Here is a 72089-nt window from a genome sequence, read left to right on the forward strand (position 1 = left end):
CAGTGTACCATGTGTGCCCAGGGCTTGTAATTCAAATGCTGCTGATGGACTTGCAGCACTGCTTGTGCCACCCACAGAAGCAGCTTGTAAAGGGTGTCTCAGGCCAGCTATTGCAAGGCCTGTGTGCAGTCTGTGACTGCCATGTCGACCTGGCAAGTGCACCCACTTGCCAGTCCCTAAACCTTCCCTTTTCTTCATATCAGACACCCCTAAGGTAGGCTCACGGGCAGTGTACATTGTAAGTATAAGGTAGGACATGCCCTGGTGTGTGTGGCATGTCCTAATAGTGAATTACAGCCATTTTCGTTTTTCACTATTGCAAGGCCACCTGCTCCCCAAAGGCCAGAATGGGCAGTTTGATTATTACATTTTATAATCCTAACTGATTCAGGGAACATGGTAGAAATTCGAATTTAGTATGCCTGAACTCAGAATGATAAAAGACATGTTTTAGTAAAGTTGGTTTTAACATTCTGTGTTTGAAAATACCACTTTTAGAAAGTAGGTATTTTCTTGCCTAACTATCCAAGCCTGCCTCTGCTAGGTTGTGTTTTCCTTGTCTGGAGTTTGAGTGACAGGGGCTGGGGGATTCCAGGAGACAGGGTGAGTCAGCACAGTTTGAATATAGAGATCTGCATGCAGATGGGAGGAGGAGTTGCACCTGGGACCTGAATGGGGCTGTGCCTTCCCTCCACAATGCTGGCTCCACCTCCTGTGGTGTGTCTGATGCCCCTGGCCTACACTGTGAAAGGAAAGAAAAAGTCTTGTCAACAAAGTGCTCCAGAACTGACCAGAACTGGTTTGGGCCACGCAGAGGACTCTCTGCCTTCAGTGAACAAAGAGAAAATTAGTATAAACCCCAAAACTTGAAATCACTTCTGGGAACAAGACAAGCCTTTTGCCAAGCAGAAGAACCAAGGAAGCTGCAGGAGTTTGGACTGCCCCTCTGTCAGTGTGCTGTTTGCTGGGTACACCTGCAGTGGTTTCTTCATTGCCAAGGAAAGGAGTAGGAACTTTTAAAGAACTTCCATCATCTTGCAGAATATTACTCCAAGGGCTTGAACTTGTGCTTGCCTCCTTCTGAAGTCTCAGGGACAAAGGACTTCACCTCCAGCTCCCCTCAGGGATTCCTTGCTGGGAATTCTGTCTACAAAAACCTGCATGTCACTGGGATCTGGAAGCGCAACGCATCGAGAGAAGCTTGTCGCAGCTGTTGCCATCGCATTGCCAAAGAAGCGTGTCGCCGCCGCTGAGGTTGCCGCCACATCACCAGAGAAGTGTGCCTTCATCAAAGCTGTTACCTGACGCATCACTGGAGAAGCGTGTCACTGCCGCAAGGTCACCGTCGCATCGCTGGAGAAGCGTGTCGCAGGGCCTGTCGCGACTCCAAAGCTACAGAGTGCGCCGCACGGCCGCCGGGCATGCACGTATCGTCTTCACGTTGTCGCATCCAGGGTGCCATCTTGTCGCATTGCACCCGAATTGTCGCATCGCATTGAGGCGCCATCTTGCGCATCGCAACTAGGCCGCAGGACGAGAATGTACGCATCACCTCCGCTCCGGTAAGGATCCAGATGCATCCCCTACTCTGCGCAAGCATTGAGGCATGACGCATCATCTCCCCCAAAGCACGGAACCGACGCATCTCCCACTCTGCGAGCCTTTTGTTACGCATCCAGGTACTTTTGTGAGAACTGTGTTGCATTTTCACCAACTTGAACTAAGTAACTTTTACCATCTTTAAGTCAACTTTAAATATAGTATTGTGTATTTTTGTCTTTTGTGGTCTTGTGTTAAGTCTATATAAAGAATACCTATGTTTCTAAAACCTGTGTGGTGTCCATCTGTAGTGTTTTCACTGTATTACTGTATATATTCACAAATGCTTAAAACACTGCCTCTGAGATAAGCCTGTCTGCTTGTACCAAGCTACCAAGGGGGTGAGCAGGGGTTATCCAGTAGTGTAATCCCCTTTCCCTGACTTAGAAGCAAGGTGCCCTATTTAGTCAAAGGTGTATACCATTGCCAACTAGAGACCCCCGGTTCTAACATTGGTGGTCAGCAGTGAGGATTTGGACCTGCATTTGTGACTCATATACAGTAACTGGTGTACACTACTAGTGAGTGCAGACCAAAACGCGAGCACATATTTTTTTCTGGCAGAATTTATTTTTCCTTGGGCTGTTATTTTTCTCTGAGAACTGCCAATTCTTACTACTATGAGTAGACCAGCATCTGTTGCATCTATGGATCTAGATTTTGAGGAAGAGAGGTTGGAAACCTACACTTTGAAACAGCTCAAGCATCTCAGCAAGAAATGGAAAGTTGCTACACCAGGCATTTCTAAAAAGGAGGACTACCAAAAGGCGCCGAGGGCTTGGGTAGAAGCAAGAAATACCCCTGATTTGGTGGTTGAGCCAGTTGGGGATGCAGATGGGGGACTGGGTAGGCCAGTGTTTCCAGCTAGGGGAGGGGTACCATCCCCACCTGGCAGTAGTATCTCTTCCAAATACCTGTCCCCCAGAGAGCTGGAAGACAGGGAGAGAAATAGGGCACACAAGGTGGAGATGGCTAAGCTTAAAATGGAGGGTCAGAGGGAAGTAGAGAATAACAGATTGTCCTTGGAGAGAGTATGAGAATGGAACATGAGAGGATGTTGAGGGAGTTAGTGATCAAGGCAAAGGGCTTAGAGATCAATCCCTCAGGTGGCAGCACACCATCTGTGCCTTCAGAAGGCAGGGTGTATAGCCCCAAGGACGTCATCACAGATTTCCATAAGCATGAAGGTATTGGGCAGTGGTTTGCAGACTATGAAATAGCAATGTTGGCCCACCGGGTCCCTGAGAAGGATTGTGGAGCTGGATTGTGGGGCCACTTTGTGAGTGAGGGGAGGGATATTTTGTTAGACCTACCAGTGAAAATAGGATGTCTTATGCCCACATGAAGGAAGCCCTGATGACAAGGTATGGTTTGACCCCGGAACTCTATAGACAGAAGTTCAGAAATTGTAAGAAGCTGGAGGCAACCACTTGAGTAGAATATGTATCTTTCTTTTGCAGAGCAATGAATGGTTGGGTGAAGGGTAGCAAAGTGGATACTTTTGAAGCGCTCTATGATTTGATTGCAAGGGAGCACTTGTCTGCTAATTGTTTTCCAGAGCTACACCAGCACCTTATTGATAGCAAGCTGACTAACCCTAGGAAGCTTGCTCAGGAGACGGATCGCTTGGTCAGTACCAGGGTCAACAAGGGACATGTGGGAGACTCAGCCAAGGGTGGGCAGGGTCCCTAGCAGAAGAGTGGGGGGACAAGGGTAAACAAGGGTAAATAGAGGGAGTTTCAGAAAGGGCCCCAAAATAATTCCCAAAGAAACCAAGAGAAGGGTTTCCAGCCTTCCCCTGCCAAAAAGTCAGAGCCCCGGACAGGTAAACCTATTCATAGGGTCCAGCTACCTGCTTTCAGTGTAAGCAGGTGGGACACCATTGGTATGATCCCCAGTGTCCCCAAAAGGATCAGTATGTGCCACCCCGTGCACCACCCCGTCAGATGGCCAGTGGAGCCATGGGTGGGGAAGAGATAGGTGCCCAAGGTGGGTGGGGTCCTGCAGAAATGTCTCATGTCTCATTAGGAGACTTTGAGATGGTCCCTAAAACTCAGTTGCCTGATAACACTAACAAGTACAGGCATGGGGTAACCATCAATGGCCATAGATTGGAGGCTCTTAGAGACACCGGAACCAGTGTGACAGCTGTCAAGTGTCACTTGGTGTCTGAAGAGCAGGTGGTCCCCAATGCATTTTCCCAGTTGTTGCCACTGCCAACACAGAGAGCCATTGCAAGGTGGCTCAGGTTCCCTTTGAGTGGGGAGGGGGTCTCTGGTACTCTTCAAGTAGCTGTGAGGCAAGCCATGCCTGTTGATTGTCTGTTGGGCAATGATTTGGAAAGCTCCCCTTGAGCTAAGGTGGAGAAGAAGGCTCATTTAGAGATGTTGGGTCTGCCTGAGTGGGCGTGTGTGACCACTCTGTCTATGGCAGCCAAGGGTGTTCAAGAGATCCTGGAGCCTGAAAGTATGACCCAGGGACCTGCCTTAAAGCGAAGAGGTAGGGTGTGTGGAAAACCAGCCCCGGTTGTTTCCACAGTCCAGGAGGAGGCAGACCTTGAGGGGGATGCCCTGGAACCTACAGGGAAGCAAATTGATGAACTGGGGGACCTACCTGAGCCGACCAATTGGTACCAAGAAGGAGGGCCCTCTAGGGAGGAATTTTGTGCAGAGCAGAGGAAGTGCCCTTCTCTTGAGGGTTTGCGGCAACAGTCCAAAAGCCAGGCAGCAGGTGATCAGTCTGGATCACATTGGATCTACTGGGAGAACAACTTCCAGTATAGCGAGCCTAAGGTTGCTGATCCTGGGTCAGTCCATGTGCTGGTGGCACCCCAGCGCTTCAGAGCCTTCCTATTGGGGATGGCTCATGAAGTACCGTTAGCTGGACATCTGGGGCAGGACAAGACCTTTGAAAGGCTTGTCACCCACTTTTATTGGCCCCAGATGGGGAAGAGTTCAGATACTCATTGTACGACTTGTCAAACTTGCCAGGCAAGTGGGAAAAGTAGAAGGAGGCACAAGGCCCTCTCCAACCTTTCCCTGTAGTCAGTACCCCCTTTGAACGGGTGAGCATTGACATTGTGGGGCCACTGGACCTCAAAACAGACATGGGCAACAGGTTTATCCTCGTCTTGGTGGACCATGCTACCCGGTATCCGGAAGCCATCCAGCTCAGGAGAGTGACGGCCCCCGTGGTGAGACGTGCACTGATGGAGATTTTCTCCCATGTGGGGTTCCCCAGAGAGGTGGTGTCTGACAGAGGTACCAACTTCATTTCCAGTTATATGAAGTCCCTGTGGAAGGAGTGTGGTGTTACATACAAATTCACCACTCCTTACCACCCCCAAGGTAATGGGCTGGTTGAAAGATTCAACCGGACCCTTAAAGGCATGACCATGGGTCTTGAGGAACCTATGATGGGACGTCCTCTGGCCATGCCTTCTTTTTAATTACCGTGAGGTGCCTCAAAGTCCCTAGGTATCAGCCCCTTTGAACTATTGTATGGACACCCGATAAGAGGGCATTTGAGTCTGGTCAAGGAAGGCTGGGAGCAATCTCCAAAGAAACCTCCCCAGGATGTATATAGTTACATGCTGGCCTTCAGAACCCGACAGCTCGCCCAGGCGAATCTGGAAGCCAGCCAGGAGGACATGAAGCAGTAGTATGATCAGAATGCTACTCTGATTGAGCTTCAACCTGGACAGAAAGTTTGGGTCATGGCCCCTGTGTAGCCTTGTGCACTCCAGGGACAGGTGGGCCGGACCATTTGAGGTGGTGGAGAGCAAGAGTGATGTTACCTATTTGGTGAACTTGGGGTCTCCCAGGAACCCTTTGCGAGTCCTACATGTTAACCGCCTGAAGCCCCACTGCAAGGCCTGTGTGCACTCTTTGACTACCATGTCGACCTGGCAAGTGCACCCACTTGCCAGTCCCTAAACCTTCCATTTTCTTCATATCAGACACCACTAAGGTAGGCCCACGGGCAGGGTGCATTGTAAGTATAAGGTGGGACATGCCCTGGTGTGTGTGGCATGTCCTAATAGTGAATTACAGCCATTTTAGATTTTCACTATTGCAAGGCTACCTGCCCCCCATAGGCCAGAATGGGCAGTTTGATTATTAGATCTTATAATCATAACTGACTCAGGCAACATGGTAGAAATTCGAATTTAGTATGCTGGAACTCAGAATGATAAAATACATCTTTTACTAAAGTTGGTTTTAACATTCTGTGATTGAAAATACCACTTTTAGAACGTAGGTATTTTCTGGCCAAACTATCCAAGCCTGTCTCTGTTAGGTTGTGTACTCCCTGTCTGGAGTTTGAGTGACAGGGGCTAAGGGATTCCAAGAGACAGGGTGAGTCAGCACAGTGCTGAATAGAGATATCTGCATGCAGATGGGAGGGAGAAGTTACACCTGGGACCTGAATGGGGCAGTGCCTTCCCTCCACAATGCTGGCTCCTCCTCCTGTGGTGTGCCTGATGCCCCTGGCCTACACAGTGAAAGGAAAGAATGAGTCTTGTCAACAAAGTGCTCCAGTACTGACCAGAACTGGTTTGTGCTAGGCAGAGGCCTCTCTGCCTTCAGAGAACAAAGAGAATAGTAGTATAAATATGGGGACCCAGACCCCAAAACATTAGATCACTTCTGGGAACAAGATGAACCTTTTGCCAAGGAGAAGAACCAAGGAAGCTGCAGGAGTTTGGACTGCCCCTCTCCCAGTGTGCTGTTTGCTGGGTTGGCCTGCAGTGGTTTCTTTACTGCCAAGGAAAGGAGAAGGGACTTTCAAAGAACTTTTATCATCTTGCAGAATATTACTCGAGTGGCATGAACTTGTGCTTGCCTCCTGCTGAAGTCTCAGGGACAAAAGACTTCACCACCAGCTCCCCTCAGAGTTTCCTTGCTGGGAATTCTATCTGCAGAATCCTGCGGGTCTCTGGGAGCTGGAAGTGTTGCGCATCGAGAGAAGCGTGTCGCAGTTGCAGCTGTTGCAGTCGCATTGCCGGAAAAGCGTGTTGCTGTCACAGAGGTTGCCGCCGCATCACCAGAGAAGTGTGCCTTCGTCAAAGCTGTTACCCGACGCATCACCGGAGAAGTGAGTTGCCGCCGCAAGGTCGCCGTCACATCACCGGAGAAGCATGTCAAAGGGCCTGTTGCAGCTCCAAAGCTGCAGAGTTTGCCGCACAGCCACCGGGCGTGCACGCATTGTCTTCAAGTCGTGGCATCAAGGGCACCATCTTATCGCATTGCACCTATGATTGTCGCATCGCATCGAGGCGCCATCTTGCGCATCGCAACCGGGCCGCAGGACGAGAATCTACACACCAGGATGGTCACCCAGGCACTTGTCACCGGCCTGTTGGAGTACAGCAATGCCCTCTATGCAGGAACCACAGCCAAACTCCAGAAGAGACTCCAATGCATACAGAACACCTCCGCACGCCTTATCCTCGACATCCCCCACCACAGCCACATCACTGCCCACCTGAGAGACCTGCACTGGCTCCCCTTCAACAAGAGGATCAATTTCAAACTCCTCACCCACACTCACAAGGCACTCTACCACCTCAAACCAGCATACCTCAATAAGCGACTCACCTTCTACACCCCCAAATGCCAGCTCCGCTCCATGAACCTCACCACCGTCCCACGCATCCACCGAACGACCACTGGTGACAGATCCTTCTCTCACCTCACCGCCAGGACATGGAACACCCTCTCAATCCACCTGCGACAGACCCAGGACCCGGTGACCTTCAGGAGACTTCTCAAGACCTAGTTGTTCAAAAAGTTGTAGCTCCCTCACCCTGCCCCAGCTCCTTGAGACCCTCGGGTGAGTAGCGCCCTCTACAAATGTTTGATAGATTGATTGACTTCAGAGTAGCAGAGCTCTGGAGGGCAGTGAAGCATTTACCAGCTAGATGGTGCTGGTGACGATGGTGACACAGTGATTACAAAGAAAAAATCAGGAGGCCCTTTGAATTGGCTATGTTGGGACCAGGGGAAAGATACTCAAAACAATCTATGATGTCCCTAGAGCATGTATCTAATGGATTACTACGTTGGTCCAAAAGATACTATGCATCCACCATAGGACTTGCCTGTTTTTTGGGTCAACCTCACTAAGCATGAGCGCAAAATCCGCTCCGATCGCGGATTTTGCGGATTTTCGGTAAATCCGCGATCCGCGAACTCTCGCGGATTTACCGAGAATCCGCAATCCGCGATCGGAGCGGATTTTGCGGTCAAAAGTTCAAGCCTGCATAATTTACGATGGCGCCGGCAAGCTGCCAGCGCCATCCTCAAATGGTTACTTAATTAGCTTCGACAGGAAGCTCTAACAGATAAGATAAAGCAGGGGCTCGAGCGCCTGCTTTATTTTATCAGTTGGAGCTTCCTGGTGAAGCTAATTAAGTAACTTTTGCAGGATGGCGCTGGCAGCTTGCCGGCGCCATCGTAAATTATTTACATGGTGTCTGAAGGGCAGGGTTCATTCTGGCACGACGCATGTGCCCTAGTTGCAGCTTAAATTCAGTGACTCATTCATCAGCCAAAAAATAATCGTGAGCGTTGTGGAGGCTGGGCAGGTGTGCCTTGTGCGCTCGCATGGAATCCCCGTCCGTTTGGCCCCGCCCACACACTCGAGGTGTGCACCGTCTTCCCGCCATTTACCCACTATGATGGACATTTCAATCAAGGGACCCCTGCTCACTTCGGCACGATTGCATAGCAACACACACTTGGTCGCTGGAACTAGTTGAAGCGCAAATGCAGTGACTCATTCATCAGGTCAAAAAAAATCGTGATGCTGGCCAGAGACATTTGCATCTTTGACTTTCACGAGCGCAATCCCCGTGCCTTTCCTGTGACCAGGGGCTTCTGTCTCTTAATCTGCTGCTCTGATCGGTCTCTGACCTTTTGTATACACAAGAGGCATGCGCGCTCGCATGGAAGCCCCGTCCGTTTGGCCCCGCCCACACACTCGAGGAAGCCCCGCCCCCAAATCCGCCGATCCGCAAAATCCGCGGATTTTGCGGATCCACGATCCGTGAATCCGCAAATTCGTGAATCGTGGATCCGCAAAATCCGCCCATGCCTAAACCTCACAACCACAAAAGTATGAACTTACTCATATCAAAAGGGACTAACAATAAGGTATTTAAATCAATGGTATTAGCAATTTGTAAACACAATACCTAAACACAATTCTAACAAAACAGGAGTTGGCCTAACGGCTAGGGCGCTCGACCTCGGACCTGGGGATCTGGGTTCGAGTCTCGGTAACGACGCCAAAACCTCCTGTAATTCTGGGCAAATCACTTAATCTCTCCGTGCCTAAAAATGAAAGTAACTGGAAAACGTAAAAATGTAACGTAACTGGAAAAATATGTAAAGCGCTCTGATACCTGATTGGGTTGGGGTCTAGTTCGCGCTATATAAAACTCTGCAAAGAAAAAAAATAATAAATAAATAAGTGTACGAATAGAAAATGTCTGTGGCAAGAGTGTGGTTACAAAATTAAAACATATATGTTTATTCTGTTTCGTATAATTAAATTATTGTGCAATAACAATTACATATAGACATTAAAAAAAATCAATACATATAAAAACAGATTTGTTAAAAACAAAGATTACACATCCATATGTTAAAATTGTTCAAGAGAACAAATGTCGACGCAGCGTTTCGGTGTTGATAATAGGCACCTTCTTCAGGACTGTTTCTCTATAAAGAGACACACAATTACCAATCAGACAACATTACAATCTAAATTTTTCTACAAGTACCTAAACTTAACATGTTCTGTCTATCTAAAAACATCTATGGTTCCATTCATTTCCATATGTTCATTGTTATATCAAAAACCATTTAGCTAGTTTACATAACACATTTAGACCTTTACACTTTTCGCCTCTATATTTTCAGTTCATAGTGTGGTTGTATGTGGTTCCCTCCTCTGTCACCTATTCACAGAATCCCATATTCTGTTACTTGGCGAGACACAGTAACATAAAGTTGCTACGTCTCTTACCTTAATTATCAATTTTCTGGGTTTATTAGGAGACACTTTGCAATATCGCGTCTTCGTCTGAATATGCTCAGTTGAGAGTATATACCCGCACCGATACGTCTACGTGGTATAGTGAGTTCAATTTCTAAATAAGATAATCAAGAAAGAAATTATTAACACTATGGGTGACCTTACATCTTGATTCTAGGTACTCTCTAATATAAAAGAACAAATAACAACAGTACCTGTATATTTATAAATTTAAAAAGTACACCGCCATGGAGGAGCCACCGTGCTGTATATCTATGAAAGACATGATGTAAAAATAACTCAATATTCTGTAATACTGTATTCTGTCTTTATTGTTTGCGCAAGAGCTGGTATACACTCACCACCTATTTCCTGTCACTTCGAAAAATCGCTGTAGCTTAAAGTAGCTCCTATGGTGGATGCATAGAATCTTTTGGACCAACGTAGTAATCCATTAGATACATACTCTAGGAACATCATAGATCTTTTTGAGACACAGTGGTTACCACAGCAAAGTTCCACAGAATGAAAAAATAAATAAAGAGTGCATCTGTAAGTTTCTATGAGATATCATTTTTATCAGATTCAATGGAGTTTTCATGATCTGACCTCAAGGAAACTATTTTTAGTAGTCTCAAGAAAATAATCTTTTCTTATTAATCTCAGAAGACATTGAACACATTGTATTGCTGTGGGTTGTTCCTTCTGTAATCTTGCAGTATTGCCTATTTTGCATTGTATTTTTAAAAACTTTTAATGAGAGTGTTTTAAACAGTGGTGTCATTTGAATCCTTACCTGGACCCCCTTGCTGTGCTCTTTCCCCAGTCTGCCGTGGCCCTTCATGCCGAATGTGCAGAGGGAATTTGAGTTAGTACACTTTCTGCTTGGTGTACTTCCAGGCTGATTAGTGGTCTTCTGGTGCAAGGGCATTGGCTATTTAATCAGGATTAGTATTGGTGTGGGTTGCTCGTTCCTTAATATTGCGGTATTTCCTATTTTGCATTGTATTTTTTAAAACTTTTAATTTGTTGTTTTAAATGGTGGTGTCATTTGAACCCTTACCTGGTTCTTCTTGCCATGCTATTTCCTTGGACCGCCGTGGCCTTTCGTGGTGATTGTGTGGTGGGAATTCAAGCTAATACACTTCCTGCTTGGTGTATTTCTAGGCTGATTAGCAGTCTAGTGGTGCAGGAACATCGTCTATTTAATCAAGATGGTAGAGCAGACGCGGAGCAGGTAGTATTAATGTGGGTTGCTTCTTACGTTTTCTTCTGGCATTGCCTATTTTGAATTGTATTTTTAAAAACTTTTATTGTGTGAGCTTTAAATGGTGGCGTAATTTGAATCCTTACCTGGTTCCCCTTGCTGTGCTCTTTCCCCAGTCTGCCACGGCCTTTCATGCAGATTGTGAGGAGGGAATTCGAGCAAGTACACTTCCTGCTTGGTGTACTTCTGGGATGCTTAGCAGTCTAGTGGTGTGGGGGCATTGGCTATTAATCAGGATGGTAGAGTGGATGCGCCTCAGGTGCGCCGAAGGCTCACCAAAGGCAAGCCCATCTGCGCCCATCTGCGTCCTTCTGCGTCGATCTGCAGCCGTACAGTGGCCTATGCCAGGACCCCTGGTTAAAGTATTATAGATTCAGGAGAGTCTCTACTACGTTATAAGTCCTCATCCTGTTTCTCTCTTTTTAAAACTTAAAAATAAAACATTGCCATTTATTCCCATTAATCTTCAAGTTACAGTGGTGGTCTCCCTGGTGCTTTTGTGCCTTGATTACTGTAATGCCATCTATTTAGCCACCCACAAAAACCTGGCTCCCCTTGCTGATATTTTCCTTCCTTTTCTGTTCATTGCTTTTGTGACTCTTACAGTTCTGCCGCTAGCACCAAGACGCCCTTTGGCAATTGTTGCGCTTTATGAATTTAAACTAATCTAATGTAATCTTCGAGTCAGTCTGTCCCCATCTAGGTAGGCAAAAAATTGGGTCCCTCGCTGCTGTTTCTGTATTCCCTTTTTAAGGAAGACCAATGAGGAGCCACTTTGTCCATGCATATGATTAAGGGCCATATGTATCAAACTTCCTTATTGCGATTCCCAATTTGCAATTTTTCACGAATCGCATTTAGACAATCGCAAAACGGTATGTAAATAAAAACTCGCGAAACATAGTGATTCCGTAAAAATTGCTATTTCCATTGCGACATGCCAAATAGCGATTCCTTAATGCAAAAATCGCAAAATTGCAAAATTTGCAAATCTGAGAATCGGAAACTCAGGTGCAGCTTGATGACATCACAACCATGAAGAGTGACTACCCATGCTGCATCTGAGTTTCAGAAGCACAGTGAGAGCCTAGGAGCGAAGGTGAGGGATCACTGCAGCGCTACAAACAATGGCAGAGACTGGAGACATGGCCAGCAAGGACAATCAGCAGCAGGAGAGACACCAAGAAAAAGAAAATAAAAGTTCTCAGAAAGTGAGCTGGAGGTCCTTATTCAGGAAATGGTTGTTAGCCATAAGCACCTCTTTGGTAAGAAGTCCCTGCGTGTGCCTGAGACAAGCAAGAGAAGGATTTGGGCAGACATCCAGCGTAAAGTCATCGCAATTGGCGTCACCCACCGAAGCGTGGAAGACCTCAGGAAGCGGTGGTATGACATGCACCAGCACTCAAAGGAGAAGGTTGCTGCCAGGTTGTAGCAGGCTAAGAAGACCGGTGGTGGGACCTCTACTGCCAACTCCTCAACACCACTCGAGGAAATGGTTGAGGGGACCCGGCTTCCGGAGAGTGTTATGGGCGTGGCAGACCTGGACAGCTCCGACCCCCCAGAACCAAGACAAGTAAAGAAGCATGCCATCACACCCCTGATACCCCCTACTTCCCCCACACACCCAGGAGAGACCCAGGGGCACAATAAAACTAAAAGTCCAGTGCAGGTACACAAGCACACACAGCAATGCATTATGGGAGATGTAGTCACATGCACCTAACAGTGGAGCATTGACACCCAGCCAGTCCCAACCAGTATGTGCGCATCATGAAAGTCAAAATACAGATAGACAGGACGCATGGAACGCCAAACAGTGAAATTCAATGCATGACAGATGCAGGTCAAGACAGAAAATTAATGTGTGCATTTACGCCCACAGCACCAGCAGAAACACAGGGAACAGTCAGTAGAGGTGAGGAGGAATCCAGCAACCCAGAGGCGACAGGGCAAGAGGAAGAGGAGGAAATGGAGGAGGAGGGCAGCCCAGTTATCCCTCTAAAATGCAGCAGGCGGAATGCAGTGACACCATTGCCCCCGCTGGAGGAGGAAGCCCAGGACACCGATGGCGATGTCCAACCAGTCCCGGGACAGTCAAAGCCACAACACCATGCTCAAGCATGTGCAGATCCAATACCGCCAATACCATCCAGGCGCTGGGCATGTGCATCCACCAGTGCAGCAGTTCCAGGAGAGGACACAGTCTTCAGAGGGCTGGAGGGCCACATGTTAGAGGTCCAGCACCTCCAGGCAAGAAACATAAGGTCAATACAGAGGCAAATCAGGGTTGGCTTCATGGTCATGACGGGTGCCCTGGAGGCTCTGTGCTGAACTGAGGGCGGATTGTGCTGCTAGGCACAAGGAGATGCAGCGCCTAGACCTCTACAACAGGGCGGTCAACTGCATTTCCTCAACGACCAATGTGCTGTCAAGGCGCAGCATCAGTATTCAGCATGAGGTGGCACACTGCTGCCAGGACGTGGCAAGGGTCCTGGTACAGGTGACATGTCCCATGGATGAGCTCGCACTACTGGCCCAGGATTCCTCACTCCAACAGATGAGGACCAATCTGGCAGGAGCAGCATTACACCCCGCCCCCCCCCCTCAGATTGGCGCCATAGTGTGCATCACAGAAGGGTTTCTGGGACAGGTGAGGAGGGCACTGTGCACCAACAGCCAGGGGCTACGGGCCAACAGCGCCGCAGTTGAGTTGCTCAGGCTTGGACAAGTAGCTGGGTGCATCAACCCAGTGTACACGGACACTTGGTCCAGATTGTTCATTCGCACTTTGATCCTAATATATGCTGGGCATTGAACAATACATTGTGTGCTACACAGGCTGTGTGCCAATATATATCCTGTACTAAAGGAAATTAAACACAGTCTCGTAATTGATATTTAGCATTGTGTCATCTTTTCTTACCTATAAATAGTTCTGTGTGATCTCATCTCGCCTCTGGTGCCCAGCAGCTGCACTAATCACACCACCTGGCATGGCTCCTCATCTGATGAATCTGATTCACTGAGCTCCAATGGTGTGCCTTTCCTGGTGGCGATGTTGTGCAGCATGGCACATGCTACCACTATCTTGCAACAGGCCTGGGGGCTGTATTGTAGTGCCCCACCATTCTTATGTAGGCATCTGAATCTGCTCTTGAGTATTCCGAAGGTCTGCTCAATGGTACATCTGGTTGCTATGTGAGCACTGTTGTACCTCCGCTCCCCAGCGTTGGCAGGATTCAGGTAAGGAGTCAGTATGTATTCACGGACTGCATACACACTGTCACCTGTGGGGTGGGAGGAATATGGTTAAACACTTTCCTGCCAATGCTGTCCTTTACTATTGTGTCCTATGAACAAATGCAATTACCTAGTAGGTATCCCTCACCATACTCCCCACTTGTGAGTCGACGGTGTATTCCACTGTGGCGGAAGACAAAAGCGTTGTGTGGGCTGCCTAGGTATTTTGCGACAATGTTGGTGATAATGTGCTTGGCATTACACACCACCTGTATGTTCAGGGAATGGTAGGATTTGCGATTCTATACTCGTTCTGGGAGGGGGGGAGGATATGGCGACATGTGTCCCATCTATGCATCCAATGATGTGGGGAAATTGTGCAATTTGATAGAACTCCTGCTTGGCCTGGTCTAGTACCTCTGGTGTGCTGGGAAGTGGATGTGGTGATGCAGCCTCTGTTCCATGGCATCAAGGAACACGTGGAAAAAGCGCAACAATGCACTCTGTGAGACCCACTCCTGCTGAGGCTATCACCCCCTGGAAGCTACCTGATACCAAGAGGTGCAGTGAGCACAGGACCTGGATGTGGGTGGGGATGGTGTGTGTCCTGTGTGTGGGATGTTCGAGTATAGGTTTGAGCTTCTCTATTAATTCCAGGATGCTCTCTTCATCCACTCTGTAGTTTGTATGGCTCTCCTCCTCAGTCCCCTGGAACAGGGTTATGCGCACTCTAAAGATCCTTTCCTGGCGTCTCCTTCTCTGTGCAGCAGCTATGAGTCACAGCCTCCTGGCTATCACATACAGTCCAGCCATTGTGGAAAAACTCTGTTGCATTGTGGGGCTCTTTAAATTGTTTGCACCTGGGTACCACCTGCTGAGACTTGGTGGTAATTGCGATTCTCTAATTTGCGAATGTATGCAATTTGCAATTTGCAATTTTGTCATGCATTCCGTTTTGTGAGTTCGCAAATTACGAGCTCAACAATTGCGAGATTCGCTATTGTTGTGTCACATTTTGCGAATTCACAAATAAATCGCAATGGAGTATGAATCGCAAATTTGCTAATCTCTGATTTTGCGATTAGCAATTTTGCATACAGAATGTGTCTCTTACATGGCAAAGCTGGGTTTTGCAATTGCAAACACTAATTTTTTGCAATTCGCAGTGTCTGTGATTGCAAAACTTCTTCATACATATGGCCTTAGACTCATGTGAGTCAAATGCATTATGCTACTTGTTTTGCCTGATTAAAACATTGGGCCCGATTCACAGAACTAACTTAAGACAAAATCCTAAACTTACTACCATTTTCAAATTCACAGAAGGCACTTACTCATTTTGGTATTCACAGAAGTTAGGAGTCCAGAAAGAGTGCTTTTTGTTAGTAGGGGTAAATACGTCCAGAAGTTTTTGAGATATTAAATGAAAACCAAAGCTGTATATCTAGGGACGAGACCCTTCCCCGAATCCTCGTGATCTCGTGCAGAGATCTGATTGGCTGCCAACACTTCAACAGGAAGTGTTGGCAGCCATCCTGGGCTCAGGCTCAACTGAGTCCCAAAGAAATATGAACAAAAATGATGCAGTGAGCAGTGTTAGGAATATCAGGACCCCATAGGCCTGGTCCTAAAAAACATTTTTTTAAATTCAATTTTTGCAGTGAAAATCGGTACAGATTTGCAAATTCACAGCAAGTGCAGACTCCTGTGCTTGTTTTTTTTTAAAAAAATGGGTGGGCCAGGTCCCAAGGCATTAACACAGATTAAACAATATAAAGGAAACAGGGCATACAGTACACCCCACCTGAGGCTCTTATGAGCCACAGGCACTACCACCTCCCGAGTCTTTACTGAAATTAAAGAGGGGGCAGCGGGGACCCCTCTCCATTGGGCTCAGGGGCATCAATAAAAAAAATGGAGTGGAGCCACAAAAACCACCGATCCCCGGGCGAAATAAATACTAATGAGGGACCACTCCCCCAGGTCCTGGGCACCAACAACTCACTGGGGCCAAATATATATATATCTTAGAGAATGGGAGGGTGGCAAATGGCTCTCATCCTGGGCAATATTCACCCCCAGGGACCATCACCTCTCTGGGGTTGGCCCATGGTATTAAATTGAGGGAGGCCACATTGTCTCCCTCCTGGAGCCATTAATGGCTCAGGGAACCACTACCCCGCCAGGGCCGGCACCTGCTATCTCCTGAGGATACTGCTCGTGATTGTTGGAAAAAAGATAAAGCAATTGCTCCCACACACAGGGAGCTGCATTTCTTTTGTGACGCAAGGTTTGGAATTTATAGGGGATATAACTCATGCCCCAAGGTAACTATAACTCACGCCCTCACCATGCACTGCTAATTACCCCAAATATTACAACACTCGTGACATCTTTGAGAACATCATTGATAATATCACTGTAACATTTACAGTAAAACTATTGAGGAGAAAACTGTGCATGTCAGGGGGAAAATGATAGTTACCTTAGGGCACGAGCTATACTTACTTCAGCTAACCATAACTGCTGAATTTCTATGATTTGGTGTGAGTAAATTCGGAACCTAACTATAACGTCCCTGTAAGTTTTGGGGTCATATTTATAATAAAATGTCGGATTGCAGAGCTGTGCCAAATTTGTCAGCGCCACACTCTGACATTTTCAAAACACAAGGATGCAGCATATTTACAACAATACAGCACACCCCTGTTTATTCCCTAGTGCTGGTGCTAAAATTAGCTGCTTAGCGCCAACGCAGGCACCCTCTTACCATAGTGCAAGGGCGCTTGCGTTGCAGGGAATTATTTTTTATGTGCAGGAAGGAAAACCTTCCTGCACACTAAAAATCTAAATGGCGATTTGTTTCTTCTATGTGTGCTGCATTTTGCAGCACACATAGAAGTAGAAATTCATCATTATTTAATGATTGTTTATGTGTTATGGAATGGTGTTTTGCTCTTTTTATGTGTGCTGCAAAATGCCTGCTCTTGCATAGCGTTCATTTTTGGCGCAACCCCAGATTTACACATCCATATAGATCTAGGGCAGCATCAAAAAGCAATGGGAGTTGGAGTGGAATGCCCCCAGCAATACCCATTGTACACCCCTATCACGCAAAGAGATGCATGTAAAGGGGCCGTATTTACAAGGTGGCGTTAAGTGACAAAAAGTAGCATAACGCCAATACGTAAATATGGAGAAGGTCATAGGGCCACAAGAACATCGCTAAAAATTGCGTTCTTGTGTTGCTGTCCCCTTATAAATATACCCCATGGTTTTGTAAAGAAATATATTTAGTTAGGTGAAAATGTCAGTGACAACATAACATGTTAAAAAGAAAAAAAAAATGGAATTCACCAGTTATAGTTATCGATAGTAAATATAACTCGTGCCCTAAGGTAACTATAACTTGTGCCCCCACCATTCACAGTTTTGACATCAATTATGTCATTGCAAATGTTGCAGTGATATTATCGATGATGTCATAGACAATGTCATGGATGGTGTAATATGTTGGCCAATTCGATTGTTCATGGCAAGGGAACACATTAAAGTTACCTTAGGATGTGAGTTATAGTTACGAAAGGTAACTATAACTGATGAATATCAGTGTTTTTTTATAATCTGAAACAATATGTTGTCACTGAAATTTTCACCTAAATATAACGTCAATTTCACCTTTGTTTTTATCAGTGAATTTAGAGATTTTTTTTACTTTAGGGTAATATTTTATTACCCTACTAAAGCGAACCCCATGCAGCACATGGCCACATGCCCCCCTCCTGAGCGTCATAAGGTCCCGGGCACTCTCTACCCTGGGGTCATTGCATTAAAAAAGGGGAGTCTTACTACTAAGGAGAAAATAGTCCAAATACAGTTTAGACCTAGAAATAACAAACCCCATGGACCTAAACATAGATGATCAATTGGCCATGCCTCTAGGTGATTGAATATTTGTGTTCTACATGTATTCTAACTCTGTCAAAGTGTCTTTTGCAGTTTCTGTTGATTTCTGTAGAGAAGAGGATAGGACTTTCCATGGAGAGGTGGTTGACAACTGTACCCTTATGTTCAAGCTACTTCCATCTCATAGCTTCTGGGTGTAGTACATGTTTACCTTTATCTTTTGAAAATTTTCATTTATTACGCAAAGAACAGTTTTATGCACAAGTATCTGTGTTTTTTCTGACAAGATGATTTCTCATTAGCAAATATCTGAAAAGGTAATATTTTGCTCTCGTATGTGATTCTCTTTATCGCAGAATGAATTTTTTTCTCCGTTACTATTCTGCATATGTGTATTCATTTACCATGTATGGAGGTATCATTTAGTATTTTTGGCTTCAGTAGCAATGAGATTGTGAGTTTCACTTTATCATCTTTTTTACTGATGGGTGAGTCACTTGTGTTATGCACGCTGCAATCAATAGGGAGGAGGATTTATGTCATTTCTGAGTGTTCTGTTTGCAATAGTATTCAGCTTTAAGTATAGCTAAAATGGTCATATTTTGTTGGGGGAATTCATTAATGTCTAGGCATGTTCATAATTTAATACATGGTATGTACATTTACTTTTATTTGTATTTGTATTCATTGAACTCTGTACAGTCCTTTTCTTGGATTTATGTTTTTATTCACTGCTTTATAGTACTTTCAACTGTTTCAAAATGATGCTGAATGAATTTTTCTTTTATTAGTCCATTTTCTGTGTCGATGTATATGATGGAGTGGAAAAGTGTGGCTCACTGGTTAGAGGAGGCAGACCCTGAAGCCTAGGTCAGACCCAGGACCAGGGTTCAATTCCCGACGCGGCAGGGTCTTGAGCCCAAATATCCACGGACTCGATAATTCTCGTTTCAGTGCCCACTCGAATCACGGGTTCACGCTCTGGGCATCAGCCTGCTTAATCTCCACTACGGCCCCCCCGCGGCGGGATGCCTGGCTTTCACCTTGGGATGCCCAGTACAGGTTATCTCACAGAGAAAAAGCCAGGACGGGTTCCCAAGGCAAGCGCTGAGATGCCTACGGGTAATCGAGCGCTATATAAGAACGCATAATAATAATAATAATAATTACTTATATTCTGATTACCACTATTGTTGGTATGTAAACCAAGTCCTTTGCGACTGAAACACATGATAGGAATCGAATAACAAACAGTTAATGCACCGTTATCCCCTAAGTGAGCGTTGTCTCAAAACAGAGGGCCTCATTTATGAGGAATCAGCATAGGGCAGCACCACAAAACATCTTGCCATGCTGCCCTATGCCAATGTAAAAGGGCAGGAATGCACCGTATTTATGAAATAGTGGGCATTACTGTACTTTCTCCCTGCAATGGTGCATGATTTACTGCCTAGTGCCAATGTAGGCACCCTTGCGCCATGTTGCCAGGTGCCTCCATTGCATGCAGGATTGATTTTGTGTTGGTCGGGGCTCTTTCCTGCACATAAACAATCCCAAGAGGCGTTTTCCTTCAAATCTTACGTGTACTAGTAGTGAGAAACTCCTACATTTGTTTTAACCTACGGCAAGACCCACCTCTCCCACATGATACATTGAAGTTACCTTATTGCCTTTAAGAAGCTATAACTTCCATTTGAGAGAAGGTAGAGAGACTGAATTTGGTGCCTAAGGAATTGTAATTAAAAACCCTCTTTAATATTACAGTCAGATTTTTAATCGCAGTTCTGAAAATGCCACTCTTAGAAAATTGGTATCTCCTTGTCCTAACCATGCCTGCAGTCTGACCCTGGGTCACATGACTAGGTGTAGCAAACAGTGGGTCTTTGTGTATTGCTCTCAGACAGTGAGACAAAGGGAAGATAGGATGGGCCACTTTGAATTAACGAGGGAACGGAGTTGTCACCTACCACACATGCATATCACAAAGGCTCTGCAAGAGCACTCTCACAAACGGTTTGTCAAGCTGGAGCCAGGACAGAGTGGAAGGGAATGACTGACTTCTGAGGGAGGGGGGGATGGAAACTGCTAGAATATTCCACCACTTCAAAGTGGGCACCAGGTATCAATGTTGGACCCTTAGGCCTAACTCTTCAGTACACTTCTGGATCTGTGGACTCTACCAGGAAGAAGGACTGCTGTGCTGCTGAAAGAAATGCCACTCTTCTAGACTACTGCTGTGAAGGACTGGTGGCCTGCTGTGCTGACCTGCTGACCTCTTTATTGGGTGAGAAGTACTGGATCAGAATCTTTACACCCAGGACCCCAAAGTGACTCAAAGGGCTAGTTGGCTGTCCATCAGATCAGAAGCCTCAGAGACATAACATGCTTCCAACAACCTTGAACCCAGCATCTGCACTATGCCATCTGTGAGGTTTACTCTACCAAGGGGTGCCACCAAAGTCATCGACCTTTGGAAGTGGGCCTGAATGTGCTCTGCCAGCCCATCTGTGGACCCAGCAGAACCAACGCATCTCTTCTGCTGTGCAGTGCAACCCTGAGTAGAACCAACATATTGCCTCTGCTGTGTGACCTTTCCCAGTGCAAGGACTTCCCATCACCTTCCCAACCCGCAGCCTCTTCAGACCCCCACTGCACGGTACATCCCCAACACAGGCCCTCACATTTCAAGCTTCTTGTCGACGGCAGCCTCAACAATGACACAGGAATCCACATCGCAAGCCTCAAAGCTTCTTCAAAACCAGCCACTGAGCAATGCATCCACGTAGCAGGACTTCGCATCCAAGCCCCTGTCAATAGCTTCTTTGACGATGATGTGGGACCTTTTATCACAACCTCGCAATTTCTCAGAAACGGAGTTGTGCGGTGCATCTCGGACGTCATTTCACTTCAGCTGTGAGACGCATACTGGATGTGTTGGCAGCCATCCTGGGCTCAGGCTCAACTGAGTCCCAAAGAAATATGAACAAAAAAGCAGTGAGCAGTGTTAGGAATATCATGACCCCCATAGGCCTGGTCCTAAAAAACATTTTTTTTAATTCAATTTTTGCAGTGAAAATCAGTACAGATTTGCAAATTCACAGCAAGTGCAGACTCCTGTGCTTGTTTTTTTATTTTTTTAAATGGGTGGGCCAGGTCCCAAGGCATTAACACAGATTAAACAATATAAAGGAAACGGGGCATACAGTACACCCCACCTGAGGCTCTTATGAGCCACAGGCACTACCACCTCCAGAGTCTTTACTGAAATTAAAAGGGGGCAGCGGGGACCCCTCTCCATTGGGCTCGGGGGCATCATATAAAAAAATGGAGTGGAGCCACAAAAACCACCGATCCCCGGGCTAAATAAGTACTAATGAGGGACCCCTCCCCCAGGTCCTGGGCCCCAACAACTCACTGGGGCCAAATATATATATATCTTAGAGAATGGGAGGGTGCCAAATGGCTCTTATCCTGGGCAATATTCACCCCCAGGGACCATCACCTCTCTGGGGTTGGCCCATGGTATTAAATTGAGGGAGGCCACATTGTCTCCCTCCTGGAGCCAATAATGGCCCAGGGAACCACTACCCCGCCAGGGCCGGCACCTGCTACCTCCTGAGGATACTGCTCGCGCTTGTTGGATAAAAGATAAAGCAATTGCTCCCACACACGGTGAGCTGCATTTCTTTTGTGAAGCATGGTTTGGAATTTATAGGGGATATAACTCATGCGCCAAGGTAACTATAACTCACACCCTCACCATGCACTGCTAATTACCCTAAATATTACAACACTCATGACATCTTTGAGAACATCATTGATAATATCACTGTAACATTTACAGTAAAACTATTGAGGAGAAAACTGTGCATGTCAGGGGGAAAATTATAGTTACCTTAGGGCACGAGCTATACTTACTTCAGCTAACCATAACTGCTGAATTTCTATGATTTGGTGTGAGTAAATTCGGAACCTAACTATAACGTCCCTGTACGTTTTGGGGTCATATTTATAATAAAATGTCGGATTGCAGAGCTGTGCAAATTTTGTCAGCGCCACACTCTGACATTTTCAAAACACAAGGATGCAGCATATTTACAACAATACAGCACACCCCTGTTTATTCCCTAGTGCTGGTGCTAAAATTAGCTGCTTAGCGCCAACGCAGGCACCCTCTTACCATAGTGCAAGGGTGCTTGCGTTGCAGGGAATTATTTTTTATGTGCAGGAAGGAAAACCTTCCTGCACACTAAAAATCTAAATGGCGATTTGTTTCTTCTATGTGTGCTGCATTTTGCAGCACACATAGAAGTAGAAAATCATCATTATTTAATGATTGTTTTTGTGCAGGATTGGTGTTTTGCTCTTTTTATGTGTGCTGCAAAATGCCTGCTCTTGCATAGCGTTCATTTTTGGCGCAACCCCAGATTTACACATCCATTTAGATCTAGGGCAGCATTAAAAAGCAATGGGAGTTGGAGTGGAATGCCCACAGCAATACCCATTGTACAACCCTATCACGCAAAGAGATGCATGTAAAGGGGCCGTATTTACAAGGTGGCGTTAAGTGACAAAAAGTAGCATAACAACAATATGTAAATATGGAGAAGGTCATAGGGCCACCAGAACATCGCTAAAAATGGCGTTCTTGTGTTGCTGTCCCCTTATAAATATACCCCATGGTTTTGTAAAGAAATATATTTAGTTAGGTGAAAATGTCAGTGACAATATAACATGTTAAAAAGAAATAAATTGGAATTCACCAGTTATAGTTATCGATAGTAAATATAACTCGTGCCCTAAGGTAACTATAACTTGTGCCACCACCATTCACAGTTTTGACATCAATTATGTCATTGCAAATGTTGCAGTGATATTATCGATGATGTCATAGACGATGTCATGAGGGGTGTAATATGTTGGCCAATTCGATTGTTCATAGCAAGGGAACACATTAAAGTTACCTTAGGATGTGAGTTATAGTTACTAAAGGTAACTATAACTGATGAATATTAGTGGTTTTTTTATAATCTGAAACAATATGTTGTCACTGAAATTTTCACCTAATTATAACGTCAATTTCACCTTTGTTTTTATCAGTGAATTTCTAGATTTTTTTTTACTTTAGGTTAATATTTTATTACCCTACTAAAGCGAACCCCATGCAGCACATGGCCACATGCCCCCCTCCTGAGCGTCATAAGGTCCCGGGCACTCTCTACCCTGGGGTCATTGCATTAAAAAAGGGGAGTCTTACTACTAAGGAGAAAATAGTCCAAATACAGTTTAGACCTAGAAATAACAAACCCCATGGACCTAAACATAGATGATCAATTGGCAATGCCTCTAGGTGATTGAATATTTGTGTTCTACATGTATTCTAACTCTGTCAAAGTGTTTTTTGCAGTTTCTGTTGATTTCTGTAGAGAAGAGGAAAGGACTCTCCATGGAGAGGTGGTTGACAACTGTACCCTTATGTTCAAGCTACTTCCATCTCATAGCTTCTGGGTGTAGTACATGTTTACCTATATCTTTTGAAAATTTTCATTTATTACGTAAAGAACAGTTTTATGCACAAGTATCTGTGTTTTTTCTGACAAGATGATTTCTCATTAGCAAATATCTGAAAAGGTAATATTTTGCTCTCGTATGTGATTCTCTTTATTGCAGAATGAAATATTTTCTCCGTTACTATTCTGCATATGTGTATTCATTTACCATGTATGGAGGTATCATTTAGTATTTTTGGCTTCAGTAGCAATGAGATTGTGAGTTTCACTTTATCATCTTTTTTACTGATGGGTGAGTCACTTTGTGTTATGTACGCTGCAATCAATAGGGAGGAGGATTTATGTAATTTCTGAGTGTTCTGTTTGCAATAGTATTCAGCTTTAAGTATAGCTAAAATGGTCATATTTTGTTGGGGAAATTCATTAATGTCTAGGCATGTTCATAATTTAATACATGGTATGTACATTTACTTTTATATTTATTTGTATTCATTGAACTCTGTACAGTCCTTTTCTTGGATTTATGTTTTTATTCACTGCTTTATAGTACTTTCAACTCTTTCAAAATGATGCTGAAAGAATTTTTCTTTTATTAGTCCATTTTCTGTGTCGATGTATATGGTGGAGTGGAGAAGTGTGGCTCACTGGTTAGAGAAGGCAGACCCTGAAGCAGAGGTCAGACCCGGGACCAGGGTTCAATTCCCGACGCGGCAGGGTCTTGAGCCCAAATATCCACGGACAGCCTGCTTAATCTCCACTACTGCCCCCCCCCGTGGCGGGATGCCTGGCTTTCACCTTGGGATGCCCAGTACGGGTTATCTCACAGGGAAAAAGCCAGGACGGGTTCCCAAGGCAAGCGCCGAGATGCCTACGGGTAATCGAGCGCTATATAAGAACGCATAATAATAATAATAATTACTTATATTCTGATTACCACTATTGTTGGTATGTAAACCAAGTCCTTTGCGACTGAAACAAATGATAGGAATCGAATAACAAACAGTTAATGCACCGTTATCCCCTAAGTGAGCATTGTCTGAAAACAGAGGGCCTCATTTATGAGGAATCAGCATAGGGCAGCACCACAAAACTTCTTGCCATGCTGCCCTATGCCAATGTAAAAGGGCAGGAATGCACCGTATTTATGAAATAGTGGGCATTACTGTGCTTTCTCCCTGCAATGGTGCATAATTTGCTGCCTAGTGCCAATGTAGGCACCCTTGCACCATGTTGCCAGGTGCCTCCATTGCATGCAGGATTGATTTTGTGTCGGTCGGGGCTTTTTCCTGCACATAAACAATCCCAAGAGGTATTTTCCTTCAAATCGTACGTGTACTAGTAGTGAAAAACTCCTACATTTGTTTTAACCTACCGCAAGACCCACCTCTCCCACATGATACATTGAAGTTACCTTATTGCCTTTAATAAGCTATAACTTCCATTTGAGAGCAGGTAGAGAGACTGAATTTGGTGCCTAAGGAATTGTAATTAAAAATCCTCTTTAATATTACAGTCAGATTTTTAATCACAGTTCTGAAAATGCCACTCTTAGAAAATTGGTATTTCCTTGTCCTAACCATGCCTGCAGTCTGACCCTGGGTCACATGTCTAGGTGTAGCAAACAGTGGGTCTTTGTGTATTGCTCTCAGACAGTGAGACAAAGGGAAGATAGGATGGGCCACTTTGAGTTAATGAGGGAACGGAGTTGTCACCTACCACACATGCATATCACAAAGGCTGTGCAAGAGCACTCTCACAAACGGTTTGTCAAGCTGGAGCCAGGACAGAGTGGAAGGGAATGACTGACTTCTGAGGGAGGTGGGGATGGAAACTGCTAGAATATTCCACCACTTCAAAGTGGGCACCAGGTATAAATGTTGGACCCTTAGGCCTAACTCTTCAGTACACTTCTGGATCTGTGGACTCTATCAGGAAGAAGGACTGCTGTGCTGCTGAAAGAAATGCCACTCTTCTAGACTACTGCTGTGAAGGACTGGTGGCCTGCTGTGCTGACCTGCTGACCTCTTTATTGGGTGAGAAGTACTGGATCAGAATCTTTAAACCCAGGACCTCAAAGTGACTCAAAGGGCTAGTTGGCTGTGCATCAGATCAGAAGCCTCAGAGACATAACAGGCTTCCAACAACCTTGAACCCAGCATCTGCACTATGCCATCTGTGAGGTTTACTCTACCAAGGGGTGCCACCAAAGTCATTGACCTTTGGAAGTGGGCCTGAATGTGCTCTGCCAGCCCATCTGTGGACCAAGCAGAACCAACGCATCTCTTCTGCTGTGCAGTGCAACCCTGAGTAGAACCAACATATTGCCTCTGCTGTGTGACCTTTGCCAGTGCAAGGACTTCCCATGTATGTATGTATGTATGTATGTGTCTTGTAAAGCGCACTGCTGCCCTGAGGCGTCGTGGCGCTGTAGACCGCTTGGGAACCCGTCCTGGCTATCCCTGTGAGATGGTCCCTACTGGGTATCTCCAAGGTGAAACCAGGCATCCCCGGCGAATGTGGGGGGCCGTTGTAGAGATGAGGCAAGCTAATGCCCAGAGTTGCCGAGTGTGATCCCTGGTTAGAGTAGGCACCGAGGCAAGAATTATCGAGTCCGCTGACCCTGGTCCACGACCCTGCCGCGTCGGGAATTGAACCCTGGTCCCGGGCCGTTCTCTGCTTCCGGGTCTGCCGCCTCTAACCAGTGAGCCACACCACTCCACATCACCTTCCCAACCCGCAGCCTCTTTAGAACCCCCACTGCACGGTACATCCCCAACACAGGCCCTCACATTTCAAGCTTCCTGTCGACGGCAGCCTCAACAATGACACAGGAATCCACATCGCAAGCCTCAAAGCTTCTTCAAAACCAGCCGCTGTGCAATGCATCCGCGTAGCGGGACTTCGCATCCAAGCCCCTGTCAATAGCTTCTTTGACGGTGATGTGGGACCTTTTATCACAACCTCGCAATTTCTCAGAACCGATGTTGTGCGGTGCATCTCGGACGTCATATCACCTCAGCTGTGAGACGCATCCTGGATGCAGGGCTGTACAACTCTTCACAATCAAATTTAAAAATACTCTTGGTCAACTGGCCTAATTAGGTCCCTGTAGCCAGCCCGCACTCCATTGCGGTCACCCTGAACTTGTTACTTAATCCCAGTCTAGCATTATCAGATATCCACTTTTTTGTGCTTTTTGGTGCTATTTTTACTTAAATCCTCAAAATTGCATATCTAGGGTTCTAATGATTGGGGTTTTGTTGTTTTAGTTTTGAATTATTTATTAAAAGTTAATCTATTCTTCTATTTTTATTTGGGATTTTTTTTCTATTGCGTTTTTACTTTAGTACTGTTTGAACTGTTACATATATACATTCCACATTACTTCTAAGTTAAGCCTGACTGCTCTATGTCAAGCCACCCAATGCATAATTTAGGTTTTGTATGTGACTTCACCCGGAGAAGGATTTTGGTTTCTGCTTAAGTAGGGTTACACCCCATCAGCCAGTAACTCAATTTCTTACATGAGGTTTTGATATATATATATTACCTACTGGCGGTCGCCAGTAGGTAGTTATAGTAAGGACCTATTTTCCATAAAAAATTCCCAAAATTCTATTCCCAATAACTTTAGCGCCGGTTGATGAATCTTCACAAATTTTGAAAACTCATGGACCTCTATGGTCCGCTCCTACCTTGAAAGTTTCGGGGTGATTTGGCAAGCGGGGGCCACGAAAAAAGGGGATCCCAAAACGTGTTTTCCCCATGCAATTTCCCATAGGAAACTTTAGACACGGCTACAGCCCAAACTGCTGAACGGAATTACACCAAATTTGGCAAAAAGGTAGTCCTTGGTTCAGAAAGAACCCTTCTTATTAAATGGTATAAATACGTTCAGTAGTTGCTGAGAAAATGAAAATAAAAAAAAGTTTGGATATCTATGACCGGGAAGGATCCGCGCACCCTGCCGATCACAAGCTGCATTCTAATTGGCTGTGACAACTCTAAACCAGGAACTGTTGGCAGCCATCTTGTGCTTTGGTAGAAGCGAGACACAAGATGGTAGTTAAATGAAGGTGTAAAACAAGAAGACCTTTTAAAAAAATGCTGAGATGCCCGCTGGGTGCGCGGATCGAGCTGCAAAAATTTAAAAAACGAAGCGCGGACTCCCGCGCTTCCTTTAAATAGAGCCCCGGGGTCAGAAAAGCAAAAGTAGGTGGGGGCCTAATCTTCCCCACACTGCCCTGGGGACCGCCACCCCCCAGGGCTTTGTTTTTAAAGGTTGGGGGGGCATTCACGCCCCCTCCATAGTACCGGGGGCCACCACCCCTTGGGCTTTCATTAATATATTTGTGGGGGGACACATGGCCTCCCGGTGCCCCAGGGACCACCACCCCCGCAACTGTTATTTAAAAAAAAATTCCTGTGGGGGTCTGGAGCCCCTTCACACGCCTCGGGGACCGCCATCTCCCCGGGGCTCTAATTACTACAAATGGGGGTCCGTCACAGACCCCCAAGCCCCGGGGACCACTACCCCCTGGGGCTTTGTACATGTTAAGAGAAGAGCTGTACGACCCCCCTCCTGGAGCCCTCGATGGCCCTGGGGACTGCCATCCCCCAGGGCTGGCTCCTGCAGTGTCTCGGGGTGCCTACCCCCGGGACACTACTGTTTGCTACGGCAGGTCAGGATCCTTGCGGCTCCCGCTCTGCCATAGCAAACTTGGTTTGCATTTTGGAAGAGAGAGCAGGAAACCTGCTCTCTCTTCCAAAATGCAAACCAGATTGCTTTTCCACACGGGGAACTGCATGTTAGCAGCTCCCCATGTGGAAAAGAAATGCCGGCTCCCAGAGAACGAGGGGAGCTGGCGGGACTGTGGGGGCATTGGGGCTCCCCCTACGGTCCCCATCATGGTATATAGGCCTCGTGGGATGGAGTCCCTGGGGAGATTATAAATTAGTGATAGGAGCAAATTTTTTTACAGAAAAATTTGGAGTCGCTGCGCTCAGCGCGGCCCCCTGGTGTGAAAGCTTTGAGTGCACAACTCCCAGCGTGACCCTCTAGTGTGAACGCGTTGGGTGTGTGACGCCCATCGCAGTCCCCTGGTGTGAACGCGTTGGGTGCGTGACTCTCAGCGCGGCCCCCTCGTGTGAACGCATTGGGTGCGTGACTTCAAAACGTGTTAGGTGCTCGAATCCAAAGAAATTTTTTTTTTTTTTAAATATACATCAAGCTTATCTGTTTACATCTCGGGTGGATCTAAAAGGAGCCCTGGTGTTTATTGGGAGATTTTGGTGTCTACAATTAAGTACCTATGCAGAGTCTAAAGTTGTTGAGAAAGACTCTGTTAGCCTCATCTGTAAAATGTACACCATCTCTCCTATAGATGCCATCCATATTAAAATGCAGATTGTTGTTGTTAATGGACCCCATACTATAACTCTGAGATAAGCAGAAACACCTTTATTGACATGTTTCCTAGCTTTCTCAATCTGTGGACAAAATTGATTGCACCAGCTCCATTTCTGTCTTTGACATATGTTAGAATAGACAAAAGCAGTTTGGGGGAAAGTAACATCAATTCTGCAAAGGTGTCCTTCATAAGCATTTCAAGACCTACCCCAGTCAAAGTGCCTAGGTCAATTGCCACCACAGTGTACAATTATGAGGTCAGGGTGTTGGAGATGCAAAAAGGATTTAACCAATGGCATCAATTGGTGCCATTTTAATCCTCTCTGTCCAATCCATTTAATGTATACATTTGGCAAAGCTAAATCTTTGTCAATGACTCTGCTTTCAGCATACCTTTTGCTCCAGAAATTATAGCTGTATCCCACAATCCACACTCTAAGCATCTTGAACGGAGGCCTGGATGCACTCAACAGATGTCTGGAGGTGAAATAGGCAGTTTGTAAAATAAGATTTTTCTAAAATGGTGGACAAGATGCTGTTTTAAATAAGAAGAGAAATGATTGGCTGTTTGAGAACATTATACACTGAACAATAGGGTGTATGTTTCTGGTTTTAAAAGCATAATTCTTATTGCTTAGTAAAAACGTTTTTGAAAGGTACATTAGATAAGATAAGCTTGTACTTTGCAAATTCAAGCACATTTGCTGTTTACATTTGTAACATTGTGTGCAGAACTGATGACCTGTGTGTTCAGTTGAGAGTTCCATGAACTGTTACTATGGTAACAGGCATTAAGCAGAATGGGGATAGGGTTGGAAGTTATATGAATTGGCAAGGGTTGAAATGTGTAACCAATGGACATGTGTGTTAGCTTTTGAATTAATGTGGAAAGCAATGTGATTTGATATTTACAGGTACATGTGTGCAGATGAGAGGGAAAGTTTGCAATTTTTTGGGTTTTGCTAAGAGCAGTGCAGTACATTCATTGTGTGCAGAAAATCTGGTGTGTGATTCAGATATTTCATAATCTACAATTTAAGTTGAAGAGTGAGTTCATTATTATTTGTGAGATGTTCTATGTGGTGCCTTTCTTTTTAATTATAAAATATAATTCATGAAATTTGGAGTTAGTGATATATTTTCTAATGAAGAAATATGTATTACTTTTTTTGTAATGTAGTTAAATGTTGTTCAATTTATAGTTTGTATATTATTATTATATTATCTCTTTGCTGACACATAACTGCTTAAAACACTATCCTATTGTCAACTATTAGTAGTATTAGAACCCAGTCACTGCTTATGCATTTGCAGAATGATTCAGGCATTCACAAAAGCAGTGTTGTAGTGAAATGTGTAGAATGTATGCGGTCACCTAAACCCTTCTAGACTAGTGAGTTTCTTCTGCTAAAATCCAGGGAATAGTCTTGATTGTCTAGAATCACACTGTGAGTCTGTGTCCACTTGTGCAACCATTCTGACAGAAGCATGTGGTTACTTCATCTATTGGCTGACACAGAACTGCTTAAAAACCTATCCTGTTGTCAACTTTTAGTAGTATTAGAACCCAGTCACTGCTTATGCATTAGCAGAATAATTCAGGCATTCACACAAGCAGTGCTGTAGTCAAATGTGTAGAATGTATGTGGTCACCTAATCCCTTCCTGACTAGTGAGTCTCTTCTGCTGAAGTCCAGGGAATAGTCTTGCTTGTCTAGAATCACACTGTGAGTCTGTGTCCACTTGTGCAATCACATGTGGTTACTTCATCTCTTTGCTGACACAGAACTGCCTAAAAACCTATCCTGTTGGCAAACTTTAGTAGTATTAGAACCCAGCCACTGCTTATGCATTTGCCGAATGATTCAGGCATTCACACAAGCAGTGCTGTATTCAAATGTGTAGAATGTATGCAGTCACCTAACCCCTTCTGGACTAGTGAGCCTTTTCTGCTAAAGTCCAGGGAACAGTCTTGCTTGTCTAGAATCACACTGTGAGCCTGTGTCCACTTGTGCAACCATTCTGACAGAAGCATGTGGTTACTTCATCTCTTTGCTGACACACAACTGCTTAAAACCCTATCCTGTTATCAACTATTAGTAGTATTAGAACCCAGTTACTGCTTATGCATCTGTTGAATGATTCAGGCATTCACACAATCAGTGCTGTAGTGAAATGTGTAGAATGTATGTGGTCACCTAACATTTCCAGACTGGTGAGTCTCTTCTGCTAAAGTCCAGGGAATAGTCTTGCTGTCTAGAATCACACTGTGAGTCTGTGTCCACTTGTGCAACCATTCTGACAGAAGCATGTGGTTACTTCATCTCTTTGCTGACACATAACTGCTTAAAACCTATCCTGTTGTCAACGTTTAGTAGTATTAGAACCCAGTCACTGCGTATGCATTTGCAGAATGATTCAGGCATTCACACAAGCAGTGCTGTAGTGAAATGTGTAGAATGTATGCTTTCACTTAGCCCCTTCCATATGAGTGAATCTCTTCTGCTAAAGTCTAGGGAATAGTCATGCTTGTCTAGAATCACACTGCGAGTCTGTGTCCACTTGTGCAACAATTCTGAGAGCAGCATGTGGTTACTTCATCTCTTTGCTGACACATAACTGCTTAAAAACCTATCATGTCGTGAACTTCTAGTAGTATTAGAACCCAGTCACAGCTTATGCATTTGTAGAATGATTCAGGCATTCACACAAGCAGTGCTGTAGTGAAATGTGTAAAATGTATGCAGTCACCTAACCCCTTCCAGACTAGTGAGACTCTTCTGCTAAAGTCCAGGGAATAGTCTTGCTTGTCTAGAATCACACTGTGAGTCTGTGTCCACTTGTACAACCATTCTGACAGAAGCATGTGGTTACTTAATCTCTTTGCTGACACATAACTGCTTAAAAATGTATCCTGTTGTCAACTATTTGTAGTATTAGAACCCAGTCACTGCTTATGCAATTGCAGAATGATTCAGGCATTCACTCAAGCAGTGCTGTAGTCAAATGTGAAGAAAGTATGCAGTCACCTAACCCCTTGGATAATGAGTCAGGCATTCAGAAAAGCTATGGTACAGTCAAATGAGCACAATGTATGCGGTCCCCTAACTCCTTCCAGACTACTGAGTCTGTCCTACTAAAGTACAGGTAATATTTTTGCCTGACTGCAATGATACTGTGAGTCTGTGTCTAGTCTTAGAATCATCCTGACAGAAGTATGTGCTTATTTATTCTCTCTGCAGACATATAAGTGCTTATAAACGTATCATGATGATAACTATTAGCACTGTGAGAACCCAGTTACTGTGTATGTACTTGGAGAATGAGTCAGGCATTCAGAGAAGCAGTTGAACAGTCAAATGAGCACAATATATGCAGTCCCCTAACCCCTTCCAGACTACTGAGTCTCTTCTATTAAAGTCCAGGGAATAGTCGTGCCTCTCACAATCACACTGAGTCTGAGTCTAGTCTTAGAATCATCCTAACAGAAGCATGTGCTTATGTAACCTCTCTGCAGACATATACGTGCTTATAAACTTATTGTGATGATAACTATTAGTACTATGAAAACCCAGGTACTCTGTATGCCCTTGGATAATGAGTCAGGCATTCAGAGAAACAGTGGACCAGTCAAATGAGCACATTGTATGCGGTTCCCTAACCCATTCCAGACTACTGAGTCTCTTCTACTAAAGTCCAGGGAATAGTCTTGCCTGTCTGGAATCTGTGAGTGTGTGTCTAGTCTTAGAATCATCCTGACAGAAGCATGTCCTTATTTAATTTCTCTGCTGACACATAAGCGCTTAGCAATTTATCTTGCTATCAAGCACTAGGAGTCTGAGAACCCAGTCACTGTGTATGTATTAGGGAATGAGTTAGGCTTTCAGACAAGCAGTGGTACAGTCAAATGTGCAAAAGTATACGGTTATCTAATCCCTTGCAGACTATTGAGTCATTCTTGGCAAAGTCCAGGAAATAGTCATGATTTTCTGGAAACACTATGTGAGTTTGAGTGTACCCCAACTATCTAATTTCTCTACTGAAATTTAAGCACTTATAAACTTTTTGGGCTGTCAACTAGTAGCAGCCTGTAAACCCAGTCACTGTCTATGCTCTTGAAGAATGAGTCAGGTATTGACACAAGCAATGGTATTCTTTACTGTGATCTAGTACTACTCTAGGTACTCATTTACTGTGTATACATTTGTAAACAACTTTTTGTTTGTAATAAATATTCCGTTAGTACCTGTGTACTTCAGTCAATTAATTGTGATTTGAAAATGAAGTGTTTAAATGTTTTTATATACAATGTGTTTGTTTAGTAATAGAAAAGTATATTTTATAGATTTATTTACATACATTTATATATATTTATTTTTTACAGATTTTGTTTATCATCATTAAAATAAACTTATCATGCCTAAAAAAACAGAAAAGAGAAAAGAACAGAAAAAGGACTATTATTTGAAGAAAATTAAACAACAAGTATTGGATGACCAACAACATGGGGAAAAAGAATAAGGGGCATATTTATGAGTTCTGGCGCATCTCTGCAAATCAGCAGGGATGCGCCAGAACAAATGCGTCACGCAAAACTACCCTTGCGTCACGGTGGATGTGCAGCATTTAAAATGCGGCACGCCGTGGCGCAAAGGTAGGCAGATCCATGACGCGGTGGTGGCGCATCGCTGGAGTCGTGTCGCAAGCGCGACGCGACTCCAGCAATGCTCGGGTGTGCCCTATACTTAACGTGCTGCGTCAGTCTTTACGCCTGCTTCAAGCAGACGTAAGGAATTGACGTTGCAGCATCGCACAAGTGCCTGCGTGAAATCTTGTAGATTTCACGCAGGCAATTTTGCGAGGCGCACCCTGCGTCGGAATGCCCACATGTGGCGCAGGCCTTTACATCTGCCTAGATGCGTCACGCTGTAAATGGGTCGTAGGGATGCGCCACGTATACGCCGCCGTTGCGTGACGAAACAGCGGCGTAAACGTGGCGCAAGTCCGACATAAATCTGCCCTTAAGTCTTCCGGTAAGAGAACAAAAGAATTTATTAAAAAACTTTCAAAGCCTTGAAACAGTGTGCAGATTATGGAAAGTACAAAGAATGCTTAGCCTTCGACCAGAAAAAAAGAATATGAATACAAAAAGTGGAAAAAATGGGAAATTACATTCAAAAGACACAATGTATGGTAAAAGAAGGCCGAGTCAGTAAAGAAATCAGAAAAAAAGATGTTTTACAATAGAGTTGTTTTTAATTTTGTTGAAAGATGTGAAAAAATATAAAAAAGAGCACTATTTTATAAAAAGAAGTAGCAAATTGGAATTATTGTTGAAAAGGCTTTTGAAATAAAAAGGAAATTATTCATTTTAGTTTTTGAACACTAGATAAACCAATCCATTTTATGAAGGCCAAAAGTAAGAACAAAAGAGTAATTAACAGACCTAATTTTTGTAATTTTTTTGGGTGAATGGAAACACAGTTCAAGTTCAGAGCCTTTCTTTAATAAAGAGAGTTATTTTCAGACCAATAGTTTATTGCATGCAGTTGATACCAGTGGCCGAGCTTATGAGGTTAAAACTGTTGTCCTATTGAGAAAGAAAAGATGGTTTCTAGAAATGTAGAAGAACTGATAGCTGATGAAGTTCTAGGGAGACGTCCTAAAGCCTCAGTGTATACTTGGGATTGCAGTAGTATTTGTAGTATACGAGAGGAATCTATTGATATTTCACGCAATTTCTTATGACAATATAGTAAAAAAATGTGTTAAACAAAAGATTAATATGTTGCAAGTACTACATCCTTGCAGAGTGAAAAAAATACTGGTTTGTAAGGTCATTCTCTGGCTTGTCTTTCTAGGAAAGTATGTCAAAGTGTTTCTCATCATTTCAGGATGTTAGCAGTACATCATTCTCAAATGCGGAAGTTAGTCAGAAGATTGTATTACGCAAAAAGTCCAGCACTAATGTTAAATGAGTTAAACAGTGCTCTTTTGCATGGGTTAGTATCAGATTTGAAGAAGGATTGTGATGAAATTGACACATTAATAGAAGAAAATGTTGAAGAGAATGTGCAATATACTAGTACAAAAAATGTTGAAGAACAAATTGCAAAGTTTAAGGTGATTTCAGGTGAAAGGCCAAATTATTCTCGTATTTGTTGCCGGCGAACTCACTATAAAAATCAGACTAGGACTGTTGATCTGTATTTAAAAAGTGAAAGAGAAAATAATGATAAAGTGGAAGGAATTTGGAACTTATTTGTTGATAGAGAATTGTCTTGATTTGGGTTCTGATCAGCGTATTTGTAAATATTGTTTTCACAAATTAGACGAGAATAAAATGCCTGCTAGAGCTGTCCATAATAATCTAGAGATGGTAACTATTCCTCTAGAACTGATAGATTTAAATACGTATGAGTCTATTCTGATTCAATGTGTGCACCCATTTCAGGTTATTGTTCGTATGGAGCCTAAAACAGGTAAATTGCCTCCTACAGATTTACAGAGAGGATTAAAAGGAAGAGTTGTATATTTACCTCTAGATTTAAAGAAAAATATTGAAACTATTGGTGTAGCGAATGTAGAAAGTGATCCACTAGTTATTCTAGTTAATGGTGTTCCTACTAAGAGTAAGAAAATCTTGCAAGAATTAGTGGATGTTAAGAAAGTGCAAAAGACAACATTATATCTGATAAAAAAACAATGATTGCTACAAAAATGTGCACGTGGAAGAAGAAGAAATACTTTTAGGAGATGATACTGAAACGTCAAGTGGTGAAATTGAAAAAGCGGACATGTCCAAAAGTGAAGAAATCTATGAACATTATAGTGTACTTCCACTTCATTCGAAAGAAGAGATGGGGAATACTATTGAATTATTCCAAATAAAAATAGCAAAGGGTACTCCCATGATGTATGGGAAAAAAGTTTGGAAGCTCGTTGTTTTCCGCAGCTGCTCCCAACTGGAAAAGGTGGACTATATGATGAACAATCAGTGCAGATTCCTGCATCTGAATAACGGACAACAAGATTGTATGCAGAAGATCCAAGATTTCGACAATGTATCCCATATATATTTCTTCTTTTGGTTGAGAGTGACTTGTCTGGACTTTCATATGCAGTTAACCACATATTAAAAACAGGAGTACATCTTCAAAATGTTTCGGCAAAGGTATTTATGGATAAACTACATCAGAGAGACGATCATTTAGAATCTCACCTGATTAATTTGATGGCATGTCAGCGTGGTACTAATGAACATTGGCATCGTCGTCATGGAGAACTTAAATGTATGCTAAGGAACTTAGGAACTCCTATGTGGTTTCTTACCCTAAGCTGTGCTGAATACGTTTGGGATGATATACTTGAATTTCTTAGAGAGGCAAATTCAAATCTAAAAAATATTGAATACAAGACACCTGGAAAATTGTGCTCTTTGGATTCTGTTAATGTATGCATATATTTAAATCATAGGTTTATAGCTATGATGTATTTTATCTGCAATAAAAAGAATCCCCATATTGGAGAAGTTGTGGATTTTTTTGAGAGAAAGGAGTACCAAGCTAGAGGTGCTCCTCATATACATATGCACCTAAATTCGGAACTGATTCGGATGACACTGCTTTGTCTTTTATTGAAGAATATGTGACATGTGCTATACCAAAAAGAGCAGATGAAAACACTTTAAGGCAACCAGTCTTACAATTCCAAAGTCATCGATGTGGAAAATACTGTCGACGAAAGTACAAGTCTAAGGAAAAGTTTTATACCAAATGTTGTTTTGGATTTCCACGTCCTGTAATATCCAAAGGAAGAGTAAATAGTTTTATGTCAGCTGTGAGACATACCATTAGTAGAAAATCTCCCAAAAATACATACAATTTGAGAAAAAGTGAAGAATCAAAATATATCAATGATTATAATCCAGTTATTCTCTCAATGTGGAATGCTAATAAGGATATTGAATATGTTGCGAATAATTCCATTGCCGTTGCCCGGTATGTGACATCCTATATTTCAAAATCAGAAAAGACGGAGTTGAAATGTGGGAAGAAATTTCTCACGAGAAGAGTCTTAGTAAAAAATTGTACAGTTTTAGTTTGAAGATGTTATCCCATCGAGAAATTGGAGCTTATGAATGCTCAGATTGGTTATCATCTGCAAGTTTTTACTCAAAATCTAGAAAAATCATTTGGGTGAGTCTATGTCTTGCTACAACGCGAAATCGAGTACTTAAATCTGTACAAGAAATTGAATATTTAGCAGAAAAAGAACCGTAAAGTGCAGACATTGTCAAAACAAACTTGTTGGATACATATTATCCAAATAGAAGTCATCATCTTGAGAACATATGTCTTTATGAAGTGCTGCAATATTACACTTTTAAACGGAATACTACAGAAAACATAAATGAAGGAAAATATGCAGTGATTGGTTACGAAGGATGTTTGGTGAAACAAAGGAAAGGAAATTTGATTAATCACAGAAAACTGAGTTGTGATACTCCTGATAAAATGGAATTTTACTATTTAGCACTTTTGCAAATCTTCAAACCGTGACGTACAGAATTGGAATTACTTGGAGATTTTCAGAGCTATGAGGATTCCTTCAATGCTTGTAAAGATACCATAGAATGTACTGTTTTTCCAAATTATCTCAAAATGTTCAACAATGAAATTGATCAAGAAGCTACTTTTGCAGCTAAGATTGCTAGAGACAGTTCACAGAACAGTCAAAGTTCTGCTCCACTGAGTCAAGATCCACTAGGACAACCAATTCTTGAAAATGAAGCGGCAATCACAATGAATGAAGAGGAAACAGCAATACATCAAGCTCAAGGAGATATTATGGACTTAGGAAACTTGGAAGAACAACTAAATGTTGAACAGGAAGAAATATATCAGCAAGTGAGATAACAGATTGACCATGGATTTCTTCATGAAATAAAAGAATGCACATGCACATCATTTCAACCTATCCGAATGTATGTCAGTAGTCAAGCTGGAAAAGGAAAAAGTTTCTTAATTAAAGTATTGACCAGTTATCTACAGAAAACAACTGACTCACATTTGTCTTGTGTTGTAACTGCTCCAACTGGGTTGGCAGCACACAACATTAAAGGAATTACATTGCATCGTTTACTTATTCTACCTGAAGAGCATGAAATTAAATTGGAATATAATAAACTATCTGGAGAAACTTGCAATGAAGTTTCAAGAGTGCTAAAGAAAATGACACCTCTGATTATTGATGAGGTAAGCATGGTCTCAAACTTAATGCTTGCTTTTGTGCATTTAAGAATGCAGCAAATTCTTAAAACAGAGTACGATGTCTTATTTGGAGCAAAACATGTAATAGTTTTTGGAGATCTACCTCAACTTACTCCCGTAAAAGGACAACCAGTATTTAAAAAATTTCAAAAAAGAATGGAGGCAGCACCAAGTTCAAAGTCAATCAACGGAACCAAAGTTTGTTCAAAAAATATATTTTTCTTTTTATTTTCTTATTCTCAAAGTGCACAAGACAGCCAACGCATTTCGCTCCCCAACCGCGGGAGCTTCGTCAGGGCAATTGTAATAGGCGGTTACTCTTTCAGTAGTGCAGTCAAGTTGAATAAAGAGAATCTGGCCAATGTAATGGTACAGATACTAGTGCAAATGTGCCAAGGTAGGAATAGAGATATCACAAAGCATGAAGGGCCATCCGGTAGTTCACACAGATTTCATAAAGAGATTATCCCGCATGGAAAATATTAGTATCCTAGGTACACTGGACGAGAGACGACGTATGTGCAGTCCTTGATAAGCTGCTGACACAAGTGCTTTGAAAATATGTCCAACAAAAACAGCCCGCGTATTTAAAACACTTGAGCGTGAAGACACCGGAAAGTCTTTGGGAAGTGTTGGAAACGTTAGCATTTGGTCATATTTTGAATACAAAGAACTCATTGCAAATATGCAACAGGCAAATGATGATGATTATGGAACTATTCTTCAAGATATAAGAATTGGAGTCCAGACAGAACATGGCAAACAAGCTTTGCAAAGTCGACCACTTACCAACTTGTTTCGAAATGAAATATATAGTTCCTCAAATAATATATATCAAAATTGCAGAAAATAAATCTATAATCTGCTTATTGCCAACACTGCGCGAGTGTTCTATATTCAATGAACGGCTTTTGAAGCTAGAAAATGCATAAATAATCAAAATGGAAGCCATTGATAAAATAGAGCATGAAGGAATCACTATTATTTTGACGGAAAAATTGAAAACAAAATTGGATTATTTAGAAAAATCTATATCTAAAACTGCTGGTTTAGAAAAGAATCTATATGTATGTATAAACTGTCGGGAAATTTTACTGTGTAATTTGGATGTGGAAAAAGGTTTAGTAAATGGAGCAATGGGTAAAGTTGTTAATTTTGTTAATTATCAAAATAGAGATGGAATTCAATTTTTAGAAATCAAATTTGATCAAGTTGAAGAAGTAAAACAAATTGGTTATTCAATTCATTTTTTGTGTGTTAAAAATGTACATGTTCGTAGAAAAAAGTTTCCTCTTTCTCTGGCATATTCGGTGACTATTCATAAATCTCAAGGTTTAAGTGTAGACAGTGCTTTGGTGAACATTGAAAGTACCGTATTTAAAGAGGGAAGGGCATATGTTGCTTTGTCCCGAGTCAGAACTTTATCTGGATTGTATTTGATTGATTTTGATGAGAGAAAGATTAGTGCAGATGCAAACTGTGTAAAAGAGTATAATCGGTTAAGAAGAGTGTATGTTCCCAATTTAGGTGAATATCCTGTATTTGAAAAGCGTGTAGGAAGATATGAGAATATCTGTAGTGAAGTTATAGGGAAGGAAAAAAATCAAGATACTGTTAAGATTGCAAGCAAAAGAAAAAGGACACTATTGAAGAGATTGTCGTTATCAGTTAGAAAATAGTTTAGGTATCAACTGCTATGCTAATGTAGAGGTCAATGTTGTTTTTTTCTAGAAGGTTTGCAACAGCAAATTATGGAGAATCGTGAAAAAAGATTTTGTTCCTTGTTGCATTGTATTTATGAAAAATTGAGAACTGATAAAAGGAAAATAGAAAGTGTTTCTGATAGTCGAAATCTTTTGGATATATGTTCTGGTTTTACACAATTTACGCAGAATGTCCATCAAGATGCTCAGGAATTTCTAATGCATATGCTTGCAGTATTGGAAAATGAAGGAATAGAAATTGAAAATCTTTTTGGCCTTTGTTATAAATGGGAACATGAATGTGAAAATTGTATGTTTACATGTATCACTAACATAGATACTGAAAGATTTATATATTTGACATTACCAGACTGTAAAACAGTGTCTTTCATCAAACTAGTTAAAGCGGCAAATCAAAAGATGGAGTGTAGCCAATGCAAATCAGAAATGTTATCAACATTATTTTATCAAAAGATTTGGACAATATATAATTTTAACTAGCAGCCCGTCCCGACGTTGTCCGGGTATGAAATAGAATGTGTGTAAAGTGTGTATTCAGATACGGTCATTTGCCTGTTCCCCCGCTTGGGGCCCAGCTGCAGCCGTGGTTGATGTTAGCAGGCGCGTATCCCCCCGCTTGAGGCCCAGCTGCAGCCCTGGTTCATGTTTGCAGGCGCATGTAATTAGTGTAGTGATCCGCCGCCTGAGCCCGGCTACAGCCCTGGCTGATGTTAGCAGACGCGTGTAATTTGGTTTAATGTGATAGTTCAGTAACAGCGCGCATGAGAGGCTTCAGTAATTGTCCTCGCAGCCACGCTCAGTCGCGTGTGCCCATGCTTGAGGTCCGGCGGCGACCGTCTAACAATTAGAATTGTGTGAGTTTTGAATGATTGCTTCCCGCAGTTCTTATTTATTTATGACCCACACCGACGCTCTTTGACCCCGTGTGCTTTTTAGATGCACCCAGGCGAAGCCAAACACTGCGTTCGGCCCTTTCAGACGCACCCAGGCCAAGGCACACACTGCATTTGGCACCCCCAGTATGTGTGAGACAATGGGCAATCCCCCAAGGGAGTCTTGCGAATGGTTACTTACCACGCTTCAAGGTGAACGCCTTTGTGACGCCCCCAGAACACGGCCACAGCAGACGATCTGATTAATGTACGACCCAGATGGCATTAAGTGCGGAACGTAGCACACGCCACCAGCATTTGTCACGCCCCCAGCGTGCCACTTGATGCGGCGCAATTGCGTAATTGGCGCTTCACATGGCATGAAGGGCGGACACATGCCCACAGCGTTTGTCACGGCCCCAGCGTGTCACTCCCCCAGCATGCCCCTTGATGTGGCGCAATTACGACTCACATGGCATGAAGGGCGGAACGTACCACACGCCCCCAGCGTTTGTCACGCCCCCAGCACATGCCCACAGCAGAACGCAGACACGCCCACAAGGGACTAATTTGCTTGCACAGTTGTTTTACCTTTTAAATGTATATGGTGGCCATATGCATACCCTATGTCCTTTTGTTGCAACTGCCCTTTCCAACGGTGTATTGGGTGTTGTGTTTGGTGCTGTGGTTGCTGAGAGTACCCGCCTCAAAGGTTTGGGCTAAATCTTTATAATATTGGTATGGATATATATATATTATATATATATATATATATATATACATATATATATATATATATATATATATATATATATATATATATATATTTTCAATCCACAAAGTGCCCTTTGAGAAGACGCCACCACAAGAGAGTTTTCACCTTACTTTATTGGGGATGACAATGCTGCGCAATTCACCTCTTTAGTCCTCTGCCATACGCGTTTCAGACGTGAGTCCTTGTTCACTGGCTGCAGGTAGGAAACAGCAGCTGTGTAGAACGCCTTCAGTTATACACAATGTCCCGCCCCAGTGGGCGTATGCTATACAGCCTTCTGGTATGTGTGGTTTCTACAACGATGAATGCTGCCATGCCTTTGCTGCAATTATTCTCTCCCAAGTGGGTGGATGAAAGATTTGAACAGCTCGCATTGCCGTTCACGTCCCACAACAACGGCCTCTCTTGTCCTTTCACAGCGTCCCGTAATTCAGGGCGCGTTGGAGCCGCTTAGGATTTTGCGGTTGGGCGTCCTCGCGACCAGGCGGGCCGCTTACTATTTTCAATCCACAAAGTGCCCTTTGAGAAGACGCCACCACAAGAGAGTTTTCACCTTACTTTATTGGGGATGACAATGCTGCGCAATTCACATCTTTAGTCCTCTGCCATACGCGTTTCAGACGTGAGTCCTTGTTCACTGGCTGCAGGTAGGAAACAGCAGCTGTGTAGAACGCCTTCAGTTATACACAATGTCCCGCCCCAGTGGGCGTATGCTATACAGCCTTCTGGTATGTGTGGTTTCTACAACGATGAATGCTGCCATGCCTTTGCTGCAATTATTCTCTCCCAAGTGGGTGGATGAAAGATTTGAACAGCTCGCATTGCCGTTCACGTCCCACAACAACGGCCTCTCTTGTCCTTTCACAGCGTCCCGTAACTCAGGGCGCGTTGGAGCCGCTTAGGATTTTGCGGTTGGGCGTCCTCGCGACCAGGCGGGCCGCTTACTATTTTCAATCCACAAAGTGCCCTTTGAGAAGACGCCACCACAAGAGAGTTTTCACCTTACTTTATTGGGGATGACAATGCTGCGCAATTCACCTCTTTAGTCCTCTGCCATACGCGTTTCAGACGTGAGTCCTTGTTCACTGGCTGCAGGTAGGAAACAGCAGCTGTGTAGAACGCCTTCAGTTATACACAATGTCCCGCCCCAGTGGGCGTATGCTATACAGCCTTCTGGTATGTGTGGTTTCTACAACGATGAATGCTGCCATGCCTTTGCTGCAATTATTCTCTCCCAAGTGGGTGGATGAAAGATTTGAACAGCTCGCATTGCCGTTCACGTCCCACAACAACGGCCTCTCTTGTCCTTTCACAGCGTCCCGTAATTCAGGGCGCGTTGGAGCCGCTTAGGATTTTGCGGTTGGGCGTCCTCGCGACCAGGCGGGCCGCTTACTATTTTCAATCCACAAAGTGCCCTTTGAGAAGACGCCACCACAAGAGAGTTTTCACCTTACTTTATTGGGGATGACAATGCTGCGCAATTCACCTCTTTAGTCCTCTGCCATACGCGTTTCAGACGTGAGTCCTTGTTCACTGGCTGCAGGTAGGAAACAGCAGCTGTGTAGAACGCCTTCAGTTATACACAATGTCCCGCCCCAGTGGGCGTATGCTATACAGCCTTCTGGTATGTGTGGTTTCTACAACGATGAATGCTGCCATGCCTTTGCTGCAATTATTCTCTCCCAAGTGGGTGGATGAAAGATTTGAACAGCTCGCATTGCCGTTCACGTCCCACAACAACGGCCTCTCTTGTCCTTTCACAGCGTCCCGTAATTCAGGGCGCGTTGGAGCCGCTTAGGATTTTGCGGTTGGGCGTCCTCGCGACCAGGCGGGCCGCTTACTATTTTCAATCCACAAAGTGCCCTTTGAGAAGACGCCACCACAAGAGAGTTTTCACCTTACTTTATTGGGGATGACAATGCTGCGCAATTCACCTCTTTAGTCCTCTGCCATACGCGTTTCAGACGTGAGTCCTTGTTCACTGGCTGCAGGTAGGAAACAGCAGCTGTGTAGAACGCCTTCAGTTATACACAATGTCCCGCCCCAGTGGGCGTATGCTATACAGCCTTCTGGTATGTGTGGTTTCTACAACGATGAATGCTGCCATGCCTTTGCTGCAATTATTCTCTCCCAAGTGGGTGGATGAAAGATTTGAACAGCTCGCATTGCCGTTCACGTCCCACAACAACGGCCTCTCTTGTCCTTTCACAGTGTCCCGTAATTCAGGGCGCGTTGGAGCCGCTTAGGATTTTGCGGTTGGGCGTCCTCGCGACCAGGCGGGCCGCTTACTATTTTCAATCCACAAAGTGCCCTTTGAGAAGACGCCACCACAAGAGAGTTTTCACCTTACTTTATTGGGGATGACAATGCTGCGCAATTCACCTCTTTAGTCCTCTGCCATACGCGTTTCAGACGTGAGTCCTTGTTCACTGGCTGCAGGTAGGAAACAGCAGCTGTGTAGAACGCCTTCAGTTATACACAATGTCCCGCCCCAGTGGGCGTATGCTATACAGCCTTCTGGTATGTGTGGTTTCTACAACGATGAATGCTGCCATGCCTTTGCTGCAATTATTCTCTCCCAAGTGGGTGGATGAAAGATTTGAACAGCTCGCATTGCCGTTCACGTCCCACAACAACGGCCTCTCTTGTCCTTTCACAGCGTCCCGTAATTCAGGGCGCGTTGGAGCCGCTTAGGATTTTGCGGTTGGGCGTCCTCGCGACCAGGCGGGCCGCTTACTATTTTCAATCCACAAAGTGCCCTTTGAGAAGACGCCACCACAAGAGAGTTTTCACCTTACTTTATTGGGGATGACAATGCTGCGCAATTCACCTCTTTAGTCCTCTGCCATACGCGTTTCAGACGTGAGTCCTTGTTCACTGGCTGCAGGTAGGAAACAGCAGCTGTGTAGAACGCCTTCAGTTATACACAATGTCCCGCCCCAGTGGGCGTATGCTATACAGCCTTCTGGTATGTGTGGTTTCTACAACGATGAATGCTGCCATGCCTTTGCTGCAATTATTCTCTCCCAAGTGGGTGGATGAAAGATTTGAACAGCTCGCATTGCCGTTCACGTCCCACAACAACGGCCTCTCTTGTCCTTTCACAGCGTCCCGTAATTCAGGGCGCGTTGGAGCCGCTTAGGATTTTGCGGTTGGGCGTCCTCGCGACCAGGCGGGCCGCTTACTATTTTCAATCCACAAAGTGCCCTTTGAGAAGACGCCACCACAAGAGAGTTTTCACCTTACTTTATTGGGGATGACAATGCTGCGCAATTCACCTCTTTAGTCCTCTGCCATACGCGTTTCAGACGTGAGTCCTTGTTCACTGGCTGCAGGTAGGAAATATATATATATATTATATATATTACCTACTGGCGGTCGCCAGTAGGTATATATAGTTAGGATTTTTTCTCTATGGGATTTTTGAAAATTCTATGTCTAATAACTTTGGCGTTTGTGGACGGAATTGGCTGAAATTTTCAGGAAAATGGCACATTTTGTTTCTGAGCAGCCCTTGAAAATTTGGGGGGGGTTCGTCAAGGGGGGCCGAGAAAAAAGGGGGGTCCCAAAACGTGTTTTTCACATTGAGTTTTCCATAGGGCGGTTGGCCTCACTTTTAGCCCGAACGGCTGAATGGATTTGCATGAAACTTGGCAAAATTGTAGGGACTGGTAGCCCGATGTGCCTTTTGTAGGTCTCAATATATGTGCTACAGTGGATTTTGAGAAATTAACGTTTAAAAAAAGCTATATATCTGTAACAGCGGACCGGGCAGCACTCCAGGACGCGTACTTTTCGCGCAACGGAGCTTTGTGAAGCGAAGCTGATTGGTTCTCCGGCGTCTGTCAACATTCCAAACAGTCCGTAGCGGCCGCCATCTTGTCTCTCGGTAGGATCGAGAGACAAGAGGAGGCGAAAGCGAAGGGGCAAATGACCATAAGGGGGAATAGTAGATCCTCGCTGACCCCCTAGGTTTGATGTGGAGGTTTTAAAAGGGCCCCGCGGGGCAAAAAAAAAAAATAATAATAATAATCGAACGGCTGAATGGATTTGCACGAAACTTGGTAAAATATTAGGGACTGGTAGCCCGATGTGCCTTTGCTAGGTCTCAATATATGTGCTCCAGTGGATTTTGAGAAATTAACGTTCAAAAAAAGATATATATCTGTAACAGCGCTCCGCTTCGCGTAACGGAGGTTTGCGAAGCTGATTGGTCATTCTGTCACTGGGCTATAGTTGGGCTACATCTGGCTGATATTTGGGCTACATTTGGTTTTTTTCGTCTCTGGCGGCCATCTTTGGGCTACATTGGGCTACATTGGGCTTCATTGGGCTTCATTGGGCTACATTGGGCTACATTTGGGCTCCAACATATATATAGGCCAATGTAGCCCAATATATATTTTTCAAAGTTAATTTTCGTAAAAACCACTGGAGCATATATCTTGAGACATAGCAAAGGCACATCGGGCTACCAGTCCCTACAATTTTGCCAAGTTTCGTGGAAATCCATTCAGCCGTTCGAGCTAAAAGTGAGTCCAACCGCCCTATGGAAATGAAGGAAATGAATGGGTAATTTGTAATTAGCAAATAGCTCATCGCAAACTAGGAATGGTAAAGAATCGCTATTTATTCCTTAAAGTTCGCTATTTAGGAAATGCAAAAAACTTTGATGATACATATGGCGGTTCATCTCTAACAAGATAAGAAGCATAGGGATAGATTTATGATGACTGGCGCATCACCAGGGATGTGTTAGTCATTCTGTGCCGCTGTTCCGTCACCTATGGTGTGCTGCATTTACAATGCGGCGCATCATGGGGCAAAAACAGCACAGATGCGTGATGTATCTGTGCCGTAAAGGTGGCGCATTGCTGGAGTTGTATCGCAAGTGTGATGAAGCTCCAGCAAGGGTCGGGGGTGCCCCTGTCGCAGGGTTTCTGTTCTCACACAGAACTGTGGACAGAGGATTGGAACCTCGGCGAATTAGGGTGTCCCAAAACTCACCTTAGTAATCAAAAACCCCTTAGCAAGCTAGGTACAGTGTCACATTGGATATAACAAACTCTCAATGTTTAGACAATCCAGAATATGAACTTATAGTACCTCAGGATACGTGGAACTCATGAACAGTCGGTCGTTATATATTTCTTAGAAACCAGAACATGGAGTTAAGAAGAACACATGTGTATTTGAAATGTTTATTTACTAATGCCGTCTTCTTAGGCGTAGTATCTTAGATAATACAAGTACACATATTATCAGTAGCAAAATTACCAGCATAGTTACTAGTACATAAAAAGCGAATGGTGACAGTATTCAATTCAAGAATCTTTATTCGGTGAATAAAAAACACCATAAAAGCACATTTATATACACAAATAAGAATAAAACATTATTAAATACTAATTGGGATCCTTGTACATAATTGATACAGTAAAAAGATTTGCCAACAAAGGGCCAAATAAATACAAATTCACAATTTTTCATTCATCTCCGCCTGTCTGTCTTAAACGAATAGCGACTTTAATAAAATTCAAAATGCTACATAGCGTTAATGGGTCAGAGGCTTTTAACAGAAATACTAGGGCATCCTTGGCGTGTTCCAGTCGCGCTTTTTTTAAAATATTTACAAGGAATCTACGCCTGGGCATGGAAAAATAGGGACAAAGCAAAACAAAGTGAAGGGTATCCTGCGGAGACCGATTGTCGCAGCCGCAGGGACCCTTCTGCTCAATAGATGAGGTAAACCCTGCAGGTATAGCCAACATGAAGGGGAGCAGATTCAGTCTGAGACGGCACATTAAAAATCTGTCCTGTGCATTATGCAGAAGAAATAAGTAAGGCTCCATACCCTCCACACTTTTTACCAATCCATGGGCCCTTACAGTCTTTTTCACTCCTTCAGCATCAGCTCGACGTTGGGTTTCTTGCCCCAAAAATAATTCCCCTACTAGTTTCTTGTGCTGTGCTGAAATAATGGCAGGGTTCGTGAAAAGATTCCCCAGCCCTATCTCCTCCAGGGTATTTTTCACGTATTTGAGCCAGGGGATGCGCATTGAATGGGTCCTACCTAGGCAGTCCAATAGTATTTCTCTACTTAAATGCGCATCCGGGTTTATCCATATTTTTAACCACGCCACTATAGGTCTAAGTTTTACTAAATCTTCCAAATATGGTCTCCCTAACTCCCTGTGGGCTATGAAACCAGCCGTGCTGGGTGGCACCCTCAGGATTGCTTTCAAATACCTATTTTCTTCCTGTTGGATACTAATTGTATTCACAAACCCCCAGACTTCTGCCCCATAAATTACTTTGGAGCATGTTATGGAGCCGTACAGATTCATCACCTGTTCCGGACTCCATCTGCCCACCCTCCTGCCATATCCAGCTATTGCCCCATTAGAAGCGATCATTTTTGTGCAACGTTCCGTCACCAGAGGGGTAAATTGCAGGGCACCGTCAAAAGTTACCCCGAGGTAGGAGAACGTCTTGACCTGCTCCAAGCAATGTGAGCCAATTGTGTAAACAAATTTGGTGAAAGGTTTTTTGCCGGCCAGAAGCACATATGATTTCCCTAGGTTAACAAATAGGTCTAGGTTACTCATGAACTCCACAAACCCCTCTATCAGGGTTTGTAGGCTGCGTGGTGTTCTTGCTAATAAAACCGCATCATCTGCATAAAGCAGGACGGGGATATGCCGCAGCCCAACCCTCGGGCAGTCTGTTTTTAAACCCAGAAGGAACTGCTCCAGGTTGTTGATATAAAGAGAGAACAGAAAAGGGGCAAGTATGCAACCTTGTCTGACTCCACTCCTACATGGAAAGGAGTCAGACAGGCCTCCCTCCCTGTTGAATCTAACCTTGGCCGTGGTGTCACTATGCAGTTCCCTCAGTATGGTGATTAGGCCACTTTCTATCCCCATACCTGACATCATATCCCACAGCTTTCCTCTGTTGACGTGATCGAATGCTGCTGCCAGGTCCATGAATCCCATATACATGGGTTCGTCGCTGGCCAGGGTATACTTGGCAGTCAGCATATATAGGTTTAGGCACTGGTCACTGGTGGACCTCCCTATCCTGAACCCATACTGGGTATCCGAGAAGATGTTGTTCTCTTCTGTCCATTCGGTCAGTCTATTCAGGATTGCCCTTCCCAAAAGTTTGGCCGATACGTCAATCAGGGAAATGGGCCGATAGCACTTCGGGTCATCCCTATTACCCTTCTTAAAAATTGGTACAATGATCGCCTTGGACCATGAAGGGGGGAGACCACAGGTAATAGCGGTATTTAAGACCCTAGTCATCAAGGGAGCCCATAGATCTATATTACTGAGGAACAGGTCTGGCGGAATTCCGTCCGGGCCCGGGGCTTTATTTTTTGTTAGACCCTCCATCCCTGTCATAATCTCCTTAAGAGTGAATGTAACTGGTGGGGCCTGACTTAAAAATTCCGGTGGTTCCACATGGGTACCCGGCTCGTAATTATATAAACCCCTAAAATGGGTTACCCATTGCTCCGGAAGAATATTAGCCCCTATCTCCGGAGAATCCTTTTCTAAAAAGGTCGGTTTATTGATGATTCTCCAGAACCCCGCTAAATCTTTTCTTTCCCCAGCTTCTCTTAGATCTGCCCATGCTTCTGCCTGTAAGGCAAGTTTCCTCCTTTTAATCTCTTTTTTATACCTTTCTCTACTGAGCCTAATAATCTGTGAATCCCGTGGTTTCGTCTTGAGGGAACATTTCAGTTCCCTCAGTGCCTTAGAGCAATCTCTATCGAACCAGCGGGGACTTGCCTGGTTACGTATGGGCCCACTAGATCTCAATAATTCGTCAATTAGATTAGCAATGTGGACAAACGCTTCCAGGACCCTTGGACCCTGTATTTCCAAATCTAAACAATCATTAATGGCCACTAGACCCTTATCGCCCAGAGTTTTATAAAACTGTGCCCCATCAATTTTAGACCACTTCAATCTCCTGCCTTGATCAGTGGCCCTCTCCTCGATTAGACAACGGGATTTAGTTACACTGCCCGCTTTGTAAAGAAACGTTAAGGTGAGCGGATTATGATCACTAAAACCGCTCCACTCTATCCCTACACTAGTTATTTTATTAATCAACGGTCTCGAGACCAAGATGTAATCTATGATAGATGCACAGCCCCTACCCTTGAAAGTTGGTGGGAGCATACCGTCCAACTGTGGGTCTATCATGTTAATGGTGTGCTCTAGGTCATACTTAACCCGAAGCAACCCAAGAGCAGCCCCAGTCGGCGTATGTACAAAATGCGGCCCCTTCTCAATCGGGCATTGCGCCCAATCTGTATTTGCCTTTATTAGTGCCGGACAGAGGTGACAATTAAAATCTCCTGCCAAAAGTACGCCATGATACGGCCCTTTGTTCTGAAACATAATTTCTTGACCCAGCCTCTGGTCAAGTTCAGCCAGTAGGGATGAATTGGAATTTGATGTCTCACTGTTATAAAAATTAAAAACAGACAATTTCAACCCCTTACCAGAAAACCGAACTGCCTGTATTCCATACAAATTCCAGTCAAGAGACAACCAGATACCTGGGAGGGATAAATCTACATAAACAGCTAAGCCCCCCATTGCTCTCCCAGAACTGGATTTTCGGGCGGGGACAAAAAAGCACTTGTAACCCTGAAGATGGTAATTATTCACCACAGCCCCTGTCTCCTGTAAACAAATAACATTGAATTTCCTGACATAGTCAACCCACTCCTTGTTATTAAATATTCCAGCTAAGCCCGCTACATTCCAAGAAATAATTCTCATGTCCTCTCCACCCAATACTGCACCCCCCTGACTCCTTGATCCCATCTCCTGCAACTCCCCTTGTGTGTCCCCCCCACCTCCTCCCACCAACCCATCTACAGCCATACCCTTATCTTCAAAGAACATAGATTCCTCCGCCCTAGATGTTTGAATTTGCGGGGTCCGGTGTCTTTGCTCCTCCGATATTAATACTTGAACACCCTTTTCTATGTTCTCCTTAGGGGCCTTCTCTGTTTGTCAATCCACCCCCTCTAGGCCGTTCAGGCAATCAAACCGATTATAGGTAGGGAGAGGAGGTACTGGTCTGCCAAATAGTGGCCTAGGCTGAAAGGCCTGGTGATTCCCCCTTCTCCCAGCCCTCTCCCATCTATCATGATTTTGGGGTGGGTAGAATGGGCCTGGGGCGATGGGAAAAAAGAAGGACACACGAAGGGTTTGGATGGTAGATTCCCTTGATATGTTTTCCCCTTGACATATGTGCGACACCGTACCCTTGTCCCTAAAACTCACCAGTAAACAGTCCCCAGGTATGGTTTTTTGGGTTCTCCCTACCCATGGGACCTTATAATTTCATTATTAAGATGTCTTGGGAGGGGTCTATTTCTGTTTGTGGTGACAGTATGTTAACATGCTGTAAATGAATAAGAGTTAGCAACACTTAAAGCAGCCGTGGAGGGAGTTACGGTGGGGCAGGGAGGCGGGAAGGGGGAGGGGCAGGGTGGAGAGGGCTCCACCCTGCTTCTCCCCCTCCCCGCCTCCCTGCCTCACCGTAACTCCCTCCACGGCCCGCGGCTGCTTATATCTCACCCTCCCTAATACACATATTATATTATTTGCTAAGAAGGTCTCTTTGTGTTGGTTTAGGGCGTGCCCATACTTTAGTGTCTTAGATTTGAAGGAATCACATCAGCATACACCAGCTCTCTCTTCATGTGAACCGCATCAAGTGTTGTGTATGTGTGTTCGGCAAAGCAATATAAAACCCGCCTCATGCCCAGAATTGGCAGAAGTTGCACTTATGTTATGAGTATGAAGTCGTGGAGATCAGACCTCATAACAATTCTGTATCGTGTTGTTCTTGAAACTTTAGCACTCGCTGTACAGATATAGTTTAACAAGCAAAGCAGATAGTAGAGCAATAACATATTATTCTCATGTAAACCACGATGAACTACTAGGTTGAAAGCTAAAGCAACAACTAAGTGTCGTGTGCAGAAGTTGCAAAAAAGGAAAAATGGCGTTTAAACCGGTAATGAGCCCATGCTAACTTAACACGGTGTAAAGATATCCAGGACCTAGATGACACCTCCCCATGATCCGGAAACGAACTGAATAAGATAATAGAAGTGCCATCTCATGAGAGCAGATTGCAAGTTTATATGTGGACGGTCCGCAAGGTAAAGCATTAAAAACTAGGAAAATTTAATGCTAAAGAAAAAGAAAACAGCCAAGTACTTTATCGAGTCTTAAGCCAATAGGCAAGGTAAATAATAAAAACTTGACAAATAAGTCAATGAATTGTCAATGAAATGCTAGTACTCAGCATATCAAACATGAAAAAGGTCTATGACAATACTGTGTATGCAAAATAAGCTGCAACAGCCTCCAATAGGAAGTCACCGTCTTCATCCGAAAACAGTTCAGCCATCCAATTTAAAAGCGGAAAAGAACATACGTGCTCGCCCAGCACCGGATCCTCTATCACCATCAGAGGACAGCTCGGTGGGTTTTCAAGAAAGCTCTGTTCCAAGAAAGACTGTGTTGCCGCCAGTAAATTCCATGGACCAATTAGTCCATGCATCAATGCCACAGCCATAATCCTTTCGCCAGGACAAACCAACTCGTGAGTAATGATAGGAGTCATCAGCTGATTAAAGTCGACGTCAGGAGAAACCGGTCCGCAGAGACACAAATCAATGGCCCAATCGAAATCACAGGTCAGGCAGTGAAATACAGGCTGGACACAGGTGAAGTAGGAGAATCGAAAAGATAATCCATATGCCGTGCTTAATATCGCCAACGGCATTGTGCCATAATATTCTAGCATGCGATTGCGGAACAGTGTCAGCAGCTGCAGGGCGGGAGGTTGCATAGGAGGGACATCCATATTTAAAAATGTAAAAAAGCACAAGAGCGTCCGCTGGTAATGCAAGTAAAAATGGCAATCCACGAAGCAGAGTGGAAAAAATAGAATGAAAGAAAGCAGGGATGACTCCAAAGATTTTCTCAAATGAAGTCACGAGACCACTGGTAACAACTTTAAAAAAGTGCGCCAGGGCCTTTGTGGAGGATGCGTTAAAGATAGTCCGAACCATCTTGCTGAAATGGAAAGGCAAATCTGAATTGAAAAGGGTCTGCACCTCTGTACGGGTGTTCGCTATGTGAAGCACGAAAGTTTCACGGGCCGAACTCAAGGCCACCTCTCTCTGAGACAAAAGAGCTCTTATTCTTGCCATGCCGTTGAAATCTGCTCCCAAGGTTGGTATTTGTGGCGAGATTGAAAACTCCCTATGTTCATGTGTGGGAGGAAATAGAACATTTCTGCAGCAAATAACCCGTTCACTTACTGTTACGATAAAAGGAATACTTTTAATTAACCCAGAACAATCTTCATTATTGAGCATCAAATAACTACCATTTTCCAACAACTTGAACGTGGGGATGATAGCAGGAACTGGCGTGCCTTGCAACACGCAAGCCATATTTGGTCGGTGTTTGTTGCATGAACCGTGTAACTGTATGTGCCTACACATTAGTGAATGATCTGGCGTCTCAGTGCATTCCTCTCCATTCAGATAAACTTCTTGATCATCTTTGAAACATCTGTATGTGTATGGAAGCGACCAGACCTCATGAAGAAAAGCACTACCTAAAGGTTCATAACGACCTATTGGTATATATTTCATACAATTTGAAAACTTATATAAAGCAAAAGGCAGCGTTATTAAACCGTGGATAAGGCACGTTGCCAAAAAACCCGCAATCCTCTGCTGATGATGTCACTGAGCATGTCATGAATGATGTAATATGTGACATCATCAGCAGTGGATTACGGGTAATAGTATCTCTAGTTTACTCCCCATAGCTGTCTTTCTTTTAACATAAGTGTCTGTTTCCTTCCCTTATACTTACTGTTTTTGGTTCGCTTCCGGTTCGCGTACCGGCGAGCGAACTGGGAAGCGAACTAAGAGAAATAGAGGTTGGCACAGTTCCAAATATTGTACCAATTTTTTAATAACGGGGAGGTAGTTCTGAAAAGAACTTTTTTTTTTATTGTTTTTGTTGTTTTATATTTTTTTTATTATTTTTCGGAACATTTTTTTACTTTTTTTGAATTTTTCTGAACAGTTTTATATTTTTTGGGGTTTTTCTTGGAGGGGGCAATGAAAACGATTCATTGTAAAGGGCTCAACAGGAGCAACAAAACAAAAAAAAAGTATTTATTATTTTGGGCGTTTCGTACAAACTTGCATATGATAGTCAATAGCTCTGTTGATCAGAGTGATGCTTCTTTCTCCGTAGCAAATGAATCCATCGCAAAATACGCAGATGTGTTTTACTTCACCAAATCTCATTTGTATATTTGGCACCATCTCCCTGCCCTCTGGTCCCGTTACTTCCGGTACAACAGATCTTCTGGCCATAATAGGGAGATTATCTAGGTCGTTCCGAAACTGTGCAGCACTGTAGTTGTTAGGATGCCACCTAGTCATATGGCGATGCATTGTGTAGTTTCCGAAACTGTATTTTTTCTCGGTTCCTCTGGACAGTCTATCTTGACATATAAGGCAAGTTACGTATCTTGCATTTACTTTTTTCTGACCTTTGGGAATTTTAAAAAATTGCCAAATGAAGTTTTCTTTCCGGTGAGACGTCCTGGGCTCCTCAGGCAAAAACTGCCTCTCTTCCTGCTCTTCCTCCTCTTCCTCTTCTTCCTCTTCTTGCTGAATTATAACTTGAGCAGGTGGTCCACTCTTCCTTGGATGTGGTGGAGGTGGTGGGGAAGCACCAGCTGAAGCTACTAAAGAAGCCATTGCTCAGTGATCACAAAGGGTCTTTCTCTCACAATGATGAAAGTCAGAGTGAGGAAAGAAGGAGGGATTTTCATCATTTGGGAAAAACAAGAGTTCTCAACCAATGAAAAGTGTTCATTTTAGATTATATGACCTAGTCTTACATCATTAGGAAACCAAAAGTGAAATGAACCAATGAAAAGTGTTATTACCAAGTCACATGACCTGCTGTGTTTACGTTAAGCGCTTTGCAGGGCCTCCCGGTTTGCTTCCAGAAACCTGCGCTTTGCGACTCGCTTCGTGTACCAGTTCGCTAACGTAGCACGTCATATGACGTATCACGCGACAACGTGAAACGTCATGCGGACGGGAGGCGTCACGATGTTGTTTTCTAACGCGGCAGTTGCGGTAAAGAAACGTTTACCGGCTCACAGTCTATTTCGCGCCATCAAGGTCAGCTAACGGGAAGCTTCCCGATTCGCGAAGCGGGAACGAAGAAAAAAAAATATTTTAAAAAAAAATTATTCATAAACATATAAAATATATTTTTGGATTTAAAGAAGAATACATTTTACAGCTACAGATATTAGCTGTTAAAAAACCAATGAAATTCACTGAAAAAACCATAGGTTATAGACCATATATAGTTAGGAGTTAGCATTTACAAAACCTTGAAAATTCACTGAAAAAACCATAGGTTATAGACCATATATAGTTAGGAATTAGCATTTACAAAACCTTATTTTACTCACACAAAACCATTGAAATTCCATATATAGTTAGTTGCACTAACTATATATCGCGCACCCGCAATCCACTGCTGATGATGTCACATATTACATCATTCATGACATGGTCAGTGACATCACTGATGACATCACTGATGACATCTCAAATGACATCACTGATGACATCACTGATGACATCTCAAATGACATCACTGATGACATCATGACACACCAATACCAGTTACTACATACGCACTCACTGATTCCTACGTCTACACACACATTCACTCATTCACCCATACAATCACTCATACATACAGTCACTCATTATTACAACACTATCATATGCACTCATACACCTATGCAGACACTCACACACTGCCACTCATCCATGGAGTTACTCACACACCTAGTCAGTCCTGTAAAGAATCAATCACACTTCCATTTCCTCATCTATACAGTTAAACACAGAACACCATACTTCAGTGACATCACTGATGACATCACTGATGACACCTCAAATGACATCACTGATGACATCTCAAATGACATCACTGATGACATCATGACACACCAATACCAGTTACTACATACGCACTCACTGATTCCTACGTCTACACACACATTCACTCATTCACCCATACAATCACTCATACATACAGTCACTCATTATTACAACACTATGATATGCACTCATACACCTAGTCAGTCCTGTGAAGAATCAATCACACTTCGATTTCCTCATCTATACAGTTAAACACAGAACACCATACTTTTTCACACATATACTAACACATACTTACTCTCTTATACAATCACTGATACAAGTACACATTGATATGCACAGAGTCACACACCTCCCAGCCAGCCACACACACACTCAGTCTTCCATACATCCACTCATTCTTCAATATGTAAAACATATTTAAACTTTACAAAAACACACAGACACTAGATGATGTCATTTGAGATGTCATCAGTGATGTCATCAGTGATGTCATTTGAGATGTCATCAGTGATGTCATCAGTGATGTCACTGACCATGTCATGAATGATGTAATATGTGACATCATCAGCAGTGGATTGCGGGTGCGCGATATATAGTTAGTGCAACTAACTATATATGGAATTTCAATGGTTTTGTGTGAGTAAAATAAGGTTTTGTAAATGCTAATTCCTAACTATATATGGTCTATAACCTATGGTTTTTTCAGTGAATTTTCAAGGTTTTGTAAATGCTAATTCCTAACTATATATGGTCTATAACCTATGGTTTTTTCAGTGAATATATATATATATATATATATATATATATATATATATATATATATATATATATATATATATATATATATATATATATATATATATATATATCCAGGCAACTCTACTACCACGAGCAGATTGCTTGCGGTCCTCGTACACAAAGAACATGGAGCACAGACCCAATTCAGTGCAAACAAATCTTCTTTATTCAGCTGTTCACCAGTCGGCCATAACGCGTTTCGGTACCGTAGTACCTTGATCACATGACACGTAAGTATGTCACCTGACTCCTTTTATGCCCAACTTTTTTCACTTTTTTTTGTGATGCTTTGTTAAAGTGACAGTGCATACATATAGTGCAAACTAACACAGAACATTTTCTGACTTTAGTTACTTCAGGTTATGATTTAAATACAATTTGCTGTTGCATTCTTGTTATTGCATTTATACAAGTGCAAATTGCATTACATGTGTAAATTTCTGCCAAAAGTGCAGATCTCATGTGCAAAATAATGCTATATAGTGCAAAATTATGCTTTATCTATCGGTTTAAATACCGCAAGGTTACATCCTATCTAGATGGAACATAATTGTACATGTGCAAATATGCTATCTTGTGCAGAGGTAAAGCTGTTCCTGTATATTTAAAACCAATCATATATATACACATTTAATAAATAAATCTATATACATTACAATTAAATACTACAGTCCTTAAATATCCTTTTTGAACCTGGGTCAAGTCTTAATTATTAAGGGGCCTGATTTTAAGTACTCCCTATATCATTGTGGTACTGTGTTTCTTCCTCCAGAAGCCTCTGTTGGAAGGTACAGTGTTGCTCCGGTGTTGACAGTGTTAATATTTAAGTGAAAGTTTTGGTGGATTGTATTGGGAATTATGTGACAGATAAAAGCTAGCTTAAAATATCCCACATTTTTTGGGGAATATGTATCTTTATTACTTTTCATATCATGATTCGAGAGGTTTGGGTCTGTGAACTTTTATAGAATGCTCAGTTGTGTCTAATGTCTATGTCTAAATATTCAGATTTTGTCTACATAGACAGATTTTCCTGGTGTGGCACTGCAGGTTATAGGATATTATCTTGTTTTATAGACATGTATACAGGTCTTCTGTGGTATCAGCCCCTGGGGGTGTTTGGAGTCCAGATCCAAAATGTATCTGGTCTCTAACTTGCGGAGCTTGTCTTTTCTATCTCCCCCTCTTTTACTCTGTGGTATACTGTCTATCAGATAATATTTAAGGAGCCTGAAATCTCCTTGATGTTTTTCATTAAAATGTCGGGCGACAGGATTTGTAGGATCTCGGTTTTTGATGGCTCTTATGTGTTGTAATATTCTTTTGTGTCCCTGCAGCTTTGTGCTTCCCACTATTTTTAGCTTGCAGGGGCACTCCAGAATATAGACCACATATTCGTTCTTGCAATTTAGCATTTTGTTGATGTGGTATTCTCCTTTGCCAAATGACAATGGAACGCATGTGGTATTTAAACATGCCTTGCAGGTCTTGCATTTATAAAACCCCTTTCTTTGATGCAACCAATCTTTTTTGGGGATTTCTATTGGGTTGTTTACAACCAATCTGTCCCTCATATTGGGGGCTCTCCTATTGGTGATAGTGGGTTTGTTAGGTAGGTGTTTTCCTAATACTGAATCATTTTTTACTAGAGACCCGTTTTTTTGTATTATACGTCTGATCTCTTTATGCTGTTTGTTGTATCCCACAATCTTTCTGAATTCAGTATTTGGTTGGCTTGGTGTCTCTGGTATTTTTGTAGAAACTGAGGTTTTTGCTAAGGCTGTGTTTAGGAGTCTTTCTCTGTCTGTCAAATTGCTTTTTTCTATGGCCATCTCCATACATGTTACCGAGTAGTCACATTGTAGAAATCTTGTTCTGCTTTCTGACTGGGCTCTTTTCAGTTCCAATGTAGTGCTGCATATACGTTTAATTCGAAGCATTTCCCCATAGGGGATGCTTTGTATTAGATGTTTCGGGTGGTGACTGCTGGCATGTAAAATTGAGCTTACTGCCGTGGCTTTTCTATGTATTTTTGTTTCTATTTTTCCACCCTCTATGTATATTTCTACATCTAGGAATGTTGCTTTTTGGGGACTGATTTCTGAAGTGAAGTGAAGATTGATGTCATTCTTATTTAGGTTCCTGAATAAATGTTTCTGCTTCTGCTCTTGATCCCTGCCAGATAACAAACAAATCATCAATATATCTCCATGTGTGTTGCATGTCTCTTCAAACTTTCTATGTAGGACCAGTTCCTCCCACCATCCCATATGGAGACAGGCGTAACTTGGGGAGAAACTGGCCCCCATAGCTACACCACGTATTTGTTGGTACAATATATGCTTGAAGAGAAAGATGATATTATGTAAGCAAAACTCTATCATATCTAAGATCATTTTGCTATGTTGGGAATGTATTTCAGGCCTTCGTCTAAGGTAGAAATCTGTTATATATATATATATATATATATATATATATTAATACCCCTCGGTTCCTTTTCACCAGAATTTGCAGCGATCTCTCGCCAGTTCGTAAATTCCTGCGGCAGAACCAAGCCTCATTTAAATCCACAACCAATTCCCCCAGCTGGGAGAAAAACGTGACAAACTCGCGTTTGTCTTTACTTATGTGCTTTTTTATTTAATCCTCACAGCATGGAGTTTCTCAAGCAGGCAGGCACAAATCTACGCGTTTCGGAATAGCATATGCGTTGTTCACGATCAATTTGGCTCCAGGCTCTCAGTCTCAATATAGTGAGTCACATTATTACATCATTTCCTGTTTGATGTTATTTTGGCCCTCAGCCTTCTGGATGATGTAGTTCTTTGCAATTCTTTTTATAATTTTTTTTATCCATCTGCATAGCCTTCTGCTACAACTGCCCTTTCCAATGCCGTATTGGGTGTGGTGATTGGTGCTGTGGTTACTGAGATTTCCCGCCTCAAATGTTTGGGCTCTCTGAATGAATATGTGCTTATATAGCGTATGGCTACCCGGAGGCATTCCAGCGCTTTTAGACCGAACAACAGGACAGTACCACTCAGCGAAACAAAAAGGTCTTTAGCCGTTTCCTAAAAGCAAGATGGTTGGATTCAAGCCGGATGTTCTCGGGGAGTTGGTTCCAGAATTTAGCTGCTTGGAAAGAGAACCGACGACCACCCATGCGTGACCGCTTAATCCTCGGGACTACCAGCAGATTAAGATGGTTAGATCTTAAAGCTCTGATAGATTGATGGTGGCGGAACAATGGACGCAGGATAGCGGGACCATTATTCGTTATAGACTTATGAGCCATACACATGGCCGTAAACAAGACTCCTTCCTGTACCGGGAGCCAATGAAGAGACTGCAAAGCAGCCTTCGCGGAATTGTGTCTAGGAACATCCATGAGTAGATGGGCTGCACAATTCTGGACAGACTGCAATATTTTAATAAAGCCTACGGGGGCACCCAGATAGACCGTGTTAGCGTAGTCCAGTCGGTAGAGAATGAGGGACTGGACAAGCAAGTGTCCAGCCTCAAAAGGAAGAAGGATCAAAACCTTCCTGAGAAGCCTGAGCAGACCATAACCGGTCGCGGCGACTTTTCTGGCCTGAACTTGAAACCCCAGGGTGAAATCAAGCCAGACCCCCAGACTCTTAATTTGGTTCTTGGGGATGGGGGAGGGACCAAGACACTTTGGCCACCAAGGGTCGAGATTAATGGGGGCCTTATAACCCAACATCATGATTTCAGTTTTTGAACCGTTAAGCTTTAGGAAGGAGGAGTCTATACATTCCATAACTTTGGTAAAACAGGGGGCCAGATTATTTATCCCAGAGTCCAGAGCGTCTACCCTAGCAAGGTAGATGACCAACTGCGTATCATCGGCGTAGGTGACCAACTGAATTCCCCAGGGAAGAACCACATCAGCAAGTGGCCTCATGTAGATATTAAAGATGGTCGGGCTCAATGAAGATCCCTGGGGAACGCCATAATGCAGAGGAAGTTGTTTCGACGATGATTCATCCTCAAAGGCTGAAAAGGTTCTGTCCGAGAGAAAGGACTGGAGCCATTTGAGGGCCATCCCTGTGACTCCTACCTCCCGCAAGCGGTGAATCAAGAGCGGGTGATTTACTGTGTCGAAGGCTGCGCTGAGGGCCAACAGGACCACCACAGCGCAGTGCAGCCTCCAGCATCCACAATATTCCTAGTTTCCTCTACTACAGCCACTAGTGCGGTCTCTGTCCCCTGCTTGACTCTAAATCCAGTTTGGGTAGGGTGAAGAGCTCCTCTGTTCTCAAAAGATTACGATAATGCCAAGTTGGCGTGTTTTTCTGCGATTTTACTAAGCCCAGGCAACAAAGAAATGGGTCTATAATTGGACCAGTCTTCCGGGTCCAAGCTAGGTTTTTTTCGAAGCGCCTTAACTCTGGCCTGCTTCCATAAGGGTGGAACCACACCTGCTGCCAGGGAGGAGTTGATGACGTCTCTAATAACAGGGGAGACAGTCGACGAAACCTGTTTAAGTACAGTTGGCGGAGCGGCATCTGAAGGGGAGCCAGATTTAAGGTTCCCTAGTAGTCTTTCTGCCGTAGATAGATCAAGCAAAGGGAAGGACTCCAGAACTACGGGAGAACCAGGACCGATCACAGGGGAGAAGACATCACAGTGATCAGTCGGAAGGAAGGTTGAATAGATATTAGCCACGTTGGTGGCGAAGAAACAGGCCAGATCATCGCAGCGTTTCTGGGGGTCAGGGGCTGCATTAGCGGGACGGGGGTGACCAGGGATTGGAATATTTTAAAAATTTCCCTAGGAGTGTTAGCAGCGGCAGCAATTCCTTCCTGATAGTAGAAAGATTGTGCAATTTTTAATTGGTTCTTATATATTCTGAGTGCCGATCTATATTCGTTTTTATTAACAGCAGAGAATTTTTTTCTCCATTTTCTTTCGGCACGCTTGCAACATTGTTTAAGACTCTTTAATTCAGTGGAGTACCAGGGCATTTTGTTAGGGCCAGTGCGATGGCAAATGTCTGTCTTGGGAAGAGTGATATCTAAGGTGGTCTCTAACCACTCATTAAAGGCGGCATTAGCTGTAACGGGATTTACATGGATAACAGGGGGGAAATTATTCAAGGCTGATACCCAGTCATCCAAGGAAAGTTTCAACCAAATCCGATTAAACTTTTTGGACAGTTTGACCGGATAATTTAGGTCGGGAGGAATCCAAGTAAATACGAGCAATGCGTGATCTGACCATGGAACAAAGAGAGACTCATCCCAGCTAATGTCTCCAAGATTAGTAAAAAAGTGGTCAATCAAATGTCCCGCTAAATGAGTGGGTCCAGATACAATTTGTTTAAGTTGTAACATCCCTAGACCTTCTGAAAGATCTTGCGAGGGAAGGGCCTCTAGTTTATCGAGGTGTATATTAAAATCACCTAAAATGGAGAAGTTGGGTGTGCTACTGATGCTATGAGTAATATTATCGTGGAGATTGTTACAAAAATTGTTATGTGCTCCAGGGAGCCTGTACACCAGGATCCCCGAGAGGGTGTACGTAGGGGAAAAGGAAATGGAAAATGCCAAACTCTCACACTCAGAGAGTGGACTCTCAGAAATTCGACACACGAGTACGTTTTTATAAATAATTGCGACCCCTACCCCTCGTCCAGTTTGACGGTCGTACCTGCAAATCAAATAGCTGCGGGGGAGAGCCCAAGCTATATCTGGGTCAGAGGTCTCTGTTAGCCAAGTTTCCATAAGGAAAAGAACATCAGGGTCTCGCTCCTCCAACAGCAAGCGGATTTCGTCCGCGTGTTTCGGGAGAGAGCGACAATTCAGAAGCACTAATGAGTATGATTTAACTTTTCCATTTATTACGGAGCAAGATTTATGAGGTCCCAACATTAAATTACAGTGAGGGCATGGAGTTCTTACCTCCTCCAGTGGTATAGGGCGGGGACACAGGGCAATCGGGTCGCCCCTCAATAACCGAAGCTGTTCCCCACTATATTCATTGCACTTGAATGGTTTTTTCCCAGTGTGTGTTCGCTGATGACTCATGACTTTAGATGATTCCGTAAAACTACTTCCACATTCACTGCAATTATATGGTTTTTCCCCTGTGTGTGTTCACTGCTGCTTTTTTTAGGCCTGATAATTGACTAAAGCTTTTCAGACATTCATTGCATTTGTATGGCTTTTCCCCTTTGTGTGTTATCTGATGCAGTTTTAGACTTGGTAAATATACTGTGGCTCAATGGTTAGAGCGGCAGACCCTGATGCAGAGGTCTAACCCGGGACCTGGGTTCAATTCCCCGCCTCGGCGGGTCTTGGGCTCAAAATTCCACGGACCTGATAATTCTCGCCTCGGTGCCTATTCCAATCATGGAGTCCCACTCTGCAACTCTGGACAATAGCTTGCTTAATCTCCACAACAGCCCCCACAACGCTAAGGATGCCTGGCCTCCACCTTGGGGGTGCCCAGGAGTGGACACCTCACAGGGAAAGCCAGGATGGGTTCCACAGCGGTATTCATACAAGCGCCTTGAGACCCTTGCAGGTGAGTAGTGCGCTATACAAGTATCAATTTACATTACATTTCATTAAATTTACATATGGCAGAACCCCCATTTCTATTAACTTTCAGTTAACTGTGCTTTTCGCTGGTTGCTGTGGAATGGCCTGAAGGAGTTTACAATACACCTCTAGCACTGAATGGTGGTCTGATATCACTTTAGGAAGCAGAGTACTGCTGTAACCACCTCATGATCAGAGCTGGTATTGGACATGTTTACACAAGAAGTGTTTGATCAGTGATTCCTTAATGTTCTAGAGGTCATTTCTTCATCTTGAGGCATGGAGATGCACAGCTGAGACTTATATTATTAGTATGGATGGATGATACAACGTTGTACAGCTGATGGAGGAAAATTAGAAACTTTAATTAAACATTTTGTAGTAAGTCAAGTATCATTATCAGGAAGAACATTTGCAGCAGTAGCAATAATTTTCCATGATGGTCCTTCTACAACATCTAGATATTACACAGTCTATTTAAAATGCAATAAAGAATGGGCATATTGTAATGATGCTCAATTGGTTTTTAAACAACGTTTGCCTAACAAATTACCAAATTCCTACCTAATATTTTTAAAGCCAAAGTTTTAAGAACATAATTCGGCCTATTAAGAATATGTTAAAATGTATTAATATGATTACTATTTGACAATTTCAGTATAAAGGATTTCAGGTATACCATTTGGCCTAGAGGAAAGGTATTCATTTGAATTAAGGACTTTTTCATGGACATTTTCACAGCATATATTTCTGAAGACCATCATTTAAAGTGTATGGAAATTATAAAGAATTGCTCATGGAATTATTATTTCAGTTCTTTTATAATGAAGTAAGAAAATGCTCTTAGACAGAAGCATTTTATATGTGTGTGATTTATATTATATGGTATATTATTGAGGATGTTGTTTTTATGGAATGTTGTGAAATAGTTGAGTATATTGAAAATATTTTTGATACAGATTTGTTTTTTTTTAAACAATCTTATTGATTGTTTTTTTTTTGCCCGCTGTTATGTGATGAATAACATTGAAATCACTGTTTGTAGTGAAATTCAATATATTCTGAGAACAGCAAAAAAGGCAAACAAAATAATTCATATGATGTTAAAATTATGTTGTGTTATAAAAAGTATAATGTTGTATATTACAACTGTATTTTTTCTTCTCTTTAACAAATCCTAATAATAAAGTACAACATTTAGGAAATTTAAATGATGAAAACCAAGTAAAAAATTGTTAAGTATTTTTTGATATGTACTACTATCAAGGTAAGATTAAGTAATGCAAACACTATCAGTGCACTAATACATCCAGCTCTGCACTATGTATATAAACTTCAAACTAATTACTATGTCAAGTACTACCTATGCAATCTAGGAATCCTCGTGTCTAACCCATGCATTTATTCAATTACCCAATTAGCACTATGTATGCATGCTATCAGTCTGCCAAAACCTAAGCACTTATAAATTCAGCATGTATTCTCTTTACAACTAGTCAAATACCTAAGAAATGATCTAATAAAAAAACTAGTAAAGCTACAATATTCTGTGCACTATGTATACAGACCTCTAATCAGTTACAACATATAGATACCATCTTTTAAATACTCAGTTAGTTCCTATGCAGTCTAGGAAACCTTCTGTCTGTCCCATGCACTTCTCCATTCACCCATCCAGCACTATTTATGTATCCTATCACTTTGCCAAAACCTAAGCACTTATAAATTTAGCTTGCACTCTCTTTGCAGTACTGAAATTACTTTAGTTATTAGTCATATACTTAAGGATTGGCCTAGCCACTAACCCTAATACAAGTCAATTTCTTTATATATTATGCATGCAGACCTGCAACAAGCTACAAAGTATTAATACACTCGTCAGAATACCCAGTTAATACCTATGTAGTGTTGGAATCCCTCTGTCATAGGATCCCATGTGACCTGAAAAAAAAAAGTTTTGATTGGTTCATAATATTTCTCATTGTACCTATTGAAGGACCACAACCATTTCAATCATTGTTGTTGGAGCATCTTTGGAGAGATATCTCTGTACTTACCTCCTGTCACTCTGATGCAATTCCTCAATCAACCAGCCAGCAATATGTTTTTATTGTATCAGTCTGCCAATACCTAAGCACTTATGGGGAAGATTTAGAAGCATCCTGTACCAACAATATGTCACTTTTTGTAACATTCTGATGGCGCCAGACACTCCTTAATATTTTCAAAGCGAGCAAAAGGCACCCTACGTAGCTTTTCTTCTCCTTGTAAATACGACCTCTTCATACATACCACTTTGCATTGAAAGGGTGTTCCATAGGTGTTGCTGTGGGTGTTCCCAAGCAACACTCATAGAAGAAGATACATCTCCAGATTTATCATAAATCATAAATCTGGAGATGTGTGGGAATGCTGCACCATCCTCCAGGTGGTATAGCAAGGAACAACAAGGATAATTGTTTTCATTTCTTCCCATTTTTTCCTCTTTCAATGTATGCTGCATTGCACAACATACATTGAAAGAGGAAAATGCCTTTAATGATTGTTTTTGTGCAGGAAGGTGTCCCTCCCTGCACAAAAACAATCTCTCCACATTGTATGTCTGCAGTTTGTGCAGAAGTGCAGAGGGAAGCATAGAGTTGCAACATATTTATGTACATATGTCTCATCCCTGTGCTTTGGAAGTACCACAGCACAGTGCAGATAAAGAGCTTATAGTGACACGCTGCAGCACTTCCTGATAGTTCTGCACTTATACATTCACCATACACTACTAATGCATTATTTCAGTCAATTATGCTCAACGCATACATTCAACCAAACTTTCACACATTATCATACAAATATAGTTATTTCTTTAACCAGAGAAGTTAGTTCTGAGAAGATCTTTTTTTTCTTCTTTTTTCTTTTATATTTATTTTGTATTTTTCTGAGCAATTTTGTATTTTTTTGGTGTTTTTTAAAAAAAGAAATAAAAAAAGAATGAATTATGTGGCATTCCAAAAAACAAAGCAAACAAAAAACTAGCAACGATGGTTCCGTTGCGCAGCACAAACTGCTTCGACAGACTGCTCCCCAAAAGAAATACGTTTCTTGCACTTGATGCAGTGCTGTTCAAGAAAAGCAAACTCGGGGCTTATGTCGGGTGGTGATGCAGCTGTTGATGTTCCAGAAGTACTAGGAACTGCAGGTGGAGGGTTCCTTTCCGCTGGCCTACACTCCTCTTGAGCCAGAGTTACCGGATGTAGGGTCTTTAGATGTTTATACATCGAAACAGTACCACAAGAATACTTCTTTTCAGCACTGCCTCTAGATAAGACTCGCTGACAAATCCGGCAGGTGACCATTGTGGCATTTACTTTCTTCTGTCCTTCTGGAAAAGTAAAGAATTTCCATACCACCGACTCTGGCATTTGAGGACGTGTAGCTTCTGGAAAAAATTCAGAAGAATGTTCCTCTTCCTGTTGCTGCTGTCCTGAAGCCATGTTCTTTTTTTAAAAAAAAAACAACAACAAAAAATGGTGAAATTAGGGTTCTTCAAAGCACAAAGATGACTCTCCAAAGATGCTCAATGAAGAATGATTCTAATGGGTGGGGTCCTTCAATAGTTACAATGGGAAATGTTATGAACCAATCAAATCTTTTTTTCCAGGTCACATGGGATCCCCGGACCGTGCGCACACGCAGCACACACCCTACATGACTTCGCGAAAGTGCATTTAAAAGTAATATAAGCTTATTACAAGTAAAAATATATTATTTTTATCAATACCTTAGATAATTTCTTGCCCTAATAAGTATATTAAAGGCATATATATATATATATATATATATATATATATATATATATATATATATATATATATAATTTTAGACATAAAAAAAATTTGCGTCACAAATATGACGTCACACGGAACCCGTTACTGCGGAAGTGTCGCGTACAGTAATGTGTATGTGTTGCGAACGCGCGGGAGCTAGAGTCGCGGACCGGTCGCATAGCAATCGCGTACATCTCTGAAAATACACACCCGTTGCACACCGTACGCGGATCCTTCACGGCATTTCTAAAATGGTGGCTAGAATACGCGCAGTGATCGAGAAGGGTACACATTGGGTGCACAACTTCAAAAAAAATAATAATAAAGAAAATAATATAAATATATTAGAATGCAAAAATAAAATAAAGTTAATAAGGAAATGTTAGTATCAATATTTTAAAAAAAAAATTCCTTTTATATTAAAAATATATAATGTTATTTATGAATAAAATATTTAAAAATAAACACTTAAAACTGTAGAAATTCAGTACCAAAAAAAATCAATACCAAAAAAATACATATAACTATTATTACATTTAAAAAATTTCAATTAAAAACCTTTGAAATTCACTGAAAAAATCATAGATTTCAGACATGTTATAGTTAGGAATTAGCATTTAAAAAACCTTAGAAATTCACTGAAAAAAACATAGGTTTCAGGGGTGTTATAGTTAGCTTGACATTTCACTGGTACAAAACCATTGAAATTCCTCCGTTGTAGTTAGTTCTGATAACTATAACTCGCGCGCCCACAATACACTGCTGATGATGTCACATATTACATCATGCATGACATGGTCATTGACATCACTGATTACATCACTGATGACATCTCAAATGACATGACTGATGACATCATCCACGTGATAATCTGATACACCTTATCACACAGTAGTATTACCTTTGCTCACTCACTATAAAAAACAAAGCACCATTTTTGAAACCATTGACACACCAATACAAGTCTCTAAAAACCTACTCACTGATTCCTAGGTCTACACACACATCTAATCACTCACCTATAGATTCACTCATACAGGCTGTCACTGATCAATACAACACTATCAAATGCACTTATACACCTATATCGACATTGACACACCAGCACACATCCTACTCACTTATGCAGTCATACTACTCACTTATGCAAACAATTGATCACACTTACATTTACTCAGCTACACACTTATACAAACACCACTTCATATATTCATACAGATAGGAACTCATTCTTGGGGCCCCATTAGGAAGGCGGGCATCCTATCAGGAAATGAGACCGCCCGCCATAAGGGCGGGGGTCCCGTGGGGGCCATTAGGATGCACGCGCCACAGTGGCGGGTGCATCCTGCATTCCTGACATTGTCGCGGTGATGCACTCGCCCGCCACAATGCCAGGAAGGCATGTCGTGCACTTCCATGCATAACATGGCAGGCACCATGCGGTGCCTGCCATGTTGTGCATGGAACTGCAGGGGGTACTATAGGTACCCCCCATGTGCACCCCGCAGGCCCCCGGAGTCACTGGGGGCCCACAATGGCCCCCGCAGGCAGACTCCGCATGCCTTTCTGTGGCTGCAATGCCGCCACGGAAAGGCCGGTCCCAGCACACATACTAATTTGGCTGGCGGTGTCTAACAGACATTGCCACCATATTGAACCCTTCTTCGCCCGGTCGACTTGTCGACCAGGTGTGAAAGCAGCGGACGGTCTTTCCGTCTGCCACGACCCCCCAGCCAAAGTAATATGGCGAGAGTCTTTCCTGGAAGGATGGCGGGCCGATGGCCCCCGCCGGGCCGTCGGTGGCTACCGCCGGCCTGGCAGGGGCGATCCGCCCGCCATCCTAATGGGGCCCTTAGTGTCTTATAAAATCACTATTACAAGTATACAGTCACCCATACAGTCACTCACACAATCACTGACTTTTATGTATAGTTATTTATATACAACTGTCACATACACTGCCTTTTATTTTTCTAATCTGTTAGACATGTACCACTGAGAGATATATTTGCTCATCAACATACCCATAAGCGCACTCACTCACCCAAACAACTGTTTCCACATGCACTCTTAACCTCAGATACCTAGTGAATCAACTATTCACACATCTTTCCACAGTCACACACCTCCCACCCAATCACACACACATACAAATACTCAGCCAACTAATCAATAACTAATATAGACTTTCATGTAGCTAGTAACCAACTGATGCAGCAGTTTACACAACAGACAAAGTGATACAGAAATTCATACAGTTTAGTCACTAACACATGTACCGTAGTACCTTGATCACATGACACGTAAGTATGTCACCTGACTCCTTTTATGCCCAACTTTTTAAACTTTTTTTTGTGATGCTTTGTTAAAGTGACAGTGCATACATATAGTGCAAACTAACACAGAACATTTTCTGACTTTAGTTACTTCAGGTTATGATTTAAATACAATTTGCTGTTGCATTCTTGTTATTGCATTTATACAAGTGCAAATTGCATTACATGTGTAAATTTCTGCCAAAAGTGCAGATCTCATGTGCAAAATAATGCTATATAGTGCAAAATTATGCTTTATCTATCGGTTTAAATACCGCAAGGTTACATCCTATCTAGATGGAACATAATTGTACATGTGCAAATATGCTATCTTGTGCAGAGGTAAAGCTGTTCCTGTATATTTAAAACCAATCATATATATACACATTTAATAAATAAATCTATATACATTACAATTAAATACTACAGTCCTTAAATATCCTTTTTGAACCTGGGTCAAGTCTTAATTATTAAGGGCCCTGATTTTAAGTACTCCCTATATCATTGTGGTACTGTGTTTCTTCCTCCAGAAGCCTCTGTTGGAAGGTACAGTGTTGCTCCGGTGTTGACAGTGTTAATATTTAAGTGAAAGTTTTGGTGGATTGTATTGGGAATTATGTGACAGATAAAAGCTAGCTTAAAATATCCCACATTTTTTGGGGAATATGTATCTTTATTACTTTTCATATCATGATTCGAGAGGTTTGGGTCTGTGAACTTTTATAGAATGCTCAGTTGTGTCTAATGTCTATGTCTAAATATTCAGATTTTGTCTACATAGACAGATTTTCCTGGTGTGGCACTGCAGGTTATAGGATATTATCTTGTTTTATAGACATGTATACAGGTCTTCTGTGGTATCAGCCCCTGGGGGTGTTTGGAGTCCAGATCCAAAATGTATCTGGTCTCTAACTTGCGGAGCTTGTCTTTTCTATCTCCCCCTCTTTTACTCTGTGGTATACTGTCTATCAGATAATATTTAAGGAGCCTGAAATCTCCTTGATGTTTTTCATTAAAATGTCGGGCGACAGGATTTGTAGGATCTCGGTTTTTGATGGCTCTTATGTGTTGTAATATTCTTTTGTGTCCCTGCAGCTTTGTGCTTCCCACGTATTTTAGCTTGCAGGGGCACTCCAGAATATAGACCACATATTCGTTCTTGCAATTTAGCATTTTGTTGATGTGGTATTCTCCTTTGCCAAATGCCAATGGAACGCATGTGGTATTTAAACATGCCTTGCAGGTCTTGCATTTATAAAACCCCTTTCTTTGATGCAACCAATCTTTTTGGGGGATTTCTATTGGGTTGTTTACAACCAATCTGTCCCTCATATTGGGGGCTCTCCTATTGGTGATAGTGGGTTTGTTAGGTAGGTGTTTTCCTAATACTGAATCATTTTTTACTAGAGACCCGTTTTTTTGTATTATACGTCTGATCTCTTTATGCTGTTTGTTGTATCCCACAATCTTTCTGAATTCAGTATTTGGTTGGCTTGGTGTCTCTGGTATTTTTGTAGAAACTGAGGTTTTTGCTAAGGCTGTGTTTAGGAGTCTTTCTCTGTCTGTCAAATTGCTTTTTTCTATGGCCATCTCAATACATGTTACCGAGTAGCCACATTGTAGAAATCTTGTTCTGCTTTCTGACTGGGCTCTTTTCAGTTCCAATGTAGTGCTGCATATACGTTTAATTCGAAGCATTTCCCCATAGGGGATGCTTTGTATTAGATGTTTCGGGTGGTGACTGCTGGCATGTAAAATTGAGCTTACTGCCGTGGCTTTTCTATGTATTTTTGTTTCTATTTTTCCACCCTCTATGTATATTTCTACATCTAGGAATGTTGCTTTTTGGGGACTGATTTCTGAAGTGAAGTGAAGATTGATGTCATTCTTATTTAGGTTCCTGAATAAATGTTTCTGCTTCTGCTCTTGATCCCTGCCAGATAACAAACAAATCATCAATATATCTCCATGTGTGTTGCATGTCTCTTCAAACTTTCTATGTAGGACCAGTTCCTCCCACCATCCCATATGGAGACAGGCGTAACTTGGGGAGAAACTGGCCCCCATAGCTACACCACGTATTTGTTGGTACAATATATGCTTGAAGAGAAAGATGATATTATGTAAGCAAAACTCTATCATATCTAAGATCATTTTGCTATGTTGGGAATGTATTTCAGGCCTTCGTCTAAGGTAGAAATCTGTTATATATATATATATATATATATATATATATATATTAATACCCCTCGGTTCCTTTTCACCAGAATTTTCAGCGCTCTCTCGCCAGTTCGTAAATTCCTGCGGCAGAACCAAGCCTCATTTAAATCCACAACCAATTCCCCCAGCTGGGAGAAAAACGTGACAAACTCGCGTTTGTCTTTACTTATGTGCTTTTTTATTTAATCCTCACAGCATGGAGTTTCTCAAGCAGGCAGGCACAAATCTACGCGTTTCGGAATAGCATATGCGTTGTTCACGATCAATTTGGCTCCAGGCTCTCAGTCTCAATATAGTGAGTCACATTATTACATCATTTCCTGTTTGATGTTATTTTGGCCCTCAGCCTTCTGGATGATGTAGTTCTTTGCAATTCTTTTTATAATTTTTTTTATCCATCTGCATAGCCTTCTGCTACAACTGCCCTTTCCAATGCCGTATTGGGTGTGGTGATTGGTGCTGTGGTTACTGAGATTACCCGCCTCAAATGTTTGGGCTCTCTGAATGAATATGTGCTTATATAGCGTATGGCTACCCGGAGGCATTCCAGCGCTTTTAGACCGAACAACAGGACAGTACCACTCAGCGAAACAAAAAGGTCTTTAGCCGTTTCCTAAAAGCAAGATGGTTGGATTCAAGCCGGATGTTCTCGGGGAGTTGGTTCCAGAATTTAGCTGCTTGGAAAGAGAACCGACGACCACC

Source organism: Lissotriton helveticus, chromosome 2_1 (genome assembly GCF_964261635.1).
Source record: "Lissotriton helveticus chromosome 2_1, aLisHel1.1, whole genome shotgun sequence".
Classification (NCBI taxonomy): domain Eukaryota; kingdom Metazoa; phylum Chordata; class Amphibia; order Caudata; family Salamandridae; genus Lissotriton; species Lissotriton helveticus.